Raw genomic sequence first — 63,447 nt, 5'->3', positions numbered from 1 at the left:
TCACTGAATTTGAACGATATACACATCAACAGGTGCTGCAGCTTCTCCTCACTTTGGTTTTGTACTGTCAATGTGTTTGTACAAAACAATTTTATCAACATTTGCTTGTCATTTCTTCAAAGAAATGTCACACTTTTTATTTCACAATTATTCCCTATAGGACCAGGCAGGTGAAAAGTCCTCTAGGACCCCTTCCGTTTTCACTTTTTGTTGCACCTGAGTGCTTCAAATTTATTATTAAAAAAATTATCATTTTTATCATGTGAAACAAGTTATTCAAACAAAACCTGCCCCTGTGGGAAAAGAGACTACAAGTCAAGTCAGCCAGGTTTTGAATGGCCTAATCAAAGCCATTCAAAACCTGGCTTTGATTAGCCAGTGCATTTTATTCATATATCACATGCAGGATGAAAACCTCAAAGTGTTTCACAGTTACATTAAAATGACAATAAATGTAAAATATAAAATAAACAATGTAAATACAACTCTGCAGCCCTTTTTTTTTTTGTTCAGTTAAGATCTTGTCTAAGTGTCTTCAGCTGCTTTTTGAAAAAATGTAGCGAGTCAATTCGGTATACGGAAGGTTGCAGTGTAGAGATTGAATGTAAGTAAAATTCAATAGATTTTTATTTTTACGACTTCTAGATAGATAGATTTTCCTCCAAGCTACTTAAGTATAACCCTTGTAAATCATCATTCCATTCAAAAATAAAATAAAATAAACTGGTCTTGATGGTTGGCCACACGCAGCCAATGCTGTCGATGGTTCACAGGCAATTTAAATGAAATGCTTCATGAAAACCCAATCAACCCCTGCAGAGCCGCTGTTGGGCTCTTGCAATCACATCAGTAGTCACTCATCAACTTCTGAATTTTCACGCGCATATGGTTGCATGTTCAACAAAGCAACTTGATGTGGACTGTCTGCTCTGGGTGCAAACATGTGTCTTCAATTTCCTGAGGGAGTCTTCCCAAAGGATCAATAAAGTACAAGTCTAAGTCTAAGTCACATTGAGGCTGTGGGTTATTATTAATGATGGAAAGCTTTAAGAGACGGTTTGATATTATTTGGCCGTTCATGTAAATTGTCAGGAAATTAAAACCAGAAGCTTTCTGTGTGAACTGAAGTTTAGTTTGGAGTTAAATTCATGGCGCAACTGAACTTTAGTTGTCTAAAAGTCTATATGAATATCCTGGCACTGTCAGAAAATGCTTCACATGTTAGCTTTGTGATGCACTGAGGTCGACTTTACAAACATGAGTCACAAACTGGACGTAAGTTGTTATTAAATGGATAAAATGAAAACAGATAAAGTGGCTTCTTTATTTAAATGTTTGATTAATTTTGAGCAATGTAAACAATCAAACAATTATTGTTCAAAAGTAAGTAAAGCACTCTACTAGGCAGCTACACAATGATTTCTGTTTAAAACTTTCACCAAGAGAAATCGCCAAATAGTTTTAACCGTTCCTCATTTTACGGGTTTTGCAAATGACACATTCCAGTTGGTGAGTTTTAGAGTAAGTTCATATTCACACTACGGTTCTTAATCCATAAAGGGAGTACTCTCCCTCCAGGTGGGAGCTCAGGCTGTGCCTCAAGAGGAGACGAGTGTCTTGTTTATGAGTGATGGTTGGATGGAGCAGGAGACAGACGTGTTGTAACCAGACTTAGAGGTTCTGGAAAACGCTCCATCATCTAGAGGAGCTCGGAGTTGAGCCGCTGCTCTTCCGCATCGAAAGGGATCCGTCGAAGTGCTCCCTTCGTTAAAATGCAACAGTTTTTTTTTGTTTTTTGTTTTTTTGGAGTATCCAAAACAAAAGTGCCTCATCATTACTTAGATGACGATTTGGAAAGTCCTTCTTTAGATTTCTGTTTCAAGTGGATTACAGAAACATCTCTAATTAGCTGACTCTGCTGATTCTTAATATTTTGTGATTTTGCCTGACGGCTGATATGGAATTGAGAGGCCTTCTGAGTTACCTCTTCAACAATCTGTCTTTTAAAAACAACTAATGCCACTAAGGATGTCAACAGTTTCGAATTTGTTTAATCATACGCAGCTGGTTTCTAATCCATTTCAGCATCTCCCACCACAAAAAGTCAGCCTCCAGTTCCTGCCTGTTAGAGAAACACTCCCGCGGTCTCCTACCGTCTGCGCCTTTTCACGTGGAGAACAGCTCCGTCTTCAGCTGCCCGTCGTCCTCTTCCTCCTCTCTCATCTCTGCCGCTTCCTTTGCTTCCCCATCTGCTCCGACGCACTGCACACATGACGAAGCAGGACCGCACACTGGCAGTGCGAGAGCTTTCCGATAAACAAGGATGCAGCGAGACGGACAGAGAGGGAGAGAGAGAGAGAGAGAGAGAGGCAGAGGAGGGGGCTGTGCAAGTGGATGTCAGCGGTGATATCAACCGTAGGAGAGAGGAGAACGCTATGGATGTAATTACACAGGTCTCCTGCTGCAAGACAGGAGGACGAGATGTGGAGGCCGTTATGATGGAAAACAAGCAGCGCTGGTTGGCAGATGAAACAATAACTCTTGCCTCGCTCGGCAGCGTGAACGTAAAGGGTTTATTTTAGACGTCCGGGTCCCGAGAACAGAAGGAAATTACAATGTGCAGCTATGGGGAAGAGCACACTGAAGTCTCTACTAATGTAGCTTTTATTAGTTTACAGCAGGTCTGTTATCGTAATGAGAATATGGAAGCAATCGGAGAGTTTGTCCAAGTATTATGGCTGTTTTTCTTCTGTGCTGTTGTCTCATCCTGTCTGGTTACAGTCCATAAATGTACATTTCTAAAAATGAAAAATAAAAAGAAAGAAAAATCTTCCATTCTACATTTTGTACCATTTTGGGTAAAGTTGTATTGTTTTGTTTGTTTTTTGGGGCCTGTTTGAACAAAAACAGCTCTTAGACCATCTGGTTAGGTCATTAGGCCTGTTCTGTAGCTGCAGAGTCACCAATGCAAGGTTAAGCAGCAAATCCCTCTGAGCTTTTTCACATTCAAACCACAAATATCACATTCCCTTGACCAGATTGTGAGTTAAAAGGAAAAGAAATGTTGTTTTTTCTAGACTTATTTATTTACAAATAAACCAATAAAAAAGAGAAGAAGAAGCTCATTCACTCTCAGCAACATTTATTTTGGGGATATCAGTCAATGTCAGCATAAATGCAGTGGCCTTCAGCAGACAGGCCTGGGAGACGGTTTTGAACGTTTCTTGCAGCTCTGTTTGATCCGCCATCCCAAAATACCGCTGTTTTCGGTATTTTATGGATGGCGATACTGAGCCCTTTAATACAATCATAATGGAAAAGTTAATTAGCACTACATTTAAAAGTAGAACAGACTGTGTACCCAAAAGAACTCCAAGAAGAGAGGAATAAATGGCCTTTTCAGGCTATGTCTCTGTTCTGAGGGTAATAAAAGCAATCACTCTTGAAATCTCCCTTGGGATATTTTAATGAAAAGCATTTTAGGTGCTTTTCAAATAGGCAACAATTAGTCTGAACTCAGAGTCCAGCTCTCTGAGGAAATAAAAAGAACTACTTATGTCTCAGGTTTGTTTGGAAGAGGGGAAAAAATGAAGCATACTCTCTTAGAACAGATGTGTTAAAAACAACGCATGATGTGTTAAATTTTAACACATGTGCCGCATCAGCTCAAGGACAACACATGACGTGTTATTTGTAACACAATTTTTGTGTCTGTCATTTTAACACAAGTATTGCGTCACTTAAATCAACACAAAATATGTGTCAAGATGTGTTATTTTGAAACACAAATGTGTAGAATGTACTTTTTATAGATTAGAGCTTATAAAAATTGACATTTCAAATTGTGGATATTAGAGTTTTTTTTATTACAATCATGCAAATAGCAAAGTTGACACAGCTACAATTTATAGTTCAAATATTAAAAAAGAAATTGAAATCACCAAGCTAACAAAATAGCACTTTTAAATACAATAACATGTGCAAAAGAGAACATGGATGAAAATAATGACAAACATCATGAAAAAGAAATGAAAATAAATTCCTGCCCCTTTCAACATTCGTGAGATTTTCAATCCCACTCAAATTTAAACTTCCATTTTCAATACCGAACAATCATGGATCAAAATACAATATTTTGTATCTTGGTGCCACATACAGCTTTCTGTTACCAAAACTCGTCATAACATCTAAAGGATGGAAATCACAAATATCTGCAAGCGTGATCAATTCATAATCACTAGTTTTTTGTACTACATATGCATAAAAATGATCATCAAAGTATATTACATTTAGTATTTGAACAAAGATAAGAATGGAGTCATTATGTGCCAGAAAATGAACAACTTCACCAAATACAGGTTCTTTTCGGTAATCTGCTCTCAATGACAAAATGGAGCCAGTTATGTAGATTTGACTATACACATTAAGACTGTGAGACAGATATATTTTCGTGGCTAAAGACATGTCAGTTTATAGAGCTAACATTAACTGATTTTACAAGAGCTCAGATTTGTCCAGTGACCCCAGAATGACAAGATAGGCATTGGTCACACTGACTTTCTTAGAGATGAGAGAGCAATGTTTATAGTGATACATTTGTTGTACCTGGTGTTTGAAAGCCAATGTCTTTGAAACGTTTTTAAAGTTGCACATAACATGTGCAAGTCTTTTGAATGGATTATGCTTTGCTTCAAATCACATGCACCAAAGTTTAGACAGAGGTCCAAAACGAGCCATTATCCTTGGATACTGGAATGTGTCTGCGACTAAAACTTGGTTTATTTGACCATTTTTTCTTGCTGTATCAGATCTGTGACCTAAAAATATTTCCTTTGGTTTGACAAGTGAAAACTTCGCAAAACATTTTTTTATTTTATATTGTGTGTCAAGATCATCAAATATGTGCTTGGCATCTTCAAACTCTTTCATCAAAGTATTACTGTCACCAGGTACTTGCAAACTATTCAACAAAGTTGTAGTTGATTGCTGCAACCTGTCTACAGTTCTAGTAATTAGCTCCTTTGCACAGTTCACATTTTTCATGACATCAGAAAAAGTTACATTTGAAGATGAATACATCTGGGAAACAAAAGATGCTGCACAATTACTGAGCTCAATGTAATTTTCTGATTGTGGAGCTGCAACCATAATATTGGGTGTATCCAAATTATCAGTATGAGTTTGTTCTCCACTGTTTGAACCCTCGCTTGGGAACAAGGATTGCACAACAGGCATATCTTTTGTACCCATCTTAAAATGTACTCTGTGTAGATGCCTAGTAAATGAATTCAAGTTATAATATGTTCTTGGACAATTTTCCTGAGCACATCTAATTTTTATATTCTGTCCATCTGATAAGCAGTGTATTTCACGGAGGTGCCATAGGAGATTTTTCACCTCTTTGAAACCAGTTTGTCTACATTTTGGACAACAATACATTTCATTTACAAGCTTTAAGTTGTGCAATCAATTCAATCACCCTTGTTTTTCTTTGTGTGGAGAATGGAAGATCATAGATGTACTCAAAAAATGTAAAGACAGGTCCGAGTTGGGATGGATAACACAAGTTAAACACCCAGTACAGCTTAAAAAGCTTGTCCACAGCACATGTGAGTCCATCGTCCAGGGGGATGGTGACTTTGTCATTTTTTGCAACGATGACATACTGCTTTGACGACCGCAGATTACTGATGCAGATGAGCTGGGGCTGATGGTTTGTTGATGAAGTAGCAGAATCATTGCAGAGGGATGCTATTCTTGTTCCAGTCTTAGAAACAAAAATTAAGAAATAAAACAAAACACATTTGTTGGTGAAATAATCAGGAATTCAATGTAATTTCTGTTTAAAATAATATTTGTCAAAGGATAAACACCTACCGGCACAAAATCTAGAAGGTGTGTTATTGTATCCTTGACGCTACATTGTCTTCCACTAACAGGGGGCAGAAGGTGTGTTAGTACCACGAGTGTTCTGTAACAAGCCTCCTCTGAAAGTGAACAAAAACCAAAACATTAAAAACATCTTCTTATTACTGTGATACACAGTAAATGTACATCAACCATAAATACCTTCAGTCATGTTTTCAAATCCTCTCAAAAGAGTGCTGAGTCCAGGTTCCATGGCAGCCACAACTCTAAGTTTTGGCATGATGTTGGTCTCCCATCTACGAAGGAAAAGGTCTGTCTTTTCACCTGTCAACCTTCCAAACTCTGAGTCCAGCTAAAACGAGGCAAAAAAAAAAAAACACCCACATTTTTTTTTTAGAAATTTCCAAGTATAACATAGTTGGTTGAGTCAAATAGCAGGTAGGAAAAGGAACAAACCTACCAGACTCGGCATGTCCATAAATCGTGGATATTCACGCAATATTTCTGCAAGTGTGGGCGATTCCCTTGTAATCCATGCTCTGCGCTGTGTGAATGTTTTTTCCATCCCAGACTTTATTACTGAAAGGTTTTCCGAAGAGGGCCGCAATCTCTTGATCAAGGTTACCCATTCATTGATGGTATTATCATTTTCGGTCTCGGTTGCACTGGATGTTTGTGCATCCTCCGGGTAACTGGTTACTTTTCGCTTTCTGTAGCGTCTTTCATGTTGTTGTAGATTCCGCCGAAGGTTACGCAATTTTATCTCAATGAATCCACTGTGGGATGCTGGATCATAGAAATGCTCCTGATGAAGAAAAAAAAAAACTATATATTTTTTCAAATTCTGAAGAAATATACCAAAAAAAAAAGCAACTGAACCCGTTACTTTGGATCCCTATTGAAAAATAATATACTATTTCACTTTTTTACTTACAAATCCCTCCCCTTCTCCAGCCACCTGGATACTCAGAGATGGGAAGATGGTAATGATGCTCTTCGCTAAGGCTAACTTGTCTCCACTAAGAGGATAACTGGAAATAAAACAACTTATTCTCAATCATTTGCTCAAGTTACTCACACAAAGATCACATTTCAAATATCACATTTAGATGCATCAGTTCAGAGGCTGTTAAAGTGTAAAAATCCACATTTATAGAAAAAAATGGCAAAGTGTCAACAAAAAATAATACTTACTAACCACACCTCTGAACTAGGTCTCCCACGCACATTTTCACTATACATTTTCTTGACTTCCCTGACAGGAAGCCTGTGTTTTCATACTCCTCAAAGATTTGTGGTGCTTTTTTCATTGGGAGCGATTTTAGAGGCTCACTGTCTTCTCCTGTATGGGTCTGACCGTCTTCTCCTGAATTAGCATGGGGCTGTAGAGAGTAACAGTTATGTTTAATATCATCAAAATAACCTTAGAGAACCTAATAACGGAATAGAAATTTGGTTTGTGTTTAAATTAGCAAACTTTTCAACCACAACCAATTTCTCACAATTTATTTGTGAAATCACAAATAAATGGCAATGAAACTGAGTCACTCACAATAAATGAGGTATTTTTTAAAAAGTGTTTTTATTATATCAACATAAGAACATTAAGGTAATATTAATTTGTCCAATACAAATAGTACCTGGTTTGGAATTTGCTCCTCACGAGACACTTCTACCAGGGGCCCTCCAGTTGATAGAAACACGTAGAATCTGTCCAAGTCCTTAATTTCAACATTAATGTCAACATCAATGTACTCCAAGAAGTCAGAATTAAATTTCTGTAGCCTGTCCAGCAAAAATCCAGAATGGTTGGCAAGAATCTCCTCAACAAGATTGCTGGCAGTTGAAACACTGAAAATGTTTTTCGAAGTCTCTTTTTCATTTTTGAATGTTGTTACAAGAACTCTCGCCATTTCTTGATTGTCAAATGAGAGCTGAAAAGATAAATACACCAAAAAATACAATTAGAATATTTAAATTGAGACCATATGCAAAAACAAGCTTTTCCTGAACTCTACTGTGACTTTTCAGTAGTTGATTTTATGTATACCAATGAGTTTTAGCATAAAAGATTAAATCTCACAGCCTGTTAGCTTGAATGTTTTAAGTACTAGCATAAAGAGCTGCATTTTTGTGTACAGTGCCCACTAATCCAATGTTTTAGTTTTTAGCCAACAGGTCATGTTTAATGAATGTACTAAATCTGGTAGCATTGCGGTTGAAATTAATGTAAAAATTTCAGCACGGCTGCATCAGTACACACGTGCATCATGCTAAACACTTTTTATGGAACGTTACCATGGAAGTTAGGATTAGTTAGCAAGTAACGTTCCAATTACTTCTACGTTGTTGTTTTTTTGTTTGTTTTTTTCGCCACCGGAGTTTTACCGCAGTTCAATTTAAGGACGTCCGCGAACAGCCCATCTTAATATTTCAATTAATTTAGAAGTACGCCGTTAAATACAACCACATACATTTTACTTGATCAAAACTCCGGTATGACACTCAACGTCAGTTCCACTCGAAAGTGCTAACATGGCTAACATCTTACAAATACTTCTATGTCTGTTTTGTTTTTTTCGTCAGCTGAGCTTTAAGGTAGTTCGCTAACAGCCCATCTTAATTTTTGAGTTAAAACAACAGTAAATATTACCGTGTCAGACCGACTTTCCGACATCTCCGGAGGACTGGCGCTTCCACTCGAATATCAACTTCCGTTAAGAGCTCCAACCGTTAGTGTCTCCTTCACTGCCAAAGTGAATTTACAGAACCGTTAACTTACACGTTTACTTACAGAAAAGTTAACAGCTTTATTGTAAACTGTTAACTTCCAGTTTACAGGAAAACAGGCATTTTAGATTACAAAGGCTTCCAATTTTAATTTAAAGCTAAATTATTTTACAATATTACACTTATGTACAGATGTTTTCCCGAAAATGAATTAAAGGTGTTATTTAAAAAAAATACGTTTTGTCTATATTTTATATCTATATTTTTTGTCTACATTGCATCTAAAAATTCTCACTGCAATATTCATCATGTATTGTACATTTATTCCAAAGCTTCAACAAGCTCCCTTTAACATTTAATTTTAAAATTTTACCCTCTTCAATAAACTTTGGACAAAAAAAACAACAAAAAAAGACAACTGTAACAAATGATAAAATAGTGACTCCATCTCACGTGCCACAGTGAGATAATTAACGTTACAACTTTGCAGACCCTGTAGAAGCACAAAAAAATAACGTTTTTTCCAACCACTGAGTCCTCAAATTCTAGACTATATTTATGTGTTTAAACAGATTTAAAACTTACCGAAGTTGCATTTCATAAGATCTCCATATTTGCCTCCTGCATGTGTTTGCTTACTCCGTGCGGGGAATAAAAATCCAAACTTGATCCTTCATCTGGTGGCCACTTGTGCTGATTTGAGGTTGTTCTTTGATGTTTGATTTGATCAACTTTCTTTGCTCAAATATATTTTCTAATTAATATATGTAATAATTGTTATTTATTGTAAATGTTAAAAAATTAAAAATGAATAAAAATTAATAAATAATAAAATAATAAAAAATTAAAAAATAATAACCATGTATTAAAATTATGTAAGAATAGTAGTAATTTAATGAAAAGTGATAATCAATCATTATGTGTTGATTTACTCCCCCAAAAAATACCTCTGCATCATTTTAAAAATTATTAAATCTCATCACAACCCTAAATTAACAACCACAGTTTAAAAATAAATTAAAAGGAAATAAATTAATTAAAAGGAAAATTTATTGAGATGAATTACCATTTGAATGGCAGATTAATCAGATTCATGGTTTTGTACCTGACAAACACAAACTAACACAATTATGTGTTGAAATATTCAAATAAATATTCAACACATACTGCGTGTCATATTATATTCATTTTAACACACAATGTGTAAAATTAACTCAAAATATGCTTTTAATTTAATAACACATTTTTTGTGTTATTTTTTAACACATCTGTTTTTAGAGTGTACCGTTCATAATCACCACGTTGGATGTTTGTGGCCATTTGTATCGCATAAAAGATGCAGACGTTTAACAGAGTAAAAAACATATAGCTGTGACGCAGCAAACTGCAGCAGGCCTTCATGCAAATCATCTCGGTTGAATCCGCCAACAGCACAACTTGTATTTGCTGCACGTCCGTATTTTCAGAGCTGATTCTTCGTTTTATTGCGTTTCATTTCTGGGAACCAAAAGCAACACTTGAACCTTTAGCTTGAGGCCCCTCTAGAGGCCAAAAACAGTACTGCAACACACAAAAAGAGTCATTTCAGTTTGAAGGTCTAACTTTAAACTTAAAGCAGGTTTATTGTCTGAATATATTAGAAATAGTGACTTGAGTCAAAAACATTGTTTAATTTCAGTCCAGCAGTTTAACAAAAAAAAGCTGGAATTTCGTTTTTTTTTCATTTTCTTTTTTTTTTTAACTTTTCTCTTTTTTACTTTATATGCACTTGCAACATAAATAGACAGATAATAATAAATGACAAAAAAAAATGTAACTAAATCCAAATTGAAGTCCCACTAATATGCATATGTGTTTATGGAACTCTGAAGTGTGTATTTTTAGACGTATTGCATAATAGCCTCGTTTTTGTTCAGTGCACTTTCCTCTGTCTCTGGAGCGCTGTACCAGACTAATTTATGCAGGTCTTCAGTTAAAAACTCCTATGGCGATTATCAGAGCTGATTAGTTTGTATGTTGCAGATGTGATGCTCTTGCTTCCTGTGTTTGCTGTGTGTCAAAGTGAACGGGCAAAAAGTATGTTTTGCTGTTCCTGGAAAACATGACACATAAATAAATGCGCCTCTTAATCTTTGACGAGCTTCAGCATCTGAATGTTTTCCAGAGCATCCTACAATGTTCTGTTTCCAGAAGCATCTGATTAGATGTTATGCATAATTTTATGAAATCATCTGTCTGATTTCAGGCAGCATTTTCTGGGTGTGATTCAGGGGTTTTGTTTGTTTTGTTTCAGCTCCAGCTATTCTCTCCTCATAAAGGAGTTTTTGTGAAGCTTTGAAGTGTGTTTGGGCTTTTTGCGATTCCTTCTCCACAGTGATGCAAACCATCAGAGCGTTACATGCCTGAAAGGTGCAAGGCTTCTTGTTTTTCCAGGGTAGTAAAAAACAATAAATAACAAAAAAAACAAAAACAAAGATTATTTCTCAGTTTGACACCGTACGACATCATTATCTCTATTTTTACACTTGCAAATATCTTTGTTTCAGTGCCATAAAGTCTTAATAAATGCAATATATTTTTTTTCATGACATCCAAACAAAAAACGCTGGTGTTTTTGAGACCATCCCGTTCCTCTCCAGAGGAGTCATTACCACTGACATGTCTGGACGCATCTCAAGAGTGTGTGGTCTTTGTATTTTTTTTTTTCTGTCTCTTTTTCGTTAATAACAAGGTTTTTGGTTGGCTGTCCGTCTGTCTGGTGCGCTTGTGTGCCTTCGCAAGATAAATGTCAGCAGTCATTAGTATTCTGAGTTACCATGGTACACATAACAAGATATACAGATCATCCATAATTTTCTAATGCACACAGGCCAAAGTCGTGACCCAGTTTCGAACCACATGTGTGTTTTCAAAGGGCATCCCTGTCACACTGAAGACAAATGGCTACACGTTGGGGACGGGAGGGGCTCCAGCAAGGTTGTATTTGGGAGGAAAAGCAGCGAGGGATAGCAACTTTGCAAAAATCATACCATCCAGCTTGATAAGATGATCACGTTAAGTGCTTTTCCGACGGATGACAAGTTTTTGTCACTTTGACGTCATCACTTTGCAGAAATATTTATACTGCTGATACATTTTTAATTTTACATTTCGGCACAACAAGCTTCAATATTTTCATTTGGATTTTTTTTTCATATATGCACTGTAAATAACAAGATCATCTCTAATTTACAATAAAGGTCCTCATTTTACCAGATTTTTATGGCAAAATTCTGGTAACCACCGCTGCCGTCATTTTACCATAAATTAGAGACTTTTATTAGTGATAACAATGCATTACTTTGTTTTGGCTTATCACATGTTATTAAAGTTTCTTCTAACACAACCTGTGAATACTTTTGCTAAGATTTGTACCTGTATGTCCACACAGTGATGTAATACTGGTCTATTAGACAAAAATAAATATCCACATCCTGACAAAAAATGTTCAATTAAGTAAGGAAGGATATAATCTATCTGGACTGAAACATAAAGGTCAGCGACGCCGGAAAAGGGCAGGATATTCAATGTGTCTTTAGATGTTTGGGGGAGGAATCCTTATAAGTAGTATGATTAGAGTGGCTCTCATGCTGATCGTCAGCAGCACCGCTGATTAGTTAATCAGAGATACTGGCCTCTGAAATCGCTAACGAACAGTGGCTCATATTAGACTCTTTATGAAAGGTCATTAACTCCTGAATTACGCCGAAGAAATCCCAAGTGAGTGAGCCTAATGTGGAGAAGAGAACGGCCTCTGCAGTAAAGCACAAGGAGTAGACGCGGGACGGACCTGAGAAGTCCTGAAGCATTCTGCTGCAGCGAAGGAGGAAGAGATGTGATGCCGCGGGACGCTGACATGAGTCCCTCCCCTCCCCAAATCAAATCACAAAATTGTGCATTTACATTTTTTTGTTTTCACATAAGAGGATTTTTTTTTTTAAACAAAAAAACAAGGAATAAAAATGTAATAAAAGCTGCAAAGAAGAGTAAAAAATAAACAGATAAACAATAAACAGGATGCTGACAAATTGCAAGGATGCATTCAAAACTGAAGGGTGTTTAGTCAGATTTAAGACTGTAATATTCTTTATCAACATGTCTTCTACATTTCTTTTTTTTTTTCCACAGAATGAGATTGTTGATGATAAGTGATCCCAGGCACCTTCATGCTCTGTAAGGGCAGAATAATCATAGAAAAGGGAGAACCAGACTGCTACAGGTGCAGCTTTAATCCACTAGAGATGATTTAGCTCATTTTACCTGCAATAAGTACAAAACAATCAGAGTGTGCTCATCGTATCTTTCAGACTTTAGATTGTTCAAATTTATACATCTCATCAATGTATGGCTCACAAAATCAAAATCTCTCACATTAATGTAAAAAATTAGCATTAGCTCCTCTGAGCTGTTTTGAAAACAGTCTGCAGCCTGTCTTAAGGCTTTCATGCATAGAGGTCACTGCAGTGGACAGAAATCTAAAAGCCCATTTCCTTGTGTTTCTTGTGGATTTTTATGTTATAAATGCACACAGAGCATTGAAGTGGACACTAGTGCATCATACAATACACTTTCGACTACTGGCCATCCACTGCTAGTGCAAGAACATTTTTTGTTAAATCCTATATGGCAGACAGATGAAAAAGCAACTCAAGAATATCCAGTCCCTCCTTTTACCGTAAAGGACTCTTGCAGGTAAATATATTGTGGCATCAACTTACCCCTAAAGAACAATACTACTGATGTATTTTCCAAATAACAACTTTGTATTTCTAGAAAATTACAACTGATCACATAGAAAAAGAAAAAAAAAATTTTTTTACAAATTTATTTACCCACTCTATCTTATGCTTTTAAAAAAATCAAAAACACTTTAGAAAAAAAAATCCTGACATAAAGGACCATAATTCATGCATTAAATGTTAGATGAAATGCCACATCGGCTAAATCTGAGGACAGGCAACTGTTTGTTGTCAAATACGTTACGTAAAGGTTTGCGTACACACAGTTTATTTAACCATACATGAAACAGTGTTTTAAAAAATGCAATAATGCACACATACAAGCGATACAAGCCGAATACCTGAGAGCGCTTTTGATGTCTTTAATCTCGTCTAACCTGGATGCATTTCATGTTCTCTGCCTGCTCTGCCTCATTCCCACCATTATCACATTTCATTTATGCAGCTGCATGAAACTCCTGAATAGGAGGAATGTTGTCATGAGATATGTGTATATGGAGAACGTGGTGCTAATGGAAGGAGCTCGTTTGAGAGGCCTATTTCAGCACGTCACATGAGTCATGGACGGCTCTCAAAACACACAGTCAGTGCTGTTGCTAACACTAACAAATCACAAGGATGGCTACAGGTGATTTGATGTCGTCTATCAAAGAAAGACATCAAGTGGGGTTTTGAGGCGAGCGTGTAAAAAAAATTAAATAAAATCAAAATAAAGCTGATTTTAATTTGCTTCGATTAATTGCATTTGTTTGATTTTTCTATCTTCCCCGTCCACACGATACGTCAATCGGTTTGCTGACACAAAGTCTACCTTGATCCCTTGATAATCTGCCTAAATTCTTTCAAGTCGCCTAATCCTGGCCCTCATTTTTCATCTCATGCTCTCGAGTTCTGCTTTGGTCCGACATCAAAGAGTCTGCGCTACAATCGTGTTGCATTTCCCTTTCAACTGTCAGTAGATAATAGAGCAAAGATTACTGCTAAAACTGACTCGTACAAGTGCATTACAATGACTGCATCAAACCTAATTCATCAAGAGGAGCTGCTTTTGACTTCCACCTGCACGGAGGAGATATGTTTTTACTGAGGGGTTGTTTTTTTTTTTGTTTGTTTGTGGGCGTGTGTGTGTGTGTGTGTTGCATGTAGGTGTTATTTGTGTCATCAAGGGCGCTCTGGGCACAATTTTTAGCTCAAGGAGGGCTGAAACGTCTAAAAACAACTGGAAAGAGCTGCTTTAAATAACAACAATGAGAAAACTGGAATGAGTCATGAGATAAAACAGACTCGGAGGATCGTGGAGCTCCGCTAACCTCATCTGAATCATCACTTTTATTTCCTCCTACCTTTTCGGCTTCTTTTTACGTGTTCCAGTCACCTCGCAGCAGGGCCGGTTTTGTTTGACCGTGTGATGGAGTGGGCAGTCGGCTGCATGGAGACCAATCTTCTATATTTAGCTGGTCATCTACTATGACATATCAAACGACAGGAAAGAGTCCAGGGGAGGTTGTTTGCAAAACGGCAGAAGAGAAATATTTCAGACTGACACGACCGTTTCTCTGTGCTGTGAAAAAAGTCTTTGCCTACTTACAGATTTCTTTTGTTGTTGCTTTTTTTGTCATATTTGTCTGTTTCTCATCATTAGATTAATGTTATTTTCTGACAAACATGACCTTAGGAGAAAGAAAAAGCAGTTGTTGGATGTCAATTTCATTAAATGTATGGTTCATCAATATGAGAGAAAGATGCACAAAAATGTAATCTAAAATATAAAAAAAAAAATTTCATAAAAATACCTCTGCTGGCCAAAAAAACATTAGGCTATAGAGGTCTACATGCACAAGTACACACTCTGAAAGCCTGGGATTAAACTTAGCACCTTCTTGCTGTAAGTGGACCATAACCCAACTAAACTAAAAAGGTTTAAAATCAGTTATTTTATTTACACTCTGCAAGAGCATCTCTCTTTGGTATCTTTTACCCGTCTGAAGGTGGATGGCTGGAAATGTGACATTAAATAAAATAAGATTTATTAAACATATTTTCAGTGTTTTTATTAAATTTTTGACTCCAATGTATATTTCAATTGAGATTATTTAGCAACTTTGTGCGACTTTTGGTAGTTGCTTTCCTTACTGAGGAGCTGGCAACCCTGTCGCTACCGTCTGTGTCGCCCTACCTTAGCTAAACACAGAGCAGCTGAAACACTTATCAAATAATTTTCCAATATATCAAGCGAATCATAACGTTTGTAAAGTAGGAGAACAGCTTTTGCTTCTTTTTATTATTTCTGATTTGTGCACAATTAACTGGAACTCCTATGATTTATCACCGAGACACATAAAGAACCTAGCATAACCATGCTAACGTTAGCCTAGCACTTCAGCAGTCTGTTTCCCTTGAAGATATTAGCAGAAGAGAATCTTGAGCTTTTTGAAGATGGTAGTTTGACACCTGTAGCAGCTTTCTTTAGAAAGTTAAAATCATATTGGAGCAGCATGTTAGAGCTGTTATAAACATGGTTGGTGTGTGAGCTAAGTAGGGTGCAATATCAAAGCAATAGCCGTGAAACATGCTATTTTACTGCATAACCATGGCATAATTTTGGCAAAGAATCAGACTAGAAGTCCCCAAATGAGTTGAATCAGTGCTGGTGCTGAAAAAAAATCCAGACCAGAACCTCCCTAACATGACTGACAGGACACACAACAAAGACAGGAACTGCAGACCTCCGTCAGGGTTTGAACTCTGCAGGTAAAAACTTCTGTCACTCTGAGCAGGTAGGTGAGCTGAGGATGAGTTGATCTCAACACTTATGGCAAAATCAAAGTGACATTGTAGTTTTTCTTTGTAATTCCAGAGTGAAGTAAGGAAAGGAGTCCTTTTGGGTACTTCAAAAGATTTAAAGCGTTAGATCTTTTAAACCGGTTATTCAGACTTTAATAAGCTTTTTAGTTCAAAGGTTACTTCACACGAATAGTGATGCAAGTTTTTAGACTGTGTAAAAACTCTTAACATTGTAAAAGAAAAAAAAAAATTGACAATCAGCTGTATGAATTCTGAGTATCCTTAAAATAATGGATGTTCCAAATCCAAATCAAGGCTGAATTTACTACATCACTTAAGTATGACCTCCAGGTGTCCAAAGAATGAAACTAGTGTAATTAAAAAACAAGGAAGTGTTCTTGGAATACAAAAGTAATGTAAGATGCATTTTAGAAATAAGGTTTTCTTTCCCTGAGCTGCTAACTGAACTGAAATAAAATCCAAAAACTGCATGTTGTTATAGTGATGTGAAAAAGCATTTCCACCTTAAAGTCAGATTGCCTTTTTATTTTGTTTTGTTTGTTATTATGCCTATATATTTCAGATCATTCACTAAAAATTTTCAAACATAATCTGAATTTTTAAAAAAAAAATTAAATAATGATGTTATTTATTAAAGTAAACAGGTTGTCCAATAACCAATTTGGATATACCTGAAAAAGTACAACTGCTGGGCCCTCCACAACAATAAAATAGATCACCATCACCAATTATCACAAATACTTGGTGACAGTTGTAGGTTCAGGAGCCTTTTCACATAGGGCCAAGTGATTCGGTCAGTTGTTTGTCCATGAGAAGTTAAATCATAATTTGAAAACACAATTTTGTAATTACTTAGAATATGTCATGATGTGTTGGTTGAAGAGGACCCAAAAGCAGAGAGGCTGAGAGTAGATTTGAAGATTTAATGACAAAATATGAACAAAGGCTAAAAAAAAGAAAAACATGAGAGAACAGCGACCCAGAGTCATGAGAAGCATGACTTGGAACAGGAGCTAGCAGGAGGAACCAGCAAGGAGTGAGAGGAAAAAAGGTGTTTTAGTACTGGGAGAGTGAATGACAAAACAAAGGACCTGGGCTGATTATCTAACAGGTTCCAGGTGTGAGGGGAGACAGCAGAAGGTAGGTTGAGGAGATCACACCAGGGAATAAAAAAATGAATCTTGCTTTAAAAAATAACTAAACGTAAGAAAGATGAAAAATAACTAAACGTGAGAAACATGATTAAACTAAAGAAAACTAGACACAAGAAATAAATATAATAAACTAGAATCACTAAGAAAGCACTGAACTAAAGTAAAGCAAAAACAAAACTAATTAAACAAAGAGACTAAGGAACACAGAATATTGAAACTAAAATCAAACCCCAAAACAAAACAATCCAGGATCTGACAGGATGTCTTTGTCTGATGTTAAAATATGCGTGATCATCTGCAACATCAGGTTTGATCAAAAACAAGAAATTTATTAGAGTGCAAATTCATTTTTAATGGCATGGTGTATTTGAATAAGTTGAAAGTAAACAAAGGTTTTTGCTGAAAAGACATATTTTTGTTATAGAAAAAGTCAAACTTTATCAAGAAAAGTTATTTACCTTGAAATATCAACACACTCAAATACAGAGATCTCCATAATCATTGGTACCTCAGGTAAAGATGTGTAAAAAGCCTTAAAATAAATTCAACCATAAGTGCAGGAGTATAATTTCATACTGCAGTTTTCAGAAAAAGTCCTCCAATTCATTGGTGTACTGTACTTACTATGCTAGATCTCCAGGACAATAATCCTTGGCACAAATGGAAGTGGATTTTTCTTTTAGGATAATTAGAGTGTCAAAAAGGACAATAAATAAATAATACATGACTTTCTGGCTCTCTTCAAAATAGGAAACACAACAGAGCATTCTATTTGGGTAGGGCAGATAAATGTTGATCTTTTTAAAGTCAAGGAATGACTTCAAGAAACTAGCTATAGGTTACAGCCCCGACTTCAGACTGAATTTGTGCTTAATGTAGGAAAAGATACGCCACTGTCTTAGCCTTGTAGAAACTAAAATTCTTAGATTTCCGTTGCTTCTAGAAATCTACATTTGAGTAGAAATCAAGTGGGGTATCTAGCGTAGAAATATATCACATTTATATTGATTGTTCAAATGAAAAGAGGAAAGATGGGGGGGAAATGAGTTATAGAAAGCAGTAAAAATGAGTCATTTCCCGTCAACGGGGGGAAAGTAACACGAGCCGGTCCAGATACCATCCTCCAGCGGTTTCTGTTGCTTTGTCTCATATTTATTCTCCCTTCCTCTCAGTGCTAATGATCCATCTGAAAGACACACAGACGTACAATAAAACACAAGCATGAAAGAAGCTTTTAGAAAGGTATGCCGAGGCATTTTGCAGACCGAGTGAGTCTCCGGCACGGACATGCTGTTACTGACTCTGACATGTTACAGCATTTTGTTTGCTCAACGCCGCCGTCAGAACAGATGAGAGCGAAACGTTGCGTTGCGCTGATCGAGCCAGGCTGTCTGACTTACTGTGGTGAAATGAACGATGCAGGTGATGGCGATGACGAGAAGGCCGATGATGATTGATGCCATGGCGACGTATAAGGCGCTCCTGCCCAGCCTCCTGGAACCATCGTAGTCACCTTGATAGTAACTGTTTCTAGACTGGGAAATGAAAGACAGGCGCAGGCAAGGCAACTTTATTCATACAGCAACTTTTGGCGCAAGGCAACTTAAAGTGCTTATACACAGCTAATCTCAGCTTACATTAAGATAAAACACATCAAAGCAGATTTATCACACACAAACTTGGTACTGTAAACATACATTTTCTTCAGTATTGCAGCCTTTAACTTTCCATTTTTTATTCATAACTTCTTTAAATGAGGAAGAGAAAAAAAGAGCAAATATACTTGGACATGTATAGTGACTTGCAGAAAGCATTCACGCTCAAATCTTTCCCTTTCATCACTCACTACAAACTCAAACTTTGGAGTGTTTTATCGGAATTTTCTACGATTGACCAAAATAAAGCAGAATGTAATTGGTAAGTGAAAAGAAAATGATATAGTTATTTGTGTCTTTTAAGTAGATACAAATCTGCAGCACGCGAGAACATCGTCATGCGTTTCAAAAATGTCCCGCCTTAGACGCTCCTACGTCAGACTAAGCTGGAATGTTATGTGAACGCTGTATACACAAATGGGTGCCAAACTTTTCCTATCATCAATAATCAATAATCATCTACTATTTTCACATTTATATAGTACTGAGTGTTGGTCTATAACAAAAACAAAGAAAACACAATGAGAGACATTAAATATTGTGGTTGAAATGTGGCAAAGGTGAACGCAGCATCAGTGTTTTACTTTGATGGACTGAGATCCTGTCATCGTTAGAATCAGTAAGAGGATAAAAATAGGAGATAAAGTTGTTTGACAGGCGGAGCAGGTGTGTGTGTGACTGTTACACCTCAGGGTCCAACAGATTCACTCCCAGGTCAGAGGGCAGCGTCACCGCAGTATTTTAGAAACACCCTTTCCTTTAGCGTGTTTCTCCTTTTCTCCTCTCTGACATGCTATTTTATGTGAAAAAGATACTGTGTATATTGTTCAAATCCAGCTCGGTTAGTCTGTGTAGTCCATACGTACCATGACAGAGAAGACCAGGGCCACTATGTTGACAGGGTATGCCGGACAGAAGCACGCCAACATGGTCAAACAAAGGTGGCTCCGGAGGGGAGGTGGAAGTTCCTGCTCTTTCAAAGAGCCGCGGTCAAACAATGTGCTCCCGTTTAAGGAGCTTTTTGTTTGTGAGTCAAGCACACCAACTGCCATTGACGTCCAGAACACGTGTAGTATTTAAAAAAATTAAAAAACACTAAAACAGCCCAAAAAAAATGCTGATTAAAATCATAAAATGTGACTAAGAAATAAGCCCAAAGAAGGGAAATCCAGCTTGAGGAGTTGAAGTCCCAAAGCTTATCCAGAAACCGACGTCTACGGACCGAGTCAGGTGATGTTCTATGGATGTTTTTCCATTTCGCCTCTGTAGGTTTTTCTGTTTGTAGGCAGAGATGGTAAAAGGAGAGAAGTGGAAGATGATCTGTGACCCTGCTGGCCTCAGTCCAGCTCCTGACTGTCAGTGAGGGGATCAGACTGTTTACCACCTCTCATCTGGCTCCTCACACAGCCAGCCCTCTCTCCTACTGTACCCCACCGGGTTTGACATATGTGGGCTAATTTTCTTTTTATTCTTGTCAAAGTAAGTAACAGCACAGCGTGATTTTCACATAGGAAGTTGTTTTCCACATCTACTTGATGCAGATTCGGTTTTCACCTGCAGAGGAGCAGCAGTTCAGCTTGTGTGTCCCACACAGTACCTCACATTTTAGAGCTGCATGTTGCTAATATGTAGGTCCCCCCACAATAATTAGGAAAAAACAGTGTGTAAGAAACAAAAAAATGTAGTCTTGATTTTATGTACTTTTAATGTGGAAAGTCTATAAAGCAAAATACGATTATTCTGTCGTCATGGTAACAGTTGTGCTTGATAACAAACTTGTCAAAAAAAAGTTATTTTGGGTCTGACTGATTTGACCAATTTTGTGTAATTTTTTTTTTGTCATAATTTTCCAATCAACAAACAAGCTTTAGTTTAGTAGTGTGTTCTCTTCTCTTTCCTGTTTTGAAGATGTGCCTCAACGTTTTGTCCTTCTAGAAACACGGAAAAGCAGTAAGTCATGGGTTAATGACTGAATTTTTTGAAAGCATCTTAAATAAGTAAAATATATATTTAAAAAAATTCTGTGTGAGATTATGCCGCTGAATTAAAAATGTATACGAGGATTTTTACACATTTTGGAGAAAGTAAATCTACTAGCTGTTTCCGAATGTGTTTTTGTTTTTTGGTCACCAAATCTGAAACGCTTTCAAGTTACTACATTTTAAACACCTTACAAAACTGATGCCCAAATCAACTGACCACAGCCTGCCAATAGAAAATGCAATCAATAATCAAGAATACTATCACAAATTGCTTTAGAATAATTTATTAGGAACTTCAAATTGAAATAGTCAGAAAACAAAAAAAATAAAATAAAATAAAAATAAAAAAAGAAAGCTTGGCGAGAGACGGTCTGAATTTTTACCCAGGCTCACACAGAGCTCCACACCAAATATTGGCCCTTTTTCATACATCACCAAAACAAAAGGCATCTTTAAAAGCAATATACAAGGGGAAGAAACATCTCAAAACAGAAAAATATAGTTCACTTTTTCCAGAAAATAAGTCTTAATGCCGCAGAATTTTCCACTTCTTGTCTGCTATTACCAATAATAGTACTATTTTCATTTGTAAGGTAAAAAATAACTTATTGCTTTATTGTACGTTTAAAAAGTTACAGTGTTGGTGTCCAGCAGTAGTTTCTATTTCTTTCTCTCTCTCTTTTTTTTAAACCATGTCCCAGCTTGTCTGACAGGGGAGCTACTGGCTGCATCAGGAAAGTTTTCTGTGCCAGAAAAAAGTGGAGGCTGAACAGGCAGGCAGCTTCTTTTTGCAAATCTGCTCCAGCTTTCCTGCTTTTTCTGCCAGCCAGAGTCTTCTTGTTCATAGCCTCCGTATCAGAAGCGGCTGGGAGCGTCACCCTGTTCCGCTCCTGGCTCCCTGGGCTCTGCCTGTTCACCACCACACGGAGCAGCAGCATCATACTAAAACAATAATATGTTGGTTCCAGAGAAGCACAGATTCAGGAGAAAGTCAGGCGAGCCAAAACGGAACAGGGTGATCTCTCTCTCTCTCTCTCTTTTTTTTTTGTTTTTTTGTTTTTCTCAGTACCAAAGAAAAAAAAAAGGCAATCAAAATGCTCCTCCGCTGCCAGAAGTAGTTCCATATTACACTCTGGATGTATGCGCACAAACACGGACTCACACGCGCTCAGGCGCAACCACATGCACCTTCAAACAGTGATAAGAGGACAAAACAGGATCGTGGTTAGTTTGTTTTTTCGCAGTTTTTTTTTTTTACAACTGTGTTCTCTGAGAATGTACTTCATTTGTCGTCACGGTGGAAAACACCGCATAAAAAGAAACATTTATTTCAATAAGAGAGCAGAAAAACAGAAACATTAAGAGAACCGCTCAAAAAATATATATATATAATATTTTCAAAAAGAGGAAGTCAAGCCGCACCCCTGTTCCCCCCCTGAATCCCTAGTTTCTCCTGCTTTACGGTTGTTATTCTTTCCACAAGTCTGTTGTGTTTCGCTGAAATAGGTAGCATGAAGATGCAAGAGTCAAACTTGCACATCTGAACAAGTAAAGTGGAAAACAGACGACTTTATTGATTAATGGAGCAAATATGCCTAAAAGTATCCTGAAAATGTACTTGAGGAGCACGGCACTGCACTTCCATTTTTCCTCCTGCTTTAAGGTTATTCTTCCACAAGTGTGATGTGTGTAACTAAAACAAGTGTTGTGAATATGGAAAAATGCAAACATGCATTTTTTTTAAGGAAGTACAGAAAAAAGGGGGGCGACTTTGCAAACATGTCAACTCCTTGAATTGTTGTGAGTAGCAATCCGCCACAAAGCGTTTCCTACAGCTTTAAGATTGTTAGTGATTTGTCACAGAAGCTCAGCTTGCATTTTTGAAGGAGTGAAGCGAGAAAAAGGGACGACTTTCTTCATTGCAGTCAAGAGAAGTGACAAGTTTGTTACTAACCAAAAGAATAAAAAAAAAAATAGGCCAAATTAGATCCTAATGAATGTACTTTAGCCCTGCACTGCTTCTTCTATTGCTTTAAGGTGTTATTTTTCCTTTATTCCTGATGTCCATTGTGTTCAACTTAAGTTGAATGAAGATGGAAGAGTCAAACTTTGGACTCTTAGTAAAGCAAAGCAAAAAAATAAAGGGATGATTTGGTCAATTAATGGAGAAAATATACCAGATGAACTCCTAAACGTGCGCATTTCAGCACTGCGCTGAAGTGACACAAGAGCGTACTGGCCCCACAGTATGCACATTTAACCATATGCATGCTGTTAAAGTAGTGAGATGCTCGCAGACAGTAGCACATGACATCCAGTCAAAACCAACCAATGAGAACCCGCCATCCACCCCCCCTCCCTGTCTCTATGTACAATATCTTACAGGAAGACATAAAAACATTGCTTTAAAACCAATTACAGAGTAAAATACCTTACAGATTATCGTTATTATGTCAATATTAATAACAATATTACAAAGGTTTTTGTTTTTAAAGACTACCAAAATATACATTTTTGTTGTTTTTTTTGTTTTGTTTTTTCACCTGTGTTTTCAGTGACAGTTGCAGCGTAAAAAAGGACTTTTTGTCAGGTTTGTTCTTCCTTTGTTAAAAAATGCCCCCATCTCACACGTCTTTTTTTTTTTTTTTTTTTTACCACATCAGTAACAGCTTCTGAAAGATTTCATGATAAAATAGCACATCACATTATAATAAAATCATTTAAAAAATGAATCTAAACAGTTCCTCTTTGTCCTACTCCAACAGCTTCTCAAACATTTTTTTTTTTTTTGCAAGTTCCTCCTCTCAGCTTCAAGGGAAGAAAGAAATTGTAATCGAGGAAAGACGGTGGGATGTGCGGGAACTAGTGTGTTGCACTACATGAGGACGAAAAAAAAAAGGAAGAGAAGAACCGGGGACATTATGTCGAAGTGAGATTAGTACAGCAAAACAACAGTTCTGGTTTTTAAAAAGATCTTCAGTCGGTGGGTGGAGCCACGTGGTGCCAGGAGAGCCCGCTAGAGACGTGTGGCCAGCCAATCAGATTGCGCTATCAAAGGGCAGCCAGCGTTCTGATTGGCACAACAGCAGACAGAGGAGGAGCCCTCCGATCCTCTGTGACCTGAGCCTCCTCAGTGGTAGCCATTAGTAAACGCAGTGGCGATCAGAGGACCCTGAGGACACAGGGACAGGAATGAATGCGCTCTTTGTGAGCACATGTGTGCACGCTAGCATGTTTTTGAAACATAGCAGGCATGACCTACCCCTAGACCATGGCCAAACCCTGTGCTGGGGGCGGGGCTAGCGGCGCTGATGTAGCTGCTGACTCCTGAGTCTTGGTTGGCTGCAGCGTACAGGTCGGCCATTGGTCCGGGGCTGCTGGTGCCCAGAAAGCCAGCTGTGCGTGAAGGGGTGGAGCCTGAGAGGCAGGAGAGAGGAGTCAAGCTTGGACACCAGAGGGCTTCACACACACATACACGCACACACACACATGCTTCTAAAAATATGCCTTTATTTGTCCAAGCAAGCTTTTGTGCAAGCATTCTATCTAAAGCAGGCATACAAATACAAGAAGCAGAGTCGCAGGCCTACCTCTGACTACTGCTGCCGCCGCCGCCATTGGTCCGTATGCAGTGAGGGGAATGGCTGAGGATTACACAACAAACCGTGTTACAGCACAAACGTCTCACTGTGGACCGCTCTCCGATATCACATCATAAAGCAATAATCTACAGCTCACTGTGACTGAATCTACATCTGCTCACACATCTGTCACGGCATTTCAATCCAATTGCTGCACGAGGTTTAAAAATGCACCCAGGGTACGACGTCATAAAGCATCTGGCTCTGGGTTCACCGGACATGAGGGGAAAAAAACAAACAAAAATAAAACGCCCGGAGTCACATGTCCGAGTGAGAAGTTTTGAACCTGAAGGTTTAAAAGCGCAGCTTCAAAGAGGTGCTTGCAAATCTGGGTCATTTGTAGAAAGTAAACAAACCTAAACGTGTGATGCTGCATCAGGAGACGGCAAAATACCTCTCATTCACAAGATCTTTATAAGAAATTCATTCCTATTAGGCATGAGAGAAGAAACACAGGTCTGCTGCATCTTCTGCAGTCATTATATCACATTTGATTTAGTTTTTACCTGCTACTATTTTAGTTTCTCTACACAGTTCCTCAGTCCTTTAAGGTGGTTCCATCTACAACACAGGAACTGGGAGGTAAAACTCACTAACTCTGACTGACAACGCGCATTAGCTAATATTGAGTTTCGCCCAGTGACCTCATTTCATCTGAAAATCAACTATTGGGACTTAAAAAACACATCAGTCCTTGAACGGAGCTGAAACAATTAATTGGATTAATTATGATGAATCGATAATTGAAATAATTTTCGACTAATTTAGGAATTGATTAGTCGTTAAGTAGTGTACAGACTCTAATATAAACATTTTGAATTTAAGGTTAAAAAACCCTTCTTTAAATAAATCTGTTCTACCCAGAACTCCTCAGCTGTCCTAGTTTTAGCTTCGCTGGGTTCAAATTCTGTAAAACACTTTATTAAAAAAAAAAGAAAAAAAGGCAGAAACCCCTTTTGCTCTTATAATTTGGTTAATTAAAAACAAAAATAGTCAACAAATCACGCCTACACTGTATTGATGTTAAATGAAGAGCTAAGGAATGGAATATTATTGCATTTTTGACAATAAAATGTTTATTTTCTTATTAAAATTTAAGTTATTTATTTGCATTTTTAAAATATATTTCTAATATGTTGTAAAATAAGCTCGGGTGGTTCTAAAAAATATCTTCAGAATTTGCCCATTTTATTTATCCGATCAATCGTCAAAATAATCGATTAGTAAAATAATTATCAGTTGCAGCTCTAGTTTGGGGAGTTGCTTATTGTTGCATTCCAGCAAACTTTGAAATAAACACATTTAGGTTCATGGTCAAAAAGTTACAAAGTGCTACAGAAAAAAATGTAAGCTTTATTTCAGGTTTTGTAGGCAGCGTGTTCGGCAGCTGCCAGACGTTCTTCCTAATGATAGCTTCTTAGTCACACGGGATTCAGCTGATCCTGAACGGAACCAAATCGGCAGCAGAGCTTTCAAGAGTTATAAATACCAGCGCTGCCATCGCTCCGACTGACCATGAGTCAACCAAATGTGAAGCATCACTCTGTTCATTAGGACAGACCAGGAGAAAGAGATACAACCGTTGGGAAATTTGAGCCAAGATCAATATCCGATATTCATAACGGCTGATGACTGATATCCACTGATACTATATATTGCCACCCTCCTGAAACGTATCGGTTAATAATATCGTTGCAGTTTTACGCATCAAACCAATACCGATATGTTAGTAATCGACTGACATCGGCTCATACTGAAGCTAATGCACAATTTTCTCTACTTTTTCAGGCTAAAATTGAATCATTCTGATGACTTTAATCTTGTTTTTTTTTTTTTTTTTACATCCATGTACAAATATTTACAAAACCTAAAAAGTAAAATCTTGTATGGTGGCTGCCTTCCTCTCTGTACAACACTTTTTGATTTAGTATCTGCATGGAAACTTAACACAGGATAAGATTAATGGAAAACTATTTTTTTTTCATGAAATTGGAATTTGCCTTGTTGGTATTATTTTGGATCAAATCAATTTACTGTGGTTTTGAGGTTGAACTAAAATAACAAAGCTACGTTATTTTCTTTGGCTCTTGTACTTAAGCGACAATAAACACACATTGACTAAAATAGGTTTTATATAAAGAAAAGGAGGTTTTGACCACATTTCAGCCCTTTAACAGCTTGTGGTCGGTTGGTACTTTGTAAAGATCTGGTTGATCTGCTTGTTGTAAAAGTAAAATTTTCATTGTTCTAAATCCCTAAAATAGAAATACAACTGGTTTTTAATTTAACAGTGAAACACATATTTTATGTAGCAGTTATATAATTAACCCTGATTTTATTTAATTTTTTCTTGAAAAGTTTAACAGCTCAAGAGAAATTTATTTGCTAGAAGCAAGGGGCTTCTAGTAAATAACAGGGAACTCTTTAAAATCTTTGAATTTAAACAGTTGCAGACCTCTGGCTTAGGCTGCATCAAAGTGTTGGATTTTATTGGGTTCTGGTCGTTTCACCATCTTAAACCTTTGCAGTTTAGGTTATTTTGCCGCCGATTTTCTCATACACAAAAAAACAGCTCTCTGCCACGAGACATCAATTTATAGCCAAATGTTTTGCCAAACTGTTGATGGAGCAAAGTGACCTGGAACCGACTTCAGGAAATACACGCGAGCTGAACGTAAAAATGTTGGCAGCTCTTTGAAAGTCTCATTTCTTCCCTCGTTTTCACCATGTTCTCCAGAACAGGTCAGTTCGGTTCGCTATTTTATAGTCAGGAGAGCGTTTCCACCTCCAGTTGGCGAGGCCAAACCCAAAAGCCTGTTGTTGGGTCCAAAGAGATGGACCGAAGGGAACCCAGAAATGATGCGGTGCGGGTCGGTTCTGTGAGACGTTTTTACAATGCAAACAGGCAAAACGGCAGAACTGAAACGTGACAAGAGTTACATTCTTTGGGGAAGTGGGTCTCTACTTTTTAAAAGCCCTCTCAACATGTCGATAATATCTATCAACACTGCTTGATTGTAAATATGTAACACTTTTACCCAAAAGTTAAAACCTCCAAGTTTTTAGATGGATTAAACAACAGAAAAGTCCCCGGAAGTCCAACATGGCTCCCTAGCATATAACATTTTATAATAAATAAATAAGAAAGATAGTTTAACACTTGCAAACATTTTTATCTCATCTAATCTTTAGCAAATAGTACCAACTAGATTGCGAGTGTTTGAAAGTGCAAAACATTAAGAAGTACATTATCAGTTCACCTTCCAAACAAGTTAATATGACTTATATTTCTTTGCAGAACCCCATGTACCACCTGCAAGACGCAAGCCACAGTTTGAGAACCATAGTTTCCGGAAAAACAGAGGCTGTTGTTAATAGTTATTAATACTAATCATGCCAACCCCCCAACCCTTAAGACAGCTGAAGTGTACATTTCAAATCATTTTGTCTTTACTTTAAAACAGAAAAACGCTGCTTTAAATCCATTGTGTTCTCGCACACACAGTGTTGATATCGACCTTTGTTCCTAATGTAAGTAACTAATAAGGATGGCTTGAAAAAAATAAATATTCTGAATGCATCAAAATCTGGCAAAAAATCTGTTCCTAAAAAAGCTGGAGTTCAGAAACTGGCCACAAAGCTCTGACTGGAATCAGAAACTACTACAACGACATCCAGCACCAACTTTTCCTACAAACAAGGTTCCTGTGATGTTTTTCATCTCTATTTAGCACCAAAGACTCCGAGGGCAAACAGTTTGGTTTGATGTTTTGCTGCTAAATGGGGTTTTTTTCCACTGCCTTGGCCTTTAGAAGAGAAAGGAGCCACTGACCTGCCAGCTCAGGGGGGTGGGATGATGTCAGAAGGGGGGTCCGCTCTAAGTGGAACTCTAGAAACAGAGAAGGTCAAGAGAGAGAGCTCTTTGTAAATACAGTCACCATCCACCAGAGAAACTACAAAGCCACAGACACACAAAACAGCAAGATGAAGGCACAAGTACTGAAAGTAAAAAAAAAAAGAAATCCTTTAAGGATGGCAGGAAGTCAGGAGCGAAAGGAAAAGGAGGAGCTATAAATGAAAGGGAGTTACATAAGTAGATCAAATAAACAGAATCACCAAATAGGAAAGAAGAAACAGATGTACAAAGTTAAAGGAGAATATTAACAACTCATATTTAGGTTCAGAAAGAAAAAAAGTGAACTTTTGGACCAACAAACAGGAAGACAAATCACTTTTATCCAGATTTGGTCTCTAGCTTTTGGCAAGACACAAAAGCTAGAGAGGAAAACATGGCTGCTGTTGTTCATCGCCATATGCTTTCAGAAACCTTCTGAAAAAGTTGCAAGGAGCCAGATGTGTTGGACATTTAAAACAAATGTACCTGGGAACTGGTAAGTGTATCCGGGTGCTATTCCAGAGTAGCTGCGGCTGGTGTAGGTAGTAGTCTGAAAACCTGGGTAGCCTGTAAAAAAAAAAAAAAACAGAAAATAATCTGCTTGGTCAATCTCTTGTGTAAAAACATTAAGGTTTAAAACAGAAAATATCCTACTAATAAAAAAAATATTTGACACTAATTTCACTGGATTTCCAATCTTAAACTATTGCAAAGCTTTATAAAATGCTTACAAGCTTTTGTTACTGACAGCAGAGTTATCTCAAATGGCCAGTAGGGGGAGTAATACAGCCACACAAAACAGAGCTCCTGCTTTTTCTCAATGAGAATATCTTCAAATGCGTTTTCCTCCCATAAAAGCCCTTCACTCTGACTTCTGTGTTTGACATACATCATTAATGAGACATCACTAACACCAAAGAGAAGACGTCGATTCAAGACAAACTGGCCATCTCTTTCTGAGACGGTGTGTTCATGAAGCCTCCACAACATACAAGAGTACATATTTAGTCCAAAGTAAATCATTTACTCATGTTTAAACGTACCGTTAGCATTAACCAGTATTTCAGAGTCATTCATGCAGCTGAAGAATGTGTCTATTAGAGGTGTAAAAAGATATGAAACTTTGTTTTGTGTCTGCTTTTGGCCTCACACTCTGCCTATATATATATACAGTATATTTATATATTGTTGAGACTCTTGTTTTTGTTTTTTGGGGGGGAGGTTACCATTATTGTGGAAAGTTAGCCAAAAGTTAAAATTGATTATGTCAATGACAGTAAATAAAACAGACGTTTTGTCAGGCCTGTCGACACTGAAAGACCTCCACCACTTTTAAATTGTTTGTGTGGCGAGAGAAAAAAAGAGCAACAAACGAACACTTTGTAAACCCTGAGAGAATACCATGAGTGGGTAACGATTAAGACAAGAAGCACTACAGTTCAGCGTTCAACTAAGGTGCTACATCCAGGTTTTAAACTCAATGGATCATTTCTAGCTCACAAAATATAGGGGCAACAGACGAAATAAAAATTGTAAGCACTGGGAGCAAAATATAGATAGCAAAAAGGTAACCATTATCCTCTACGATGCTAACATAGACATATGCTGTACAATTTCCTAACAAAATAAAGGAGTATTTCACAGTTTTTAATGAGACTGGACTGCATCTGTAGTTCATAATCAACGGTTACAGGGACTGGCTAACTAACCGTTAGCTGCTAATTATGCTAAGCTTGACATAGAAGTTCAATTTCAGCACTTTTTCAGCTAGACTTGTTTGATGATGTAAAGCCCAAAGTATACAAGAGTCACAGACAACATAAAATCAATTTGTAAATGTTGTGAGAATGCTGTCTAAATGTTAGCCACTAGCAATAGTCTTAGACTTAGACTGACTTTATTATCATTTTGCATGCACAGGGTGTATACAGAACGAAATTTCGTTGCATACGGCTCAGAACAATGTTTTGAGGTTCCAATGTTATGAGGTTACTCCGGAATATAAATATAAATATAAAAATGGTCAAGTTAGCATCTGCTTTTTCAACCATTTTGAGCATTATGGGTACCAAACATACAATCACAATGTATTCTTAGTAGGGTTAGGATGAGGGAGATGTTTCAAATTATTAGGAGGTTTTACATTCTTGCAAGTTTTGAGGCAAATATCTACAACAATGTAGCCATTTTCAAAGTTTCATTTCAAAAACTCTCCAGTCATGGCAGGTTACATTTGTTCATTTCTGTATTTTTGGCTGTGGATCATACCTAACATGCCGATGCCCAGCATGAAGGTGTCCATCCCATAAGGCATCACTCTGGAGCGGCCCCTGGCGGAGCCTGTCGGCGTCATTACTTCTTTGGGCTGGGCTTTCTTACACTCCACCTAAACCAAGGTAAACATTAATGAGTGTTTATTAAAAATTACACATCTGCACAAAATAAGTTTGTAACTTTTATATACTGTAGACATGCACCGGTAAAAACCACTTAAATTTTCCAACATGCTAGAGAAAAGTCTGTTTGTAAGATGCGAAAGAAAATGCAGTAGTGAATCTCCCCCACTTGTTGCTGCACACTGCTGGTCATCGGACTGAAAAAAGGCCACCATTATTCCCCTCCCACTCACAAAACATATACATTTGTCTGTTTGGAAATATTTATCTAAAAAAAAAAAAAAAAAACCAAGTGCATCGGAGAAAAAGGAACTAAACCAATAGCTCCAATTTAAGGTAACGCTATTTTAAAACTGCAGTTAGCAACGTATCATCAGCATGCAGATTGTGGGCTCTAACAAGCAGACTTCCATGGATAATTTACCAGCTAATATAGGCAGGATATAAAAACCTGCAAATATTCTGCACAATAAAGACTTGAAAACTACTCTGCAGGGAATTGAGCAAGTCTTTCTTATATATTTATCATTATTTCTAGGTATGTAAATCAAAATAACAACTAAAAATAGAGATTTACAACAAATATATAGGTAACATAATATGTTATTTTAGGAGCACTAGGACAAACTGCTGCCTATCAGTTTTAAGCAAAACCAATTAGCTGAAAATTATATACATCCTCTGTGTGGGAATAATTCTCAGCTGCGTACCATTTTGTTGTTGATCTCGTGGAAATGGATCTCACAAACTTTCTCAACCACGTCTTCATTTTCAAAAGTGACAAAACCAAAACCTAAAAGAGACAGATAAACAGAAACAGATAAAAATAATAATAATAATACAGAACGACATCATTGGCTGCTCCTCTTCTAACAAAGCAAGCAATCAAATCAACATTTTGCTCTGCATTCATCTTGGTAACACAAAGCGCAGAGCGGGGAGGTGACCTCTGCATGCCACGGTTGTCAATCAGAAATAAGAATAATAGAGTAGGGGGTTAGAGTGGGTGTGGTTTCTTCAAAACTGATCCCAGATGATCATCAGTTTCACTACTCTTCTTTCTCTCTCCCCCCGTCCCCATTTGCCTTCATCTCCTCTTGCTTGTCTCGTTAAGTTACATCATCGCCCATAGCCATCTTGACTCTGTATGGCGACCCTCGGCGGGCCCTGCCCTCACCCACGGAGCGGACAGAGATAAATGGAGCAGGAGGGGAGAGGCAAGAGCGGAGGAAAGACAAAGTGATGTGATTGGAGGAAAAACGCAGCCGGTTTTGCAGCGGTTCGCCTAATGACTCTATCACGCTGCTCCTCCTTTCATTCCCAGGGCCCCATCTCATGATGTCAACGCATCTTTACATAAGGTGCAGGTTTGTGTGTGTAACTGTTACCTCTGTGTCTGTTGGTCGTTTTGTCGAACATGAGCATAGCGTCGTCGACCTGGAGAAACAAAGCAGAGAAGATATGAGCTTGGACATAGTAAGACTCGCACGTCGTTACCCAGCATGGGGTGCCATTGTCCCTCTTCGGCAAAAGAGTAAGAAGGGAAAACAGATGGAGAGGGTGGACCGGGGACAAAGGACCGGGAGGGCTGACAGGTGACGGAGGAGGCGACTGCGAGGAGAGGACAGATGAAGAAAAGACGGCAACAATTAAATAAAATAAAAATGGATGCATCAGAATTAAATCAAGAGGAATTGGTAGAAACTCTTCCCTGTTTGTCTTTCTTTCACTTCACTTCTCATAAACTTTGTCCAGCTCTCTCCCAGCTTGTTCTTTCCCTCTCGTTTGTCCGCCCGCACTGTCTTTCTATCCCTCCCTGCAAAGTTTACTATTCCCATGGAGACTCTGTAAAGAATTTCAATTAGAAGAGCTCGCACCCCCTTCCCCTCCTTTCTACCGCACAGCTCATTTCATTGAATAGGATGGAGATGGAGAGTAAAGGGGGCTAGAAAACAAGAATGACCGAATGTGAAAGGAGGAGAAAAATAAAGGGATAGTTTCAAAAAATCAGTCGAGGATAAAGTTGGGTTGAAGGGTGGAAATTCTGTTAGAGAAGATTGTGAATTTTAAAATGCAAAGCAAAGTGATTCAGGGCCTTTGTCAGCACGCTCCTCTTTTATTCTCCCTCCTCTCTTTCCTTTTTGCACTCACTCCACTGCCCTATTCATATTCCACCTCCTCCTCCCCACCTCCTCTCCTTGCCTCCCTCCCTCACTTGTCCTTCACCGGCAGGAAAGTTTGCAGCTTTTCCCTGCGATCCGATGGCATAAGGAGAAGGAAGGAACACGGAGAAGCCAAACAACTGGGCGAAATCAAACTTTTCCGTCTTCGAGTGTGCGGCGCAGCGCGGACACGTGCCGAGCGTGACCACACGGCTATTTCCATTTGTCAACATCAGGTGAAACTCAAGCCGGTGTAACATGAGCAGCAGAGGCCTCTGGATGATCCAGCCGTCCAATTTCAGGCACTTATCTCACATGAAAAACAAGACATGCTCGCTTTCAGGTGGATGAGCACACGCGGTATCAAGGTTGCTCCAACAACCTTCCTGACTGTGTGTTCTCTGTCAACGTATAACCTGATCACACCCACACACCCACCCCCACTCACACACACCCCCACAAACAGAGCTCCTCCCAACCTCTATCTCTGTCCTTCATTCAGTTTTTATCCTCCACCTACTCCCATCTCTCATGTCTTCCGCCCTTCCGGTTGTCCAAACTCAATGACACAGCAGAGAGCTGTGGGGACGCTACGTAGGCAGCTGCATGCTAACAGGCTAATCATCCACTACGACTGCACATGTTGTGAACACACAGGCAGGTTTGTCTCTTTAGGTTTTAATCTATTTCCTATGTTTTAATTTTTTTTATCGTTCTGTTTTTATAAATAAATCTGGGTGGTTAGCTTGTCAAAAACAGAAAAATCGGTGGGGGGGGGGTTCTTTCTTGTAAATCATTAAACGCTACCAGGTCAAAGCCAGACAAACACTCTTCAGTGTAGAAGCTCTCACTTAGGGAATAAGATTCAGTGTTAGTCGTTTTGGCCAGTATGGCTAAGGTGTTTAAAATTGTTTAAAAATTAAACTCAGAGAAAGCACAGAGAATTAAAAAGCAATTTAAAAGAAATTTGTTTTCATGACTTTTTGAGGAATGTCATATAGACCGCAAAAGAGAGTACGATTTTCAGTAGATAATACAAAGGTTGAACAGAGTACTGCACAGTGATGTGACTGGCGCTAAATAAGCTAATCCTTAAATAAACAGTGTGTGTGTTGTTTTCTATGGGTTCATTGAAAACATAAGCCACAAATAGTAAAATGTCTACCCATATTCTGGAAAACATTCATTATTTTAATCCCAACAATCTGGTTCTATTGAAAACATGTATGAATCAACACAGTCACAAAATAGCAATACCTGCCTGAAACATTAGCTTAAGCACTTTGCAGTCCAAGCAGTTCTTTGTGGTACTGATACTGAGCACAGTGGCACTCCATTACAATAAACCTACGATATGTATTCTGCATTAAACCCCTTTTAAAAGTCTCAAAAGATCTCTATTCTACAATATAATATAATGGATGCTGGAAAACAGTACGTAGCACTGGCAGCAGCATGTATGAAGATATGGCAATGAAACGCTAGGTTTGTGGGCTTTGATGTGTATGTAAATAATAACAATAAAAAATGTATTCTAAAGTACAAAAAATGCCAGTGCTTCAAGTAAAGGTCTGCAGGCATGTAAAGCGCTCAGTCATGTGTGCGAGCTCAGAATACACCCAAAACCAATAAGAAAGTTGCTCTCACGATGTCCCCTTCCCAGGGTGCCGTAAAACAATCTGATTGCATAGCAGTGGGAGTCTGAGATTGGTGCAGCAGCAGCACAGTCACTAGTTATTCTGGAGAGTAGAAAAGTTAAGGTCGAATTCTCAAATTCTGGCTTCTCAGACGTACAGAAACGAGGGTCAACCAAGATCCTGAGCAGCCTTTCGAGCCCAGGCTTAAAAATACTCCATTGCCATCGAAGCGTACGGCTATTGTCCAAAGAACAAGTGTTTGCTGACAAGTCCATTAAACTTTTCTGAGAGATTATGAAAGGTGGCATTCACATTTTTATCCCCCCCCCCTGCTGTCTCTTCACATCTCCCTCTTTGGTTTTCGCTCTGGCTCTCCGGCCATCTCTTTCTAAACAGGCCAGCAGACAAAGTGTTCAGTCAAGCCTTCTAATCGCCAGCTCACATGGGTGAGCGGAGTCCCAACTTTTTTCCCCCCGCCCCGTCTGCCACGACCACGATGCATTTTCTGTCTTATCCACTTCTTTCATTGGTTAAAGCTCTAACATATCCACTCATTTTGCTGCAGGAGTTAAAAAAAAAAGCTGGACGGGGCTTGGGGTTTAAATCAGTTTTTCTTGTCAGGTAGCCTAGTTTCAGGTATGCAAAGTGGAGAAGGCAGGATAAAGAGGTATAAAAACAGGGATTCCCTGGCTTTACCAGAACTAAAAGCTATATGAACAAAAGATCTGAAATTCTAATTATGAAATGGTCTGACGGTTAGTACCAGTTTAAAACACATTTGGGTTGTCAATAAGTTCTATTTTTAGCTTCAGCCAAAAAGAAGAGGACTGTTCTTGGCTGAGGAGGATTACAAGACCTCCACCTCAGGATTCGGATGAATTTTTCAAACAAACATGCTTGTTGCAGTCTTCTTGGCCTGGAAACGTTCACCAACAGGAGCTGAGACTTGTTCAGTTAGAAAACCTGCACAGGCAAACACCTCCAACTCTTCGCTTTGGTGGAAAACGGCGAAAAGAAAAAAGAAATCGACGTTAACACGCACTCGCATGAAGTTTGCTTTGAGATGTGTTGCTGCAAAAAAATAAATCCCAGCGAGAATCAAAGAGTTGCGTAAAAATGCATAGTGCATTCTGTGTTTTTCTTGCGAGGCGGAGCCACAGTATAAAAAAATAAACAGGACACTGGGCGCTGTAACATCTAAACCTGCACCTTGCAGCCAGGCTCAGATAATAAACAAGGAATACTTCTTGCTCAGCGGGAATGCGCTGTGGGATTGCCGCTATCCGTGATGCGGCTCTGGTCTCACATGTCCAAACAGTCCAAATATTCCCTCGTCCCGCGGAGGGACTGTTGTCTTAGATATGAGTGTGTGTAATCACCGAGGAAAACTGATTCAGCACAAAACCGCAAACTGCCATTTTAGAAAAGCTCATCCGTGTCAGCACGGCCTACCTGAACGGGTGTGATGGTCACACGTGGAATCTGCATCCATGACTAATAATTAAGGCGTTTAAATTTGAACCAGCACCTGAAATATGGTAATAGCGCAGGCATGAGTCAGAGGCCAAAAGAGAGAGAGAGAAAAAGCCCAGCCAGACACAAGACAGAAGGAGCTTCACGCTGTTAATTTCTTCCAACCCATTAGGCCAACAACCTAAAGCGGTGCTCATTTTCAGACTGTCCTGCTCACCGACAGCAGCACAGGCGCACACTTAATGTTTGTGACAACTGGATCAGTGCCTGTGAGCCCCAGTGTCTGTCTGTGTTTCCACAAATGTATGCAAGCTCGCCTCCCTCTGCAGCCATGACGATGACACTGTCACACTTTCATGCGCGCGCGCACACACATCTTTCAGTTCATGCAATTGCGCACTTCTCACTCTTTTTTTTTGTGGAAGGGATGGGGTGGGGGGGTAAAAATACACTGGATTACAGCGGGACAATGGGCGAAGGCAGGTCACCACAGCAACAAGCAGAGAGGGGCAGGAGCAGGCTGTTTATGTGGAGCGGGATGGTGAAGAACTGATTTTTGGGGTAACAAGGAGGAGGATGGCACAGCTGTTGTTTTTGATAAGTTAGTACAACTCAGCGTAACTCAAAATGCAATGAATTAAACCTAGATTACATGTATTTTTGTCCAATGGTGTTTTACCCCTTTAGCAGTTACTTATGCTCCTCACCATCTCGGCATCCCTCCCTTTTTCTCTGCCCTTCAACCTTCCCAGAGATCCCCTTCCTCTGTCTCCATGGGGGGCTACTTCTTCCCTTTCAGTCCCCTGCCATCTCTCTCTTCTATTCCCCTCCTGCTCTCTTCCTCCTTCCTCCCTCTCCCCCGGTCACTCATCTGTCTCCACAGCATGGGCTTCTTTGACCAAATTTCATTCAAAGAGGCTACAGAAGGACAAACGCTGAGGCTGAAAAACCCCCGGCAATTTGATTGGAAATGAGCAAAACAGCAAAACAAAGGAGGTAAATGAACACTTTCGAGTTAGGGCAGTGGCAGATTAGCAAAACCACCAATGAATGCAGAGTCAGGTTCAGTGTCAACCAGCGTTTTCGTTTTTTTTGCTCCTAATTTTTCCAAAGGAAACTGTTTGGAGCAGAAAAGGTTTGCAGAAATCTCGGGTTGCCCAGAGGCACCTGTTCGTCTGTATGGTGAATCTTCACATGTGTGAGAGTACACAGAAAGCCTGCAGTCTGCCACAGGTGATTTGATTAAGCAACAAATAAAAGCTGATATGCTTGTTTTAAAAAAGCGCCATGAGTCGTCTACAGGACGCTAACACCTCAGCTAAGAGCCTAAAAACATAACTAGCAAGAGGGCAAAAAAAAAATTTTAGGAAAAGTTAAGAAATAGTGACAACAATAATGGTGAGACCATTTATTTTAAACCTTTATCCTTAAATAATTAATAGTTTCAAGTTGAATCGTTCAAAAATGGTTAAGTTTGAGTAGAACTGTTAGCTAAGCTAGCTAACGGCTAGCCAAATGAGAAGAAAACAAATAACATAATTTGTAAAATGAGTCTCCAAAAAATGAGTTGCTAATGAGACAGAATAGAACTTGAACATGTGTTTTACTAATTCCCCTGCTATTACATATAAAAAATATATAGATATTCTTTGCTAGCTGTATCAAAAAGTAGTAAGAACACATCAGAGTAAAAGAGAAGATGGACAAATTTTGTTTATTAGCTGCCCACTGATGGATGTTTGTAATCCCAATTGGAAATAACACTTTTATTTTCTGTTTATTTGATCATATAACTGATAAATCTAATATCTACTCGACTAATTACAATTTCACAAGTTACATAACTTTCAGGCTGACAAATTTGCAAAGCAAGTGTTGTGTGAGAGAAATTGCAGCAGCGATTTTAGTCCCAATCATGGCTGTCTTCTTCATACTTCTCTGCATGCAGGCCTTGCATGCAAGTTTATGCAAATGTGTGTTACTCTAGCCCCTTCGACGTCCTTGCAGATTCAGTGCGGAAGTTAGACAGCGACTGCGTATGCCCAACTCATTTTGTGCAAATAACTGATGGATAGAGCATTAATTCCTCAACTCTAATAATGAAAAAATAAAGCAGCAAAAAATGTAACAGCGAGGGCAATGGTATGAAAAATAAAACAAGCTTGAATTCCATTCAGATGTTTGCCTCCATGAAGGATAACACCAGACTGTGGCCTGAACACAGCATGTTTGTAAAGACTCACCTTTCCAAACTGATCAAAGTATTGCTTCACATCTTCGATGGTCGTATTGACTGAAAGTCCTCCAACAAAGATCTTCTTTGTCCTGGTCACAAGCTAGAAACACAATCAGAACGGGAAGACATCCTTCATGAGACACAGAGACTGTACGTTGGGAGGTGTCACATTTCTGTTTAAGGATTTGCCTGCTAATTCTACGAGTTTGATGTGTGCTCAGATCTGCGTCAGTTCATGTGTGAATCCTATGAATTCATGAGGAAGCAGGAACTAAAATGCATCTGTGTCATTTCAGGAGGCAGGTCAGGGGTCAGGGAGCAGAGAACGGGGTCACGGTGTCAGGCTGAACAAGTGAACTGCAGCTCTTTTCTGGTCACGGGCCTGACTCTTATCCTAGCCAACCAGGATGTAGGGATTAGGAGTGATATATGACATCATCACCTCGCTGTTAACTCATTTGTGAGGGGGCACTCACCTTAGGCTGAGCCCGGCGGGGAAACGCCACCTTTGGGTCGATCTGCGGGGGAAAGATTTAAACCCAGTTATAAACGCTGGCGGAGCAGACATAAAATTAAAGATTGATGGATTATTTTAAAGTACAGCGTAAAGCACTGAAGTGATAACCCTTCCCCTCCTGAGTTTGCTGTTTGTGCTTTATAGGGCTTTTCATTTATGTTTAGGCTTAATTACATCCTTTAAAGATCTGCCTCCCACTGAATTACAGCTCATCCAACTTAATGACAAAATGTCAAAATGAATAAAATATACCGAAAGCTGCATTAAGAATTACATTCCTACCCAAAACAAAAAGCAACAACATTATTAACTATTAAACCAAGCCTGTCTGGTCATGTGTGAAAAGTAAGACAAAACTTGCTGTGGACAAACAGTAAAAACAACAAAAAAAATCTAGATGATCTTCAAAACTACAGGGACAATATTCTGTGGACTGAGCATTTTAGTTCATTAACTAAATGTCACCATGTTTGGTGACCAACACCAAACATGGTGGTGGTCACATGCTGGTCTATGGCAGCGGAGATAGGTCCACTGCCACAGACAGCAAGTCTACATCTGAATGCCTCAAAATAAGCAAAATGAAGGTTCAAGAGTGGCCTAGCCAAAGTCCTGGGCTTTCATCTGACTGAGATGTTGTGGCATGACCTTAAACAGGCTGAATTTTAAAAAATATTAACAATTAAAACCGTTCTGCAAGGAAGAGTGGGCCAAAACCTGTTCGATGACAGCTATTGTTGCCCAGGACAGTAACAACAGTTAGTAGATTTAGAGGGTTTACTTTTTCTCACATGATCAGGTTGTTTTGGATAGTTTTTCATTTACAAAATGAAATCCTTATTATAAAGAAGTTTATTTCTACTTCTGAGGTTATCTTTGATGCTAACATTTGTTTCAAAATCTAAAACATTTAATGTGGCGACAAAGCAAAAACAAGAAGAAATCTTCATGACGGCAAATAAAATCTTCACAGCTTGGTATTAACACAAGAAATGCAAACTATGATGTGGCAAATTGTCAGGGCTTTGACCTCACCCACCATGAAAATCTTTTATTTATGCAGCAAAGTCACTAAGTCTGGTTCTGCTCTATATTCTGTTCAGAAGCAGCAAATTCTTGCAGTGGTAAATAAAAACCAGAATTAGTCACAACACACAAGTCTGTAAATCTGACTCCTTGGGAAGAAGCACTAAAGTCCTGAAATAGAGCGTATGCTAATCTGTGAATATGTATAGTAGCCCCTTGTTTATGCAAGCCCCTACAAATCCAAACCCAGCAGCCACACAAACAGTCAACGGGAACAAATTAGTCAGCGAGACGACAATTCATACTTTCTCCGAATTTTCTGCTGAGACACAGCCGGACCGCCACGAACTAGACAAAGCGGAGCGGCCTGAGATCTGAAATGAGCATTTAATATTCGGAATACATTTAAGATGAATGTGGTTTTTTTTTTTTTTTTTTCTAAGTCTCACAAATCCTGACAACCACCATTTTGGATTAGTCAGATTTGACTGTATCCAGAGTCCCCTCCTTCCCCCCCCCCCACTCCACTGGAATGTCTCAGCAGTGGTCAAGGTTGCAGATAAAATTAGAAATAAATGAGCTTTGAATGTGCTGGCATTTTAATAATGTTAAATATGCAAAGCCCAGCCTGGCATTTTATATTTGCGCGGAATCTCGTGTTATTCACACTCACGCCAGCTGAGAGAGATGATTTTAGGTCACAGGACCTTGTAGTGTATAATAGTCTTAGGGGTTTCCATCTATGTCGCAATAATTGGATCTGTGAAGCAAAGCCTCTTGTGTCTCACATGGCCGCTATTAAGCGTATTGAATTGCAATTGGCAACTATAGTCTGCCCAACAGCCAAAAATAATTAAATATAACGTGGACAATATAGGCATTATTAAATAGGTTCCTCCTTCGACGTTTCTAAAAAGAATCTTTCATCTCTGTACAGTGATAATTGCTCGCTTCTGATGGCAAATACATCCTTTGAGGGCCTTTAAGTGCTTCAGATTTACCAGCACTCGGAGAGCACAACGCTGTGTAACTAAGATGCAGCTGCAGCGCCCTTGAAAGGGATTGCAGAAGGACTTTGCACCTTGAAGTGGGACGCAAAGATGAGAAGAGTCATGTCACCTCCAGCTGGTCTGAGCACAAAGAAGAAGGTGACAGAAGCCGACGGCGACAAACGGCAAACAGCAGCACGACAACGGAGCGAGGTCACACACAAAAAAAAGAGGCAACAAAGCAGTTTATTATAGCATCTGCCGCAACTGAGATAAATGTAACCTTATAAATCTGTGTGACTCTGAGATGGTCTTTAAACAGCATGCAGGAAAACATGTTATTCGTACTTAATCAGTGCAGAGCAGAGTACAGAGCACCTGCACTCCAAAAATAGCTTTATATATATATATATATATATATATATATATATATATATATATATATATATATATATATATATATATATATATAAAAGACAAATATGTTTATATATTTATTTTCGGTGCAAAGTTGGGGGCATGTTCGTGGGTTTGGTCTGACCAGGAAGTGACTTATAAGCCTCTGGTGTTCAAATCAGCCCACCTGCTCTTAAATGGTCAGACATGACTAGAAAAGTGAAGCCGCCTGAGGCCATAAGAGGCAGAGACACAGACGCACCGTAGGCTGACAGTGATCAGAAGCCGAATCACATTTGGCACAAAAATAAATCACAAAAATAGTAGGAAAAAAAAACAAAACACTTGTTTGACATTGTTTTGTGATTTCTTGTAATTGTGTCTGCATAGGCCTGTCGCGATAAACGATAAATCAATTAATCGTACGATAAATTAAAACTATCGACGTCATTTTAATTATAGGCATTATCGTCTCTTCCGGCCTTTTTCTCTTTCTGTTCATGACACTGAATGAAAAAGGGCTCTGCTCCGGTGCTCTCCACTGACTCCTCCCTTCCTCATTGCGCCACGACCGGCGCACATACGACCGGCCCATTTCCAAACCCTGACAGACCACACATTAGCCGACAGAAATCCTTGGTATAACTGTTTGATCGGGTTCGGTCCTGCCGTGTAGTGTCCAACAATGGGCACAAAATAATGGTTACAAGTTCAGTTAACTAATTTTAAAACCAGGCATTAATCAATGCTTTACTACAATCTACCTGCAATGCATGTGGCTAGTGTCAGCGTAAAGTCCTGCTGAATGAAAATCATTAGAACCTATTTACGTCACGTTAACGAAGAACAGCTGAAAAGTTACCGGGTTTATCAACTGCGGTAGCAATTTCGCTCCAACTCCTCCCCTAGTCATTTCTATATTCTTTGCATGTTGAATAAACATTAATGTTGTTTCCACATATTATCTCCAAAGTCCGCTGGACTTCGGGTTGCGTCGTGTCAGCTGTTTGGGATTCCCCGACGTAATTTCCCCTCAGAAAACAATGCGTGCTTTCTGATTGGCTACCTGTCGCATTCAACAGGCTGCGTTAACGAGCCCAGTCGGGGAAAACCCCCTGATTTGGATCAGACCGGCAACATCTACCGTAACACACCACACAATCTTAGAAAGACCAACGTTTTAAGATTGTCGTAAGGGAAACAATAGGGGCAAAAAAACCGTGTAGTGTGAATTATTGCATCAGGTAGTCGATGTGCCCATCTTCTCTATTTAAATCTAATTATTACTGAAGGGCAACATAGTATACAGACTTCATAATCTGCACTCTTTTGGTTGAATGCAGTATTTATTTCCACTTTGGCTTTATGTTGTTTAGTTTCTTTTCAAGTACATTTTTTGTTAATGGAGACTGAGAATCCATTTTATTTTTGTTTTTGGTTGTTTTGTTTATTTTGTTTATCAGTTCCAGTGTTAAGTGTTCTTTTGAAAATAAAGTGTATCTATCTTTGGCAGGAAATAGCATGCATTATTACGTCATTTTCAGTGTAAAAAGGTCTTCAAACAATATTATCGTTTATCGCAATAATTTTTGAGACAATTAATCGTCCAGCAAAATTTGCTATCGTGACAGGCCTATGTCTGCATGACATTTGTCAAATGTCTGGATTCGCTTTGACACCAAATATGTTTTACTGACTAAAATCATTAAACACATCACATCACGCTCCACCAATTTTTACTGGAGCGATGTCAAATACTTGAAAATAAAAGAAATCCTGTTAAATAAACACATTAAAGCGGAAAACTTTTTTTTTTCCAAGTAAAGCATCCACATCAGCAAAAAAATTTTTCGTTTTGGTCAAATCTAAAATAGAATCTAACAAGATTCACGGGCATAGAGTTTTGGGAAGTATCTGTTTTAGTGGATTATACATCTGCCAAATTACTCTTTTAGTTTCGCTGTTTATGGTCAGCGATCGGCCACTTAGAAACTAAAAATGAGATATTTTTTCCAGTAAATCGTCAGTACCTCAGAACCACCAGGTCGCACTGAAATGAACACTGTTGAACGAGGAAGGCAAGAGATGATGCCTCAAAGTTGGCTTTTTTTTTTAGCATTAGTATGTTTGCAGATAAAAATAAGTAAAAACAAAACATGCAAAGCCATTTTCAAAGAAAGCTGTATGTGTCCTTTGTCGCAAAACAATTATAAAGTCCAATTATTACCACCATGTTCCATATTGTAAGTCATGGAACACGCTGGGATCAGCAGATGTTAGAAATATCACAGTGGAGTATCTGCTTATCCTAAACTAAATGAACTTGTGGGAAAAATCTTGTGATATTGTGCATTTTTACATCATGAGGCATGTGAACAAGCAGGTAAGTTTATTTGTGAATTTGTCTTGTAGAGGACTAAACGAGGCATTCCTTCATTATTTATGGATAACGCCGTCCCATGACCATGAGGTTTTTACTGCTTTCGCATTTTTCACTGACTCAAAGAGAAACAGCTCTGTTACCTCTGTATTTTTTAAAATTCATTTCATGCATTTATTCTTCATAGTTTTATCATCCTAAAAATGTTTACATTCTTTTAAATTCGTTCAGAAAGAAGAACAAATATATATCTGCCATTACGTTTAGTTCTCAAAGCGAGTTGGGTAAAAACAGTATGGGCAAGTCACAGCTTTACCAAATCATCGCTGAGCCAAAAAAAATATCCGGCGTAGCTGGAAATTAAACAAAAATCAAGAAACTAGACCTTCAGGAAAGTTGGAAAATCTGCATCAGCCAGTAAAAGCCTGATTGATGCATCTCTACATCATTAGAATAGTTTTGCTACCAAAATATCACATTCTTGAAAATCCTGTCTAACGCAGCACAATAATATCAGGTAGCATTTATTACGTTAATGTGACATGTATATATTTTATATTTCCCATTTGACCAAGCACCTCTAAACCTGTACACTACGACAGGTTCTCTAACAAACACCCCAGTGTGATGGTTACCAACTACTCTAGGTTAGACCTAAAGCAACGTCTGCAATAATGCTACTACAGCTACAATCATGCCATGCTGTTAAAAATAATCATTCCACTTGAGTAGAAAAACACAGAATACATCTAAGATGCAATTTCTACATCTGGCTGTTCTCTGAGGGAGGCAAAAAAATAATAATAAAATAAATGAAAACTAAAGCATCTATCAGAGTGGCGGATTAGCCTCGAGGAGGACAGAAAGGCCACAAAGCAAAAAGAGGGGAGGGGGGAGATGTAGCCAGGTCACTGTTTTCAACACTCAGAAATAACTCTTCAGAGGCTTGATGTGTGACGAGAAGCAGTCAGGCTTGTGAAATTGTAGATAGTAATAAAAAAAATAATAAGATGTAACAGGAAGGGGAAAAAAGTTGCCTGAGCCTGACAGAGAAGAGTTACAACCGAGTGTTCGTGAAATGGTCTGACTAACATCCTGCTTCATGACATCCAACCTCCGCTCAATCTAAGCAGCAAAGTGACAGCAGGGCCTAAATTATGATTTAATTCTCTCTTCTTCTTTTTTTTTTTTTTTTTTTTTTTTAGTGGTTTAGCTTTTAAAATCTACACTAATCTACAACAAATAGTCACCTCGCTTGGCGCTGCGCATCCACCAGTGTAACAAACTGGAAAAAAAACAAAAATAGTACAAAGGACAGAGGGTCAAATAAATAGACGGAGAGGTAGAAAGCAGAAATAGACGTTGAGGATGAGAGAAAAGACAGGAAGAGAGAGAAGGTGTTCATTTGTAAAACAGTCAGCCCATGAGAAAGTGGGCATGTCCGGCGCTGCGGTGCAGCGGGGCCGTCCCAGCAGGCAGCCCCTCTGATTTCATTAATTAACAGGACAAAGACTGCAAAACAGATGGGCCCCGCAGAGGAACCGGGGCTCCTGAGTGACCCTCCCAGTCACGCATACGTATATGCTCACATGGATTTCCATGCAATGCAGCGCAAATGTCACACAAACACAAGCATGCACTTTTAATCCGACAGGAGCACCGACTGAAGCGGCTTCATGACGGGTTTGCCTCTTCTGGACACTCTGGCCGAGTCGCCAACCAAATGGCAAACAGCCACACTGATAAAAAGGCACCACAGGCCGCCACATCATGGCAGCACAATCAATACAGACTAAACAAAAAGCTATAAACACAAGAGGAGAGGAAAAAGGGGGAACTTGGCATGTCGATGAGTGAGGGAAGGGAACTTGGTTTGGGCCGAGGCCAGCAGGGTCGACCTGCGCAGACGAACAACGGTGGAGTAATTAGTTAACGAAGGGTAGGGATGGGTTGCCGGCGCTAATGAGGGCCGGCAACCCAACCCTACCCTAACCCCGTAACCTTCCCAACCGGGCTGGGCGCTGAGAGCGTCCTGGTCCCACCTTAAGAGCAGGTCTGAGCTGTATCCACAGATCTGAGGCCGACGCATGAACCTCGGAAGGCCAATCCAGTTTGTTTCCTTCAATCCGATTAGTTGCTTTTCAGATCCATACTGATTACGGCACAGGAGCTCAGCCTTCCCCCTCCTCCTCTCCTATTCTCTTCCAACCCCCCAGCTCCAGTTTTGTCCACGTCAGCATTAACAGCTAATCTTCCAGTCGAAGGGCCACCGCTAGCATTCAAGCTCTAGTAACCAGGTGTTGGAGCAGAAGCCCGCACAAAGTCTTGCATCTTTACATTACAGTCACAAACTGTGTGTCTTATTGGATATACCAAGACAAGGTGGTGCATTATTGTGAAGTGGAAGGCATATGATTTGAAAAGTGATGTGTGCTTGTGTTTTTTAAGCCTCTCTTTATTCTGATTCCTCTACATAAAATCTGTAAATAAAAAAAATAAAAGATGTAATCATTTAAAGTATGTGAAATGTATGTTTATTCTGAACTTTTTTCATTAAAAACTGCAATTTTCTTTATTTCCTCGTCATGCATTCACAGCCAATCATTTTCTGCTTTTCAGTAACGTAATTGCTGATCTAGATTCTGATTTTTATCAAACTCAGAGACATGCGTCAATGTACATGCTAGTTGTTGTACCAAAACATGAACACCAGAGACTAGTTTTTAGTGTTGATGGTTTTTAGTGTTGTTGTTGTTTAGAGAGAAAGAAAAAAGCTGATTTTCTTTTTACCCTCTGACCTGCCAATCAGCGTTCAGAGCCAATCGGGAGATAATAGGATGATGAATTGGTCCGTCACTATTTACAAAATTATATGTTGAACCTATCCCTCTAATTGAATAACAACATTAAGTGATCACACATTACTGACTCATCGCCACTGGACGCACTGCCCATGAGGCTCAACAATCCATCACTCATAACACGCCCAGCGTTTATGGGTAACTGGAACCAGAGACGGTCCGTTTTCTGGGAACATGTGCTCCCGTCTCTTCCTAATCCTGTAGCTGGTTTCAGCGAAGCATTTCGCGGAGAAAAACAAACACCGTACCAGCCATGCCCCCTCCGCGTCCAGAAAAACACAACTGCACACCACGGGCCCGAGGCAATACTTTGCCCCCGACAGGAAATCTAACCTCCAACCAGAAACAGCAGCCTCACCAGACCTCTCTCCCTGAAAACAATCAGCAACCTCCTGTTTGTTTTACGGATTTATAATGCTCTGCTGATATTTCACCTGTGACTTTCAGCGTTTTTAAACGAGGATTAAAAACAATCCAGGACATAACAGCACTGTAAATGTTTAATAACCTTTTTAACCACTGGCATGGACCTTGCACCAGCTAATGCAGTTTCCCTCTCGCCCTGTGAGCCTCGCTGCTTCGATAAACAGCCCTCTCATGCACCTTCCCCTGGCTCCAGCGTTGCCCCTTTGTGGCTTTCGCCAGGCTTGGCGTTAGAGGGCGAAAACAACGGAGCATCGAATATTCTTCCTCAATCCCGAGAGAGACGTCTTATTTGTTGTTGTTTTTTTTAACTGATCTATTTTTTTTCTGTGTTGCAGGGGAAAAAAAAAAAGTAATACATTGATTTTAGCAACACTGAACATGATGTTCATCTATTTCAGATCAATTATTTTTTTATGTGGTGTGTCTGGAAAAAGGCCACAGCTGAGAAAACATGTAAACTCCTGCAGCTGCATTTTGCGAATGCGGTCTGAACGAAGAACAAAAATCAAAGTTTTTCCAAGTCTGAGTAAGAAAAAACGAACCAAGATCAGCATCTGACCCATTAACATTATTATTATTGTTTAGCCAGAGGCAATCTAAGACTGTATGGTGCCCCAGGCAGCATCTTTTTTAGTTTTTGGGGGGAGATGAAGAACTCAAGGGGGGGGTGCATTTAGTTCAGCATATAACCCACACCACCACAGCCATTGTTTTATTGGGCATTTAACACCTGTACTTCATTGTTTACCAGTAGGAAAACCAGAGCATATGCCTGTATGAGTTGTTCCTGTATACCTGTGGCTCACTGTAGTGGAAAAACATCACTAAAAAAGCAGCAATCAATAAAAAAAAAAATATATATATATATTGATTATTAGGTATGACATTTTAACATTACTGGGATCTTCATGTGCAGATTTGAAACAAAAATATAGTAGAAACAAATACTGCATAGGATAATATTTCTTTATTTCCTCTCCCTGGTTTTTAAAGAGTTGCATTTAGAGCATGAAAAGTTTGCTCTAGCTGTCTGTTCAGATTTCTAGCCTGCAGTCCGCCGCTTTACAGCCAACTGTAGTTTAACAAACTCTAATAAGAGAAAAGGACGGTCCTCCTTTAAATTTCCCTCTGAATATGTCCACATTTTACAAACAGTCAAATTAGTTAACAAAAATTCTTATAAGCAACGGGGAAAGTTTAGCTTGTTTTCAGCCAGGTGACCAGCAGTGGACGGCAGCAGACGGTGGAGGGGCAGTAATACATCAGGAAAGATACACCAGAATATTTCAACAGTTTTGAAAGCCTTTAAACCCTTGATTTCTAAGATCATGAACCTGCCTAAACCCACCCCCAAATTCATCTTTACATAAAATAAATGTTGCTCACGTTAGTCTCTTCACAACAAATGGCAGCAAATTTTCTTATTTGGCCTTGCAGCCGCTTCTGGTGCACACCGTTTTAAAAGCAAAAGCTAGAGTTGGAACATCAGGAACCAATTACATCGTTGTGCTTATGAGCAACCACAGAAAATGGCCAGTTATTGAGGTTTATTTGTAGCTCCACTGAGACTGAAATAATAAATAATCCAGTTCAGACACAGTTGGCAAAAACAAACAAAGGGCATTAAATTATATCTGTTAACATCACAACCAAATTGTTTATTATTTGCCAGGTTTTTCAAACTAACAATACATCTCAATTTTTTAAGTTTGTAGTATTTTTTTTTCAAAATATTATGTTTAGAAACCTAAATAAATGTTGTTGTTTTTTTTTTTTTAAACTTAACCTGATTGGGTTTTATTTAAACAAAAAAGCACAAATTTAACCGTCTTGCTGCAAAATAAACGGCTTTGGTGTTAGAAATAGAAAATTAACAACCGATAAATTTAGAACTGCATTTTGCAGAACCTATTTACAGCAGTAGAGTGATGTGTGGTGCTCCTTCCTTAGGCTATACAGAAAAAAAAATATTTACAAGCAGGTAAATTTGTCATTCTTTCAAACAAAAACAAAAAGCCAGCTGTCCAGCAGTCCACAGCAATAGGTGGTGAAAGAGTAATGCTGTGTTGACCTACGCGTCATACAGCCCCCTAAATAAGCTAAGCTGACTTTAAGATTAGACCATCCAGATACTTATTTGCTCCTACCGACTACTTTTCTATTTTTAATTTAGTTCAGGCCAATTATATTTGATATCCTGAATATTCAGAAATAAGTGTTTCATTTTAGTTTTATTGTTTTTCATGCATTTCGTACAAGTAATTCAGTACAATGTACACATCACTTATGGATGCCCAACGAAACCTGTAATTGGTATGTAATTGTTAAATATTGCAATAATGTTTTTCATTTTAACAACACACTCCACCCTTCTCTGAGCTTTAGCATCTCAACCACTGACAAATATAAAAAGGTGCTGGCATGAAGGGCGCTAAATGGCTTTTCAACTGATCAAAAACATTACTGGCTTGCAGAATGTGAATGCATTGCACCTGAAACATAATCTCCCTCCAAATATTGCATGCAAGCGCTAAGACTCTAAGACCTGGATGTTACTCATTAAAACTGCAAATGGACATATAATAAACCGCTAACAAAATTGAAAGCAAAAGATGTTGGTTTGCATGTTATTTTGTGGTACGAAATAGATGTGAAGACATTTTTACTTTTACTAATTATTCTTACCCGCTAAGCAATAATCTAACTTTGGATAGTCATTGTCTTCTATTTTATTGAGTTGCAAAACTTTTTTCTGTGTCTACTCTCGGCAAACAGAACACACGGATCTCTGTTTTATCAACAAAGTTGCTGTATTCTGCAGACTTTAAAGAACAGGTGGACCGAGGGCTGATTTTGAGTAGCAGTTTCTGATTAGCTGTGGCCCTATTTACTTAGAAATTAAACCGAAAGCAAAACAAAAAAACTTAGTCAAGTAAAGATAAGTACTTTGGTTCTGCCTAACATTTTCTACTTTATGTAGATTTTGTCTGCGGACACTGGCTGTGCTGGTGGGTCAGATTTGTTCCCACCAGCACAGGTGGTGGGTATTTTATGTGAGGTTTGGGACTCACATAAAATCAGTCCATGGGCCACAAAAGGCCCACAAGCCTCACCTTGAACACTTCTGATTTAGATCGGTCGAATAATGGGAAAACTTTGAGGAATTGAAAAAAAACATAACATCTTAGGCATATTTTTTTAAATCATTTTACCAAATGATAAAAACGTTAAAGACACTATATTTATGATACAATAATGTTCATTCATATCCTCACATTCCTATGCCGTGCTTGGGGCCTAAAAGAACATTCTGTTCGCTGATATGTTTATGAATATAAAAAAAATAGTGGGAGTTTTAATGAGAAGTAAAAGAAAATTTCATCTTTTCAGTATATGACCTGCCTATAAAAGCCGGTCAGAGAGGAAATCGGCAGATTCCAATCTCTGACTGACTGCGGAGTCTCCAGTTTTCATATCGTTACATCCCCGCAAAGTATTTTGGTTTATAACAGGGCAGCATCTAATCCCCACCAGCGACCTGCCAAGCTGAGCTTCCAAAATCACACACACACACGCGCCCACACACCAACACACATAAACAGGGTTCTGACTTTCAGATACTTCAGCAGCACCTAGTTTTAAGAGGTAATATGACTCAGTTGCTCAGAGCCTACTTTGAAGCGAACGCAGCAACAGGCGTGTTGTAATAAATCTAATAACGGCCGTAAAAAAATATATATAAAAATGATAAAAATCTTCAAATATTTGCAAGCTGCAGCTTTGAAATAATGAGATGTATAAAAAGTGAAAGTCTGGCATGACTTGACATTATCTCTCCGTGTCAGAGCTGTGCCGCCTGACTGGGTCCAGCGCCTTAAGTTAATGCAAAATAGCTGAGAAGTTGTTATGGAGACATGAATCCCATTGGGTTGTGCTGCTACAGCACCGTCTCCAGAGGCTGGCGTCACCCCCAGCAACAGACTTGCTCCAACAACTGCACCCAACTCTACCTTTCCTCCACCCCTGGGCTCTGCTGCCATTCTGTGCCACCAATTTTCACTCTCAAATGATCCTATTGTGCATGCATGCGTGTGTGCGTTTGCGTGTGTGTGTGTGTGTGTGTGTGCGAGTTCAAGCTGACGAAGACACACCCAGTCCCCGCTCCCACACTCAATCTACATGACCAAGACAGCAACATTCACACCTTCATGGATATTCAAATCTCAGTCAGCAGCTCAGAGTCACACCAGACACAAGCCGCTGGGATTCACACGTCCTCTCATGCCTTTTCTTTCTCCGCTCCCCTGATATTTACTAATAAAACCAAACACAAGCATGACCTTCTTTCTGGCAAAGGGTCTGTCCCATTTACCCACATTTAAATTTTCATGCTCCATGAGTGTAGGAGGGGGGATTTATTTATTTATTTTTTCTTTACAGGAACATCTCAATTCCCTGCAAAATCTCAACAGTTGCATCCATGTTGAAGAGAAGACCTCACAGGCTGAATCTTCCCGGGCTGGGACTCAACGCTAACAACTTTTTCCTTCCCTAAAACTCAGCTGAAACAACTTCTGTGCGCTCTGTGCTGTGCATAAAACCTGCGAGGGGTGTTAGCAGGGGCTCCCGCTACCCCATTCAGGTCCCCCAGGTAACCATGGCAATGAAGACCAAGAAAGAACGCTTTCATGTTGGCGCCCTGAACCGGGATTTGGAGGGGGGAAATGAGCAGACAGGAGAAGAAGGAGGAGGAGGGAAGGGTGGCTGCTCCGAAATGCACTCCTAAACTTTACAAGCCATACAGTGGGAGGCAAAATGCACAGAGAGGCAGGAAGAATAATAAAAAGAAAATGTTTGTAAAAAAAAACACAAAACATGCTGGTAGAAAACGTTAGCCAGCCATAAAGCGCTTCTAAATAGAAAACTCACCGTTTTGGAATCCAATTCATGTCTGTTTTGTGCCAAAACCTTTTCCACACCGGCCTGATCTGCGTATGTAACGAAGCCGAACCCCCTGCAAGAGGAGAGGAACGAAATAAACTCACACATGCAGCCATCTTTGGTGGAGAAGCTCAGTGGTCCCGCCAAGGGGGTCCTATATGAGTAATTTTCCACAAGTATGAACTCAAAGCTAGAGAACGAGCTTCAGCTAGTAGCAATCACTCCCCCTGTTGCTACCACAAGACAACGTAATAATTACTAAAGCTACTAAATGTGGTGATTCGAACAGAGAGTCACCAATCATGCTTTTCATGGATCATTTTCCTTGAGGTCTGACCTCCTGATTCCTGACTGCAACACATGATAGTGATGTAAAATCTGTAAAGTGTTGCAGGTTCTTTGACAGAGATATTTGTGGGTGGAGAACCCAAAAACTGTACTCAAGTAAGAGTAGCACTGCTTCAAAAAAAAAAAGTAAAAAGTAGCTGTAGTAAAAAGAAATTACTCAAGAGTGAAAAAAAGTATTTGGTGAAAAGGCTGCTGAGGTTCTGACCATAAGATCAATCATTTAATATTTAAAAATCATCAGCTGGACCAAAATTTTAAATTATGTGAATGTGGTGGTAGTTTGAGGACCAAATTCAAAATAATTCATACAAATAACATCATAACAAAAAAAAACAAAAAAATCAATTTCTTTCAGTATAAAACATATGAAACGTTAACATAAACTGCAGGTGTGTGTCTGTGTCTGGTGAGTTTTTGAGTTAAAACAAGCTTGTTCTTCATTCAGTGAAGTTACTCACAAGTGTCCAGAAATTTTTAGTCCAGTCAGAGTAGCGACACTTCATAATAAGTGAAAGTAAAAAGTTCAGCATAGTAAGAAAAATACTCCTAAAAGCACATCAAGTAAACGTAACTAGTTACTACCCAACTCGGCATATAGATATATATATTTAAATTAAATTATGTTATGTTTCTATGTATCAACTAGCCCCTCGTGCCCGCAGAAAATGATCAGTGGTCACCATCTGGCCACCCCCCCACCCCCGGTTCAAAAACTTTCTAGGGGCGCCCCTGGAGAATAAGCGTGGATAGCAGGCATGAGGCATCCAGTGATAGGACGGCGGGGCGCACACGCCTCCTTTCCCTCTTACCTCGACCGCTTGGTAACGGGATCCCGCATCACCATGCACTCCTTCACCTCGCCAAATTTGCAGAAGTACTCTCTCAAGCCTTCTGCGGAAGACAACGAGGACAGCGAACTGTTAAATAAACTCAGGAAGGGGGACAAGTTCTCCCTGCAGACACCCTCCCCATACACACACACACACATGTGTTGCTGGGGTGGCCGGAGAGAAACAATGGGGTCGGGGTGGACCACGTTGTGTTTGCGTCCCTCCAGACCTCCCAGATTACAGCGAAGGCCACACAAAACAAAAAAAAAAACAAGATTGCAGGTTTAGAGCAGCAGGATCTGTGGGATAATAACACGGCTAACTAGAATAAACCGTGAGCATGCGTGTCTCCAAGAATAAATGACTAACGATGAGAGGAAAACTGAGAGGAAAACAACGGGAGCGTGGGAATAAGCAGGCGCACAACTTCGGCTTTGCCTCCGAATAATCGATAACTTTTATCATGTGCGTATTTATTTTAATAGAGGTGAAAACCTCTGTTATTATAACTGCGCAAACGAGCGCACATGCGGGAGGAAACAAAAAAAAAAGAAAGAAAGAAGAGGGAGTGAGGGAGGTTGGGGGGTGAGGGGGCAGGCAGACGAGTCTAGTTGTACGTGTGCACGATTTCCAGTGTTAATCTCCTGCGTCTCTGCAAGTCTTAAATCCTGAGAGCTGATCCTCGGTGAACAGCAGCCTTTCTGTGTTTGAACTGTACACGGGCTTTCTGTGCAACTTCAAGAAGCATGGAAGCTGCGCGTTTTCACAGAGAGAGGGAGAGAGAGGGAGAGAGAGAGGGAGGTTGTTTCATCCAGACAGTGTTAAAGTAGAGTGCGGGACAGCTCACCTTGTGTTGTCTGCCAACTCAGACCCCCGATGAACATTTTGCTGAATGAGAGAAACACAAGCCGCATGTAAGTCACACAGCACAAAGCGCCTCTTCCCCCAGCACATTTACGAGCAAATCTGGAGGGTTTCTCTGTGTAATCTAGCATCAGTAAAGTAAAGAAGAAAAGCATCGGCCATGTTGCGAAGTCACCCATCGGCCGGCCGGGCCGTTATAATCCCCCAGAGGAGGAGGAATAAATAATAATGGTGATAATACAAGACGGGGATGATGGAGAAGTTGCAGCGTGGCCATTTGGAGGAACACCGCGAGAAATAAACAAACAAGAAGGATGAGGAGGAAGGGAGGCAGGCAGGCGGAAAGAAGCGGTGCGTCTGTGTCTCCTCCGGTGAGTGGATCCATCCCACACACACATACACACACACACATTCAGAGAGAGAGAGAGAGAGAGAGAGAGAGAGAGGGAGAGAGAGAGAGACGCACACAGACATACACACACACACACACACACACACACGCAGCGTGCTCGTCTTTTGTCTCGGCGCGGAACTCCACTAAAGTCCAAGGTGAACTCAAAAAACGGGTCCAGAAAAGGCAAAAGCGGCGGCGCTCCGGACCGGCTCGTTTACCAGGGGTCGTGGGGGGAGTTGTCCGTGCCGGAGGACAGGCTGCTCTGGCTCCCTTCCGTATCCATTCTGCTCTCCTGCTGCTGTGGTTCCCGCACTGGTGAGGCGAGGAGAGGCAGTGAGGCTTCCACCGCTGCTGCTGCTCCAGACTCAGGGGCGGGCAGGCTCGATGAGAGCAGCAGCAGCGGGAGGAGGAGGAGGAGGACGGGGGGGGGGGAGGAGAGGGGCAGCAGAGGTGGGGGTGGGGGAGGATGAAAAGAGGAGGGGTGAGTGAGGAAACACACGAATGTGCAAGCGAGCTCGGGGAGAAACTCCGCCCTCTACCTCAGTTTCTCCCGTAGCCTCAGACCTCCCCTCCCCTTTCCTCTGCCCCGTCCCTCCCGCGCATTGGCTGGCTGTGTTCATGCTGCCTGCCAGTGGCGCTGCCTCTGTAGTGTTTCCCCGCCGTTCCTGTCATTGGCTGATCACAGCAGCATGGTCCATTAAAGAGTATTGAGTGGAGCGGGACCCACAGTGTCCTCTGCCAATTCGGTAACCTGTAGGCTAGTGGAATTACAACAGCAAATGGAGGACATGATTTTATTTATATATATATATATATATATATATATATATATATATATATATATATATATATATATATATATATATATATATATATATATATGCAGCTGCATTTTACTTTTATTAAAAAATAATAATAAAAAAAAGAAATAATAATAATAATAATACAGTCCTACATTCATTAGCAGATATACTTGGTCAAAAACAACCAATCAGAGCCAGGAGGAGGGTCTTAGACCTGTAAATCTCTCCTGTGTAGGTGCTGCTCAGACCCTCCCCCTTGCATTGACCAACATATATGATGTGCATTGATGTTTTTGATAATTCCACTTGACAAAATGTAAAGTTTCTTACTGGTTTCTCAAATTGGTGACTGTAATTTTTGTATGACTCTTTAGTTTTGTGTTTTTAAGATGTAAAGCCCTTTTAATTGCCTTGTTGCTCAAATGTGCTATACCAATAAACTTGATTGATTGATTGCTCTCTGTTACATTATTGCTCGTTCCCCACACCAGAGCCTGCCATGAATGCTCAAGCTGGTTAGCACAGCCACCAATGGCAGCAGATAAAACAGTTTCTCAGCATGTACATGAGCTTGATTGACAGCACTAAGACCTTCCTCCTTGCTCTGATTGGTTGTTTTTGACCCAGAGTTGTGCATTCTTTCAGGTGGCAATGTTAGCATGGGGAGCAGTTTGATCTTTTCACACATTATCTGCCTTATATTACATTGTCACAACATCTTTTAACAAATGTGTAAAAAACATATTTTTGTAAATAAAAAAAAATTATATATATATATATATATATATATATAATACAATTTTAAATAAATGCATCATTATCAATATGAATGAATATACACATTTCTTTTTTCTTATTAATTTCACATGACTGTGTTCTTAACTATTTACAGTGTCTTGCAAAACAACCTTAAATTTCAATGTATACATAATATTTTTCCATTTTTCTCTATATTATAGCTCAAGCTTATAGTACATCTAACAAATTAAAAGGACTGGATTTAAAGCACATCTCAAGTATTTTGCAGTGTTTTACAGGTTTTCTTCCAGGATTGCCCTTTATCTCCATTTATCTTCCCATCACATCAGATTTTAAGGTTTTTACGACTCAAAAACAAGAGTATGGCAAATAGTTTTCAAACCCTTTGATGCATTTTTTTTTCTTACTTTTCAACAAAAACAAAACACGTGCATTGGAATACATCCATCTACCCCTTTTCTATATCTGCTGCTCTTTGCAGGGTTGCAGGAGAGTGGTTATTGAGTAGAAGGCAGCAAATCGTCTGGCAAGGTCAGGTGGGAAAAAAAATAAAGCTGCCATATGATAGCTGCAAAATTATTTCAAAATTCTTCAAATCGGGAGTGCTCTGATAGCGCAGGAGTTAAGCACCACCCACATAGAGAGGCCTTAGTCCTCGACTCAGCCGTCGCAGGTTTGAGACCTGGCCTGCTGACCTTTGCCGCACGTCTTCCCTCTCTCTCACTGCCTACTTTCCTGTCCTGGCACTTTCAAATAAAGGCCATTAGAGCCAAAGCAAACCTTACAAATAATTCTTCCAATCATTCAAGTGATGCTTTGTTAAAGCACCTTTTGATTTACTTTAGCATCCAGGAGTCTTTGGTTGGGATCCATCAACATCCCACAACTTGTGAACATGCAGCTACCTCGAAAAAGTGCTCTACTTTTATCAGAGGATGCGAGGACATGTCTTGTCCAAAGCCTTCTTTTGGTGACCCCTTAAATTTTCTATTGGTGAGGTCAACCCATTGCTGTTTCGATGCGCGTTTGTGCTCACAAAGATCCTGAACAATAAAGACTTCTTGAACCTTAACATTGAAACAGACAACTGAGTGTTTCTCGGCGAAAACTGACTGATATTTGTGGCTTCATCCACGCTGACAAGAACTTCAGCTCCATCTGAAGAAAAGGAACCCCAGAGCATGGCCTTGTCACCACCATGCTCCACAGTTAGTGTTGCATTATTTTTGATCATGTGGATTGCTGTTTCTCACCCGAACGTACCTTCAAAAATGCTCTTTAGTTTGATCAGACCATAATCCTTTCTCCCAGAAGGCTCTGTTAGATTTTTTTGTTTTCTTTGGAATAAAAGAATTTAATGTGCAACCCTGCTGCTTAGTTGAAATGTGAATACAACAATACAACAGAACCTTTTCACACATAAAAACACAAAGCATTCTTGCTGGAAGCCCCCACCACACAATGTTACTGCTGGCCTATTAGCAGCCTTCCTGATCGTTTTTTCCAAAGTTTCACAAATTTTGGAAAAACCTCAGATTTTTGTCCTCGTTTTCTCAAATTTTCTTCAAAATTGCATTAAAAGGTGCAACATTATCAAAATGAGACCTAAAAAAAAAAAATTTAACGAATTTGCCCATGCAGCCAGCCAGCTTACCTTAAATTATCGAACTGGGGCCATGCCTGAACACCGAAAGTTTTTCACAGGATAAATACAGAAGAGGCTAATAGTCTTGCTTTTTTACATGCTTGTAAAACACTTTCCACTTGTTTGCTAAACAGCACAAACTTTTATTGGATGGCTGGTCTCTTCATGCATCAAATTAGTAGTTCACTACTTATCGATTTTTCTGTGGAACGCAACTCAAAATTAAATGGGAAAAATTCATCTGTTTGTGTATTTTTTTCACAGAGTATCTAAACTTTCCAAGGAGAAAACATTTGCTTTGGAGAATGGAATACGTTAGTGCAAAGCTACTTCACTTACTATCGGAAGGCATTTGCAAACAAGCCAGCCGTGGAGTGGCATGCATTTTCCTTGGCACTGATTGGCTGTTCTCAGAGATAGGGAAACCATGGATGTTGGCTTCTGCAGAAGTTTTAAGACGGTTTGGTCTAACGCATTTATTTGTAGCTCTGGCTACAGCCTTCCTCACAATCCCACAGCATGACGCATGAAACAACTACAAAAAACCCCAAATGTCTTTTAATGCAAATTAGCATTTCAAAGAAAAAATAAATAAAACAAACCTTTTATATGTCAAGCATGTTCTATATCAACTTGGTTAAAGTTTATTTTGTAATTAAAAGTAGAGGCGCAGGCTGTGTTATCTAGGTCCTAACTAGAGGGTGGGCAGCTTATGAGGAAACAAAACCTCATAAGAAGTCAGAAATTGACTCAGTCAGCTCCGCCACATGAGAGATAAAAGCAAAATTGATCAATTGAGTGAGTCAAGAGTTTCTACACTATAATGTAATAAGGCAAAATGTTTGCATTCCTGATTTTTGTGGGAAGCCATTTGGTTATGAATTTCAGTCATAATGACATTTTATTGTTATGTTAAAATTTCAAAAGCAGTACTTGGTGGTTGTAACAGTGCACCTAGAGAGGCACAGTGATCGAAGTCTGATCCAATAGAAACAAAACAAGACGCAGCATGAGTTCTTACACAACTAGTTCCCAAATTAAAACAATCAAGACACTAAAATGCAAAAATCAAATTAACAATAAGATCAACACAAGAAAAAGTAAAGATCGATTGTATTGAGTGATCATATATTATTCAACATGAATGTGTTCGGCCTTGTGTGATAACAGAGTGACATCAAGTGTTTGTTAAATGATGTTTTTCCAACTGCGTCGCAGCGATCACTTGTTCATCCTCCATCACTTGTCGTTCCTAAAAACAGCTGTGATCACCTTTACACATCTTCGCCCAGTTCTTCATCCGCTCACCCCACCACGGTTCAGTTTCCACCTAAACCCGATTTCCCCCAATAACCCTGTCCCTCGGCTCATGTGACAGGCTGTACCAAGCGGCTAAGTGGCAGACTAGCAGCTTTAGCTCGGAGTGAGGCTCAGCTGAGCAGTTCCAACATGGCACCTCACCTTCTGGGACTCGGCTGTATAATGCTGTCTGTAATAGTTATGGCTGTTATTCTTGATCCAGATAAAATGAAAGATGACAGACCCAAACCTTTTTCCCCTCTAAATTCAAACCCAGACTGTATGTGTGCAGTAAGTTTGAAGAGCTAAAATGAGCAACCCCCTCTCCCCCCATCCACACCAAATCTTCTACTTTCAGCACCTGACTGAAAGTTTTTAGTTGGGATCAGTGAACATTCCCAGCACCACATGATGATCCGTGCATGTGCCGGTTCTGAGAAGGACCGCAGGGTGTTTGTGTGTGTGTGGCGAGGGGGGGGGGGGGGGCAGGGTCAGGAGGAGTGTGTGACTGTGGCCTAGTGGACCATGGAGAGAGAACAGTATGTAGGACAGGGCCTCGCTCTCACCGACCTATCCCGGCTTGAGCCGCGGCTGGGCGTGCTAAATTTCTGCATGCATGATCAATGGTGCTGGATGAAAAAAGAGAGGAGAAAGACAGCAGCAGGATGGGGGAGGGGAGAGGAACAAGTCAGGGCACTGTTAAAAGACAGATTGGAGCAAAAAAAATGATCAGGTTTTTCATTCTACCAAAGTTAGCGCAGAGTTTTGATTTTCATTCAACCAGCACCTGGTGCAGACAAGCAATGAGACTGAGATTTTCCTTTCCATCTTGAGAAAGTTTGACTAAGTTGTTTTAAGGGCTTAGGCAACAGTTTTGGCTAATTTAAAAATCTGGCAAAGCTTGCGTGGAAGCAAAATTTACACAACTGCCTGTGTGAGAGAGCGTGTGTGTGCGGGCGTGGGTGTGTCAGTGTTTGAGAGAGCTTTTCAGTGCACTCTTTGCCCTCCTCTCCCCTAACCCGTCACCATCCCTCTATCTTGTCACTCTGCCACCTCAGTTGTTTGTCTAGTGCAGGTCTTCACTGTTTTTGTTTCCTTGACCACGACCGACCCAGAGCAGAGAACCTTTTGTCAGGGAGCGACCTCTGACCTGTCAGGGCCTGGGACTTGCTCTCCAAGACCCTTGAGGCGGTTTGAAAAAGAGCTGAGGAGGGGAGTCAGTGGAAAAGACTCAGAAAGCAGTGTTCGGATCAATATATTAACAATGTCAAAGCCTTTATTTAGCTAGAAGGGATTAAGATAAAGCATCTCTTCCTCCTAGTAAAACACCTTCTTTCTTTTCTTTTTGCTTATTTAGTTTTTGTGTTATAAAGAAAGGTTCAATAGCAAAAGGTAAAGAAAATTACAAAAAAATATATATGTTTATTTAATCAGGCAGGATGATTTAGAACAATTTTGCAACTTGGCAAGTGGCAGGACCTAAGGGAGAAGAGGGAAGAAGGGGCTATAAAAATAAATGGTAGCAAGCTGTTTTATAGTCTGATTATTTGTTGATCTTGGATTGTTGTTTTTGTATGTTAATAGTACGTTTCTTATGGTACCGTAAGTCACAGCTTCACAAGATTATGCTAATCATGGTAATTAACATTCATCCATCTATCCATCCATCTTTTTCCGCTTATCTAAGATCGCTTTGTGAAGCAACAGGATTGATCCTTAGACATCACTCTCCTCCAATCCTGCCTGGACTTGGAATGCCTTGGGGTCTTCCAGAATGAGCTGAAGTCTCTCCAGAAAGTTCTGGACTTTGTTACGAGGGTCTCCTCCTAGTGTGGCGTGTCTGGAAATCCTCCAAATGAAGTCGCCCAGGTCTGTCTCCTGATCTGACCACCTCCACTTTGAGCTCCTCATCCCATCTCTACGCCTGAATCCAGCCACTCTTTGGAGAAAGCTCGTTTGGCCACTTGTACCCGGCCTCTTGTCCTTTTGGTTAAGGTCCATTTCTCATGACCACAGGTGAGGGTCATAGAGGGACCAGTTAATCAAGAGCTTTGATTTTGGCTCGACTCTTTCATCACCAAAGCAAACCGGAGCATTGCTGGAGATGAAGCCCCAATCTGTCTCCCCATTTCTTGTTCCATTCTACCATCACTCATGAACAAGAAGCCAAGATACTTGAGACTTAAACTCATCCGCTCAAGGCAGAGATTGACAACCAATCAGTCCACGTATTAACTGGAGTAATAAAAATAGTAGAGGACCTGTGTTGCTGTCACCAGGCCAAGTAAATCAATCCCAAAAGTGTACTAAATATAAAAAAGACATGAAAATGTTTTACAAATGACTGTCATCTGCATATAAGTGTACTTCAGATGCCCAAAAATGTTTGGATCAACATAAGATTCTCACTGTATGATGAACTTGCTTTTTTACGGTATTAACACAATCATTTAAAATAAAAATCTATAGAATGTTCCACAGTAAATCTGGTACAGCGACGCATATTCATAAGGCAGCTAAAATAATTTACATTTATTACAGTTGTAATAACATTTTAAAAAATACAAAATACATATCTATCAAATTTAATAGTGTATTAAAGTAAACATCGTTAGTATGCATAATATTGCAGCTTTACTCTAAGGTTTCACAGTAGCTTTAGAGTGGTGAGTGGCTCTTTTTATGAAATAACTATTAAACAAAATTGTCTTTCTTAAAAATAAGGGAAAGGTATAAATGGGGAATGGAATATGTTACTCCAACGTTTCCTCTAGTATCTCATTAAAAGTATTTCAAAACACTGAATCAGTTTGATGTAACATTTGTGCTGGTTTGAATCTGTAACTGTTTGAAACCCTGACTCACCTTGATATCATTAGCCAGGCGGTACATACTCCAAATTAATTTTTTAAAATAGAAAATCAAATAGGGATAAATAAATTCTTGGGAAACACCCACAGATTCTGTAAGTGGAACTGATGTGTTATTGTCTAAAGTATAAAACTAAGTTCTGTTAGATCCATTGTTTCTAAACCAGTTCAGGTAAAACGCTCCGAGTCCTATAGAATCATGTCTTTTCCATAGATGACTAAGTAAACAACCTAAAAGGCCGTATGCTCTCTCTCCCTCTCGCCTCTCGGAGCCTGAAGCTTGCATTTGAATGCGATTCAAAATGGCCTCACTGAGTAAAACCAAGTCTGCTGATAAAGATGGATGAAAACGATACATTTTAACAATCAAAAACTCCCTCAAAGTGGAAATCAAGAGGCTTTCTGAAAGCTCTCCGTTTGCTGAGTGTTTTTTTTTTTCTTCCCTTTTTCACCTGGCAGGTGGCGAGGGGAAGAAATCATTACATGGGACAGGAGATGGGAGGGAAACAAGCACACCTGCGAATGTGCCAGGAGCTCCACCTCCGTCCTCCAATCACTATCCCGGCATCCCTCAGGGGAGAAGGTGTGGCAGGGGCAGACAGACAAAGGGAGGAGAGAAAGGCAGAGGAAGGAAGAGATTGAAGGGGAGATTTACATGCAACAGTTGACTGGAGTTCGAGTTAACCTTTTATTAATCACAGCCACACTAAACAAACTAGACTGATGGTGCTGGGAGGCTACGAGAGTGTCTTCCAAAGGTGACTTCCTGCGAGAGCAAACACACCACTGCCTATCTACCTTAATGACACAGGACTATTTTTGTCTGACGGCCGCATGGGGTGGTTGGCAGTGGGGGGGGAGGCTGAGCACCAGCGGAAATCTGTGCTGTAATACCACACAGACAGACGGCTGGGCGGACAAACCCAAGAACACACACACACACAAGCAAGCAAGCGACTGGGAGTTACACAAAGGCTTGTGGCTACAAATCAGCAGAGACCTAGCACTTAAAGACAGATTGTCAATACCCCAGTTGCCGCCATGGCGATTGCTGAGAGGATCACAGTTTGGAAAAGGACTGTCTATCCATCACTGTTGCTCTTGGTGCATTATTAACTAGAAGATATCTAATTATTCTGCATCTCATGTCACATCTACAGACCTATGCTCGGCATGGCTTGAATTCACAGAACCAAGAAAACGTGTTGAAAAAGTGGAATGTATGGCATCTTGCGGAGCTTTTTGTGATCCTTGAACACATTTTTTTTTTTGTCATGTTAAAGCCACATACTTGAAAACATTTCATTTGGATTTTGTATAAAAGATAAACACGAAGTGCTGCATTAACTTGAAGCAAACGGAAAATCGTGGCCTTCCTGATGTAACTGCCTAAATCAATTTTTGCCAAAAGTGATTTTGGCAAGAGCAAAAAAACTAAAAATGAAAAAATCACCATTGCTAAATTAATAACTACAGCCATTATTTTAGGAAGGTCATAAAATGTCTACAAAGTGTAGCATGAATTTAAAATCAACAACTTGTAGGAACAAGTCTTTTGAGGCTCTTTAAGTTTTGACCAGCTAAGGAGTTATAGTAGTGGGACTGGACGAAGAAGAGCTTTTTTCAAGTATTGCCACAGATTCTCTTCTCTGGACTTTAACTAGGCCTCTCTAATATATAAATTTTG

At 39.5% G+C, this 63,447-nt stretch overlaps 3 protein-coding genes and 1 long non-coding RNA gene across 6 annotated transcripts; 1 reads left to right on the top strand and 3 right to left on the bottom strand.

The window, feature by feature from the left end:
* Positions 1 to 3,847: 3,847 nt before the first annotated feature.
* Positions 3,848 to 9,414, bottom strand: LOC116711062 (uncharacterized). Of its 3 annotated transcripts, XM_032550436.1 has the most exons (9): positions 9,184 to 9,411; positions 8,522 to 8,616; positions 7,509 to 7,802; positions 7,063 to 7,250; positions 6,803 to 6,899; positions 6,329 to 6,673; positions 6,070 to 6,220; positions 5,878 to 5,987; positions 3,848 to 5,767 (listed from the first exon to the last, which is right to left on the bottom strand). In XM_032550436.1, the coding sequence occupies exons 2-9, from the start codon at positions 8,543 to 8,545 to the stop codon at positions 5,441 to 5,443; spliced, it is 1,536 nt and encodes a 511-aa protein (XP_032406327.1). In that variant the 5' UTR covers positions 8,546 to 8,616; positions 9,184 to 9,411; the 3' UTR covers positions 3,848 to 5,440. The 3 variants fall into 3 exon arrangements, with proteins under 3 accessions (XP_032406327.1, XP_032406328.1, XP_032406326.1); XM_032550437.1 differs by having other exon boundaries at positions 5,878 to 5,932; positions 8,522 to 9,414; XM_032550435.1 differs by having other exon boundaries at positions 8,522 to 9,411.
* An 8,935-nt stretch (positions 9,415 to 18,349) lies between these two features.
* On the bottom strand, positions 18,350 to 20,354 carry LOC116711063 (transmembrane protein 233). The gene is made up of 3 exons (XM_032550438.1): positions 19,857 to 20,354; positions 18,736 to 18,870; positions 18,350 to 18,521 (listed from the first exon to the last, which is right to left on the bottom strand). Exons 1-3 carry the CDS (start codon positions 20,040 to 20,042, stop codon positions 18,510 to 18,512), a joined length of 333 nt encoding a protein of 110 aa, XP_032406329.1. The 5' UTR covers positions 20,043 to 20,354; the 3' UTR covers positions 18,350 to 18,509.
* Positions 20,355 to 21,240: 886 nt separating this feature from the next.
* On the bottom strand, positions 21,241 to 54,773 carry LOC116710798 (RNA-binding protein Musashi homolog 1-like). Its single transcript, XM_032550040.1, has 14 exons — positions 54,603 to 54,773; positions 53,974 to 54,014; positions 53,106 to 53,187; positions 51,937 to 52,021; positions 38,889 to 38,930; positions 38,420 to 38,512; positions 32,293 to 32,341; positions 31,615 to 31,697; positions 30,777 to 30,894; positions 28,995 to 29,075; positions 28,446 to 28,502; positions 24,563 to 24,616; positions 24,235 to 24,389; positions 21,241 to 24,144 (listed from the first exon to the last, which is right to left on the bottom strand). Exons 1-14 carry the CDS (start codon positions 54,665 to 54,667, stop codon positions 24,103 to 24,105), a joined length of 1,047 nt encoding a protein of 348 aa, XP_032405931.1. The 5' UTR covers positions 54,668 to 54,773; the 3' UTR covers positions 21,241 to 24,102.
* LOC116710799 (uncharacterized) lies at positions 39,277 to 55,643 on the top strand. The gene is made up of 3 exons (XR_004337128.1): positions 39,277 to 39,291; positions 52,686 to 52,691; positions 55,562 to 55,643. It is a non-coding gene; the product is annotated as an uncharacterized LOC116710799 (long non-coding RNA).
* The last annotated feature ends 7,804 nt before the right edge of the window (positions 55,644 to 63,447 follow it).

This window comes from Xiphophorus hellerii, chromosome 20, assembly GCF_003331165.1.
Source record: "Xiphophorus hellerii strain 12219 chromosome 20, Xiphophorus_hellerii-4.1, whole genome shotgun sequence".
Classification (NCBI taxonomy): Eukaryota; Metazoa; Chordata; class Actinopteri; order Cyprinodontiformes; family Poeciliidae; genus Xiphophorus; species Xiphophorus hellerii.
This window is presented reverse-complemented; position numbering and strand designations above follow the sequence as displayed.

Coding starts and splice junctions, on each gene's coding strand:
- LOC116711062 (XM_032550435.1), bottom strand. CDS start 8,545: ATGTCGGAAAGTCGGTCTGACACG. Junction 6,221..6,328: donor TTATGGACATGCCGAGTCTG/GTAGGTTTGTTC, acceptor GCCTCGTTTTAG/CTGGACTCAGAGTTTGGAAG. Junction 5,768..5,877: donor ACCTTCTAGATTTTGTGCCG/GTAGGTGTTTAT, acceptor TTTGTTTCTAAG/ACTGGAACAAGAATAGCATC.
- LOC116710798 (XM_032550040.1), bottom strand. CDS start 54,667: ATGGATACGGAAGGGAGCCAGAGCAGCCTGTCCTCCGGCACGGACAAC. Junction 38,513..38,888: donor CCCGCCGGGCTCAGCCTAAG/GTGAGTGCCCCC, acceptor TTGTGTTTCTAG/CTTGTGACCAGGACAAAGAA. Junction 24,390..24,562: donor GGCGGCAGCAGTAGTCAGAG/GTAGGCCTGCGA, acceptor CCTGCCTCTCAG/GCTCCACCCCTTCACGCACA.
- LOC116711063 (XM_032550438.1), bottom strand. CDS start 20,042: ATGGCAGTTGGTGTGCTTGACTCACAAACAAAAAGCTCCTTAAACGGG. Junction 18,871..19,856: donor CCCTGGTCTTCTCTGTCATG/GTACGTATGGAC, acceptor TTCATTTCCCAG/TCTAGAAACAGTTACTATCA.